The sequence below is a fragment of the Pinus tabuliformis genome, chromosome X (assembly GCF_031772625.1).
Source record: "Pinus tabuliformis cultivar Carrire ecotype Pingquan chromosome X, CPIR1, whole genome shotgun sequence".
Lineage (NCBI taxonomy): Eukaryota > Viridiplantae > Streptophyta > Pinopsida > Pinales > Pinaceae > Pinus > Pinus tabuliformis.
Window position 1 is genome coordinate 897,738,417 of NC_142308.1, and position 72,089 is coordinate 897,810,505.

General features: G+C 37.2%; 1 protein-coding gene across 1 annotated transcript; it reads left to right on the top strand.

Annotated features, from left to right (window-relative positions):
- The first annotated feature begins 37,692 nt into the window (after nucleotides 1-37,692).
- On the top strand, nucleotides 37,693-38,427 carry LOC149142579 (uncharacterized). Its single transcript, XM_089451515.1, has one exon. The coding sequence runs from the start codon at nucleotides 37,693-37,695 to the stop codon at nucleotides 38,425-38,427; it is 735 nt and encodes a 244-aa protein (XP_089307641.1).
- The last annotated feature ends 33,662 nt before the right edge of the window (nucleotides 38,428-72,089 follow it).

Genomic DNA, 72,089 nt, shown 5'->3' on the forward strand with positions numbered 1-72,089 from the left:
AACATGTACATTATAATTAAGATGAGAGTATTAGTGAGAGCGTTTGTAGGGTTCACTGATAGTGATAATAGGGGTCAAGTTTAGTTTTCACTCTTAATGTTGTCAAATGAACTTTGACATCCGGTAGGCCAACATTTACCAAAACATTTTATTGAATTTGGTGGAAGCCTTGCTACTCCCTCCGATGGCCTGCTCATTATGCACAGGATACTTTCCCCAATACTTTTAGTTCGTGCTCCCTCAGATGGCCTACTCATTATGCTCAAGATACTTTCCCCAATACTTTTTGTTCATCCAGTTCATGTTAACTCTAGGCACCTTCCAAGAATAATCCACATCAAAGTTTGGTTACATATAAATAGTTTATCCTTGTTTGAACAATATTATTTTTCCTCTCAAAGTTACAATGGGTACAAAGAATTACATATAGAGGAAAAAAAATAAAATGAAAAACAAACAAAACTAAGTATTTCCTTTTGGCTCATTCCCATTTCTAAAGAAACAAATATGTTAGACATTAGGGAGGCCATTGCACTAATAGTTTTGTTTGATATGTATATATGTGAGGGAGTTTGGAATTTTTTCTCTTTTAACATTTGAAGTTCAATTGTTAATTAATAGTTTGAGTATTTGATTAAAAAACAAAGCATAGTAAGGGTTGGGTCAGGTCAGGTTTAGTTTTCACTCTTAATGCTCTCAAATGAAGGCAGGTCCGACCTCCGACTAGTGAGGTCGGTCAATCGTTACCAAGGCTTTTGTATATGAAAGTCATACCAAAACCTTTGTATATGAAAGTCATGATGAATTGCAGTGTTGGATCATAATATATAGAGTTTAAAAAACCAATTTATTTTTCCTTGTATTTATATTTATACATAAACATAGATGCTTAGAAAGAGCACGTATGTGAATTTGTCTCTAATAAAAATTAGTTGTAATTTCAGGGATGTTAATTTGTTTCTAATAAAAATTAGTTGTAATGTGAGTTTTTATAGGCACATGATAATGTCCCTCGTTTTTTGTTTTGTTGTCACTAATAATAATGTGAAAATTTCAAAACTTTTCATTAAAATTGATTAAATAAAAATGACAATTATCATCAAAGCTAAAAATGCCATCATAAAATATATACTAATCTTATCATTTGAAAGCTTCAAAATTTTCATACCAATTGTATTTGGTGTAAAAAGTGAAGATAAAATAAAGATAGTAATGATCATCAAAACTAAAAATGTTATTTATTATTTAAAATTTAAAATAAATTTTGATTTTATGATTATTTATAAAAATGGATAAAGCTTTTATTTTAAAATTGGTAAAATAAAAATTTCAATAATCATTACAACTAAAATGGTCTTCTATCTTAATAAAAATTAAAAATATTATTTATAATAATAAAAATGAATAACATTAAAATGAATTTTTTCATGTGATGTTGAAAATTAAATGAAATTAAAATATATTCTTACAATATAAAAAAATCAAATTAAAAAATAATATACCTTGTTCACTTAAAATTAAAGATCTCATTTTATAGTTTTGTTTTCAAATGTAAAATTGTAATTAATTTTAAGTAAAAAGCTATATGCCCATTATATAGTTAATTTAAAGAAAAAAAAACAATATATTTATAAGTTCATTATAAAAAAGACCATGTAAAAGTTATAAAAAAATAATATATTTATAGTTTTATTATAAAAAATAATAATGTAAAACTATATTTAAATATTCCTAATATATGTATTAATAGTTTAAGATGAATTTTTTTAATAATATTAAATTTAAAAAAAAAAAAAATTATATAAAAAGATGGCCATATCTAATTTTATATTTCTGCGATCAAAACTAAATTTGTAAAAAACTATAATTAACCTGAAATAACAAATAACAGAGGATATAAGCATTCTATAACAGAGGATATACGCATTCTATAGTTTTTTTTTTTTTTCCGAAGGTGGTAAAACCTATCAACTCAGGTGTCAAACCAACAATGAGGACAGCCATCTCTGGCTGCTATCCGCGAATGCTGGGTTTGACTCATCACTGTTAAATAGGAAAACCACGCCACCTGGCATAACCCTACTGGTGGTCCGTAATCGGGAGCAGGCTCTCACTCCTGCCAGATGCCTCTGGGTCTTGGGCCGTTAACCTGTTTCCTTACGTCCGAGGAAGACGAGCTCTTAGCCAAGCAGAAGCAGTTTTACGGCATACTCCAGGCCGTTATACGCATTCTATAGTTGAATTAAAAAAGAAATATCTTATTTCTTATAGTTTTATTTTTTATAATAAAACTATAAAATAAGAAGAAAAATTATAATTAAATATTTATAATGTAAATATAATTTGTTTATGATAAATGTTTGTTTGTTTGTTTTTTTAATATTAAAAAAATAGTTTATATTAAAAAAAGACACTTAAATTAAAAATATATATATCTTATTTCCCAATTTCATTATAAAAAATAAAATAGTATAAGTAAATATTCATAATGTAAATATAAATAGTTTAAGATTAATGATAATTTTTATAATATTAAATATTTAAAAAATCAATTATAAAGTGTGAATACAAAATTATGCATAATTAGAATGGTATAAAAATATCCTCACTAATACTGAAAATATTAATTAGATGGTTGAAATAAAAATATTAATTAAATTGTTGAAATATTAAAAAGTAGATATAATATTATAATAAATAAAAAGAATTTATTCATAACATAAAATAAATAGAAAATATTAATGAAAAAATCATTTTATTTTTTAAATTTATAAAGATAAATTAATATTCCAGAATTTAAGATTCCTATTACAATTAACGCGAATCGTATATGTACATTATAATTAATTAAGATGTTTGTGAGAGCACTTGCAGGGTCCACTGACAGTGAATAAAAAATTATGCATAATTAAAATAATATAAAAAAATCCTAGCTAATACTAAAAATATTAATTAAATTGTTGAAATATTAAAAAAAGTTATAATATTATAATAAATAAAAAGAATTCATTCTAAATATAAAATGAATAGAAAATATTAATTAAAAACTATTTTATTTTTTAAATTTACGAAGATAAAATAATTTTGTCTAGGTCGGCTTTAGGCTTTACTCTTAATGGTGTAAAATGAACTCCTACTTCCCATTGGTCGGGTTGACGCTTACCAAAATGTTTTATTGAATTTGGTAGAAGGTCGACTACTCCGAGTGCTCGCTCCTGTGGTCTCTGCTCATCATGCTCAGGATACTTTCACCAATACTTATACTTTTAGTTCATGAGTTCCTGTTAACTCCCGTGACACCTTTCAAGAATAATCTACATCAAAGTCTTCTTACCTGTAAATTTGAAAAATATTATTTTCCTTTTAGAAGTTACGTGTAAATAGTTTATCTTCATTTAAAAAATAATTTTTTTTTCTCTAAAAATTACAATAGGTAAAAACATTTAAAAATATAAAGCAAACAAAACAAAGAATTACATATCCCATATATGCTAGAGGGAAAAAAAAAAAGAAAAACAAACAAAACTAAATATTTCCTTTTGGCTCCGTCCCTTTGAAAATTCTAAAGAAGAAACAAATACTTTAGACATTAGGGAGAGTGTGACACTAATAGTTTTGTTTGATATGTATATATGTGAAAAAAGTTTGGAAAATTTTCTTTTTTAACATTTGAAGTTCAGTTGTTAATTAATAGTTTGGGTATTTGCTTAAAAAATAAAACATACTTAGGTCGGTCTCCACTCTTTATGTTGTTAAATGAAAGCAAAATGAAAGCAAAGTCTATTTTATGACTAGCCAAACGTTATCAAAATCTTTGTATAAGAAAGTCCTTGTGAATTGCAGTGTCTCCTCTCTTAATGTTGTTAAATGAATGCAGGGTTCAATTCTATGACTAGCCAAACGTTATCAAAATCTTTGTATAAGAGAGTCCTTCTGAATGGCAGTGTCTCCACTCTTAATGTTGTTAAATGAGTGCAAGGTCGATTCTACGACTAGCCAAATGTTATCAAAACCTTTGTATAGGAGATTCCTTCCGCAGTGTCACCACTCTTAATGTTGTTAAATGAATGCAAGGTGGATTCTACGACTAGCCAAATGTTATCAAAATCTTTGTATAGGAGAGTCCTTGTGAATCGTAGTGTTGAATAATATAAGGTTTAAAAAACCAATTTATTTTTCTTTGTATTTATATTTATACATAAACATATATTTATATTTGTATTTATATTTATATTTATACATAAACATAGATGTTTACTTCTCACTAATAATGATATTTTATAAATATGTTTTATTAAGCGTTAAATGAATTATATTCCAATTTTTATATTTTCTAATTTAATCATATTATAAATGGTTTAAAATTATTATTATTACTATTTTATTTAATTAATATATAAAACTACATATATTTTAATAGATAAATAAAGAATAAAATAATAATTATACTTTGATAGCCTACGGGGCTTTGGATTGACGGTGAATGGGTGCACTGTTAAGGCACTCCTTAACTATTGTTCATATGAGATATGTTTTTTTAATTAACCAATTTAATTAAAAATGAAGAAAGGGTAAAATTACTTTTAAAATAAATCTCTCTCTTTCATTTGTCATCTAGCACTATGAATATTCTAGAATATTTTGTGAAGGTTAAATCACTACCATCTACCTAATAATAATTATTGATATTTAAATTAAAATTTTGGAAGCTCTATATTACTATCATAATCATATAAACAGATAAATGCCTATAGTTGTCAATTTATGATAAACATCAAAACATTTACTTTAACCATGAGGATTCATGACCATTTTACCATATTTACAAACAGGCTTTGTTAAAATACTATTGACCAATACTATGGCTTGTCAATACCACATGTTTAGGAAACCTATAACTCATTTTATATGACATTTGTTCAAATGACATTTCTTTAATTAACTAAATTAAAAGGGAAAAAAGCGAAAAAAGGGAAAAAAAGTCATAACTATTTGAAGATAAATCTTAAATATCTTAATTTTTTTATTTTACATGTTAAATATCTAAAACATTTAACTGTTAATTTTTTCTACATTATTTCTACAAAATATGTGGGGAATGATACCACAAAACGACCATTTCGTCTATTAGTTAAATTAGACTAAATTTGTTAAATTAGACTAAATTAATTGTTGCTGAGTGAATTTTCTTAGCATGTATTCTACAAAGTCAATCGACCATATATAACATATGCAGCCCTTGTTCAAATGTGAGAGTTGATTCATACTTTTCAAAGTCCAATAATTAAACTAAGCATTAAACTAAGCCACAAGGAACACTAGCTATGCAGCTTTGTTTTGGTGTAGCAACATTGAACCTAAGATCAAATCATATGTCAATTTCATGATTCACATGAATTTAAATTTATTATACTAACTCTTGGTTCAAGGGTACTCAAACAAAGTATAGACTTCAAAACTTTTATTTAACTGAAATAGAAATTTTTATTTTTTTTAAGAATAGAAAATGAAAAAAATTAAAATAGTTTAAACAAAAAATTTGACGGACGGGGAATTGATTTATTATATAATTTATTTTTATAAACAAGAATCCAGACTAATGAAATGAAATGATAAACTCATCATATTCACTCAAAATGAAAATTCAAAGATATAAAATGTGTGGAGCAACAAAGTCCACTCAAAATGAAATTCTATAATTTATAAAAGATTATAGTAACATGAAACTCATAATGATAAAATGAAAGTGTTGAATGTTAAGTTCAATTTGGAAAAATAGAAACAAAATATAAAGATAATGAGTATGCTATATACGAGGGTAAATCTTAGAATTAAAATAGAAATTAGAAACATGTTGCAAAAATATGTAATTTATGTGAATTATTTTCATTATTTTTAATTTTTAATTTTAATTTTTTATTTGAATAATTTTAATAATGTTCAATAAATGAGTAATAATAAAAATAAGTACACTGATTCATACCAGCCCTATAAGAACTAGACTGTAGGCTTAATTAATCTTTTTTTATTTTTTTTGAAAAATTGATATTGATTTTTATTTTTTGAGCGATGTTATAAAAACTTTTTTGGTTTAATTTTTCTTTAAGAAATTTAAAAATATAAATAATTGTAATAAGAACTTCGGCGTAAATTACATGGAGAAAGACCTTTGTCGACGCGTTTCGAAGCAACCAATGTGGTTCATCGTCAGGACAAGTTGAAGAAACAGGTCCAGCTTTGCATGTTAAATAGTTTGAGCAGAGCCTCCAACTAATTTTGACTTAGGGACCAGAGTCAGAAATTAGCCGTTGGAGGCTTTGCTCAGACTATTTAACATGCAAAGCTAGACCTGTTTCTTCAACTTATCCTGACGATGAACCACACTGGTTGGTTCGAAACCTGTCGGCAAAGGTCTTTCTACATGTGATTTACGCAGAAATTCTTATTACAACTATTATGGATTACAGAAACCTCAATTCAATAATATAAATAATTATTTAATATTCCTTTTTAAGGTAAAATAAAATTAGTATGTTTTTTATAACAATTTGCACATGTATTATAAATAAATAATACATTTATTGATTCAACTTGAGTTTTTTACCAAAGTATTTCCAATTTATGTTTTTTAGTGTTATTGCTTATTCGGAGCATATACACTATTGTTTTTTAAACATGTGTTGCAAAGTATAATGGAAATACGAACATCATGTGAACATGTATTTATAAAAATGGTACATTCATTTATGTAATTTTGAGTATTAAATTTTTTTATAGTCATATTTAAAAATAATAATTAAATTTAAGAAATAATTATCAAGAAAAAAAACTTTAATGTCATATTTTATTTTATAAATCAATAGATTATTTTAATTATTTATTGATGCAACTTTTAATTTATTTATATATTTATTTCAAAAATATTTAATTATTATATTATTGGAAAACAACATAAATATTTTCAATATTATATATATATATATATATATATATATATTAAAATTCATATATATATATTTTAAAATTCATATATAATTTAAAAATAAATTAATATATATGAATTGAAAATTAAAATTTTCACTCATATAAAGTAAATTATATCTTTGTTACTTTTTAGTCTACGGTTAGAAATAAAATAATTTGCAATATTAAGATTCCCATTATATAAAATGTTTAATATCTATTCCATAATAAAAATAATAAAACTTTCAAAGAATTCATTTTAGGTTAAATAGAAATTTAATTTAAATTTTAAATATATAAATATTTGAATACATTTATTTTATTTTTAAATAAAAATGTAATCTGAATTTTAAATATAAATATTTAGTTGATATATTTAACTAATCAAAATATACAAATTTAATTAATTAAATATTTAAAATTATTTTTAAACAATAATTTTTCTAATTCAACTATGGCTAAAAATTTATTTAAATATATCACTTCATTTTAATATAAAAATATAATTAAAATTTTAAAAATATAATTTTTTAATAATAAATAAATTCAAATAATTTTATTTTCACGCATATCATTTTAACTAAATAAACTAAAAGCTATGTATACGAATGCGCAGTAACATGTGGTGCATGGCTCTCGTTATGAATAAATTTGTAAAAATTTAGTGACTTTGGCTCTAAATATAATGAGTTGGTTAAGGGATATAAATAACATGCTAAACATATTATATATGAAACTTTGCTCAAGCATCGATGCCATTCCTCATTAATCAACACGTGTAATATGTAATCAAAGCCAAAAGTATAAAAGATATTGCTCTATTAAGCCATGTTTCCCCGTATTCAAATTTTGTAACTCTGCTTTAATATCTTTATTTTTAATTATTATGGGATAATGAAGTGTGAGTTCTTTACTTTTAATTATTATGGGACAATGAAGTGTGAGTTGAACGTTGCATGAGGTTTTTTTTTTTTAATCGATAACAAAAAGATTACACAGATAAAATGTTAGTTCTATATTCATTAATCAAAAAAAAATTGAGACAATTTTTGAACTCATGAATATAAGTGTAAAATGTTTAGAGTTACATCTAAAAAACAAAATTATAACAACCATATTCAAAAGATTAATTTTAAACTTATAATAGGTGTGATAGAACTAAAGTATAAAAAGCAGTAGATAGCTACAAACATTTGAAAATAGACCATAAACATAGTATGCAAAAAAGTAGATGTAATGGACATATTAGTCCAAAATGATGACTAGAGAGAGAGGAGGAGAGTTTTCATTTGTAGTGTTCAGAGGTGGGACACTATTTAGAGGTGGAACATTGATCACTGCATCCTCATCCTGATGATCATTTGATTATGTCCCTGAGTCAGAAACCACGAATCTTTCCACTCAATTTAATCAGACCACTATATCATCGAGGTCATATCTAATATCCCTCATAATTCTCTTGATATCCTCTTGTCCAACAAAGAGCTTGTAATTGTCTACATGTTTGTCCCAAATTACCATACTAAGCAATGTTTCCATCTATCGATGTAGGGTGATGGAATGGAGAAAATGCAGTCTTCTCTTCCTGAATTTCCCAGGATCAAGAACCCATTTCAGAGAACTGCCACCAATTTCAGAATCAAAATGGTATATTTGATCCCCAAACTCCCTTGCTTCCAAATGCAGAATCTCCTTTCTGACTTCCAGGGGAGCCGCATAAAAAAACTTAGCTACTGATTCCTAGCCAAACAACCGACAGTGTTTGGATGAAGATGCCCCGAAGCACCTCCCTAGTGACATGGAATTCATTGTCGTGGTGCCATTTCCACAGGTAACATGTCAACAAAACACAAGACCAAGACTCGAAACAACTGAGAGAAGAAGCAGTTGTTGACCTCCCTAAAAGGACCGAGCAGACAACAAGAGGGATATATGAATCGATTAAAAGAGTAAATGGATTTTGACCTCTGAATAAAAACACCTCTATAGAGACGAAGCAAACAAGTTGAGGATAAATGGCAAGAGGAAGAGAAACTCTAGAATAATGCTACTTCATCACTTGCAGACTAATTCGAGGAATGTGAACTGATTGCGACCACATACGACCAACGACCCTCTAATGGACAAAGAATCACAACAAAATAACTTCACTGAGACCCATAAAACTTGAAAATAAAAACATGACAGTGTTTGTGTGCTTTGATAGACTAGAGGGTGACAGGAGGTAGTATACCTATTAGAACTAGACCAAAAAAGTTCCTTGATACCATACACCACATACCAACACTGAGAAATTGAACAAAATGCCCACCGGGTCAGAACTCTGGGAGGTCGCTGAAGGAAGTACCGCAACCGGTTCGCACAAGGAACGCAACCAAGAATTATGTAAAAATAAGACAAAAAACATGGACACCATAGATACTGCAAAAGCAAAATTTGAAACCAATGTAGTTTCTCAGGATAACAAGTTAAGGGGAGTATGAGTACCCAATGTTGCAAGACGGGAGAGTTCTGAACCATTAAGTGAGGTTGAAGAATTAATAAAATACCCAACTTATCTAGCCTATCGTCCATTGCAGCCTCTTGAGGTTGAGACCACAAATAGTAGCATAATCTCTACAACTAAAGAACGTCGATCACATGATAACCATTTTTCCGCCACCCTGAGCCAACAAAGAAGTTCATATAAATAGCTATCCATGTAAGGTCACAATTACCATAATTAAAACATGTTGTCTACAAATTCCTTGACAGTAGCCAAGTGTACTGCAGACTCCAAGTTTTCGCCATCCCAAAACAATGACCCAAAATGAGGTCATAAATGAGCACTCCTATGTTGTCAGTACAAGTTTTTGTGATAACCAATCCACCATGGGAGAGGTGCTCCATATCTATAAAATGAGAGAGGTTGTGTTAACCAAACAAAGGGTTGAAATGAAAACCTTAACCCTTTGCATGCAACCTTTAATGCAATGAGATCCAAGTTTGTGGATCCCATGGTGTGAGTCGAGGATGTGCCACGCATGACCCATGTGAAGCCATGTGGAGAGCCCACCTCTCTCTCCAAGGGTTGCCACCTCCATCCCTATACAAATTCTCCACATTTGAATTATGATGCCCAACGAAAAATGGTTGTTGGAATGAGACGACACGCCAGAGACTCTACCAAATTTGATGCTATTCCGATGACCTTGTAACACCCCCACTAGGGAAAATGTGGCATAAGGTTATTTATGGGGATATTATGACTTTGTCTTACATTGGTTGTATTTTACAAGTTTTCATAACTATCACTCTTGAATAATAAGGGTGTGTGGTTTAATCACTACATAGGGAAGTCGAATAATTTCCTATCATTGTCACTACTTTTCTCCTATCCTTTGTCCATATTAAATAGAAGTATCATGTACAACTCTTAAGATAAGATCTCATATGAACTAAATTGCATAATTATAGGAATCTTACATTGTTTTATTTTTTAGGGTGTGTTAAAAGATGTTTTTGTCATTTTTTGAAAAATATTACTACTAGTGTCACCATGTATAAAACAAAAAATTAAGTATCATTGTACTCATTGTTTTTGTTGAGTGTTTTATAAGAGAAGTTTTTGTCATTTACTTAAAAATGGTGATTGTTATCACTTTTTATTCAAGGGACATTTATAATAAAAAAATATTGATGATCTATTAATGTTATTTTGTAATGTGGTTTTTGTCCACATGAATTATTTCTTTTAAATTTATGAGCAACTCTGCTTTTTCCATTAGCTATTTTTTTAATGTATGCTTTTGATATTACCTTTTTTCTCATGGTTATATTAGATTTATTTTTTTAATTTCAAGTATGGAGGGAGGGGTGCATTGTCTAACATAGGTAGTTGGTATAAGACATTATCATGTCCTTTATTTATTGCTAGACAAATGATTAAATTATTGATACCTTTATAAAGCTTTTAATAGAAGTTAAGTATGTGAAACTGATTCGAACTTAAACAGGAACACAACATATTACAGATATAACCATAAATACAAAGATGCAGCAGAAATAACACTTCATTTCATTAATATCACATACCGGAATAAACTTACAAACAAAATGGAAATAAACTAGCTCGGGCGATGGTAGCTAATCTCTGAGAAGAGATGTGGAAGCTACATGCCTCTAAAATGTGTTACAATGAGGCTCACAAGCCTATTTGTTATTGATAAACAATGGAAAACCCTAAACATCCAAAAACCTAACCCTAGGAGATGAAGCGGCAAAATTATGGGCCTCATTTGGGTAAATTGGTACAGCAACTTCCCGGGGTCGTAACTTTGGCATACGATCTTCGTTTGACACGCACAATACCTCGTTAGAAAGATATATCCGAGGAATACAACTTTTGAGTGGAAAACATCATTCTATAAAAAAGTTTGCCCCAGTTTTCCCCAAAAAAACTTCATTTAGGGCCTCAAAACGGCTCCGGAAGTTTAGGACCCGAAAAACTGCCAAAAGTAGTAAATTGTGTTGCAATTAAGGAAACTAAAAAAATGAAAGAGACAGTGGTGGGGGTCCAAGTGGAATAGGAGGGTGACCACTAACATCCACCTGGATCAGTCCTCTACCCTTAGGAAGTAATGGTCCCCATTGCGTTGAGTGCCTCCATGAGATGGGAAACTTCCGCTGAACTTGGTCCCTGGTGAAAAAATTGCCATGGTGTAGGAGTTGGCCAGCTTTGACAACTCGATATAGTTGGATCTTCTGTTGGTGAGTTTTCTTGATATGTGTGTCCATAATCTGATCAATTGTGGATTTTTCCATGTAGTCTGGGTTTAACTTTGTTGGTGTGAGTTGTTCTGCAATGTCTGATGTGTCCAGTAATGGTGGGAAGTATGGTCGAAGGCGGTCCATTTTGAACACTGGGTGCAACCAAGGAATGGGGGAATGTTGATCTTATAAGAATTGTCTCCCACAACCTTGGTAATGGTGTAAGGACAGTACTGGAGTGGTCTGAGCTTCCGATGGGCTCCAGTAAGGCGTTCTTTCTGCAAATGTAACCAAACTTTGTCGCCCACCTAAAACTTGTGTGGCACCCGATGTTGAACATGTCGTTGTTTTGACTTGGCATTTGACTTCTCCAAAATGTCGTGAACCTGCTGGAGGATGTGTTGGATGTGTTCAATAAATCTATTTGCTTTATCAGCCTCGAATAATACATATGTGGATTCTATCTGTGTAAACGCATGAGGCATTACATCATCAATAAGACATAATGATTGAAATCCTAGACCCACTTGAAAAGGACTGCGATCAGTTGAGCTATGGAGAGCTCTGTCATAATTATGTTGCATGTAGGGAAGACTCTCATCCCAGGTTCGTGGAATTCTTGGAGTTGTACATGCAGAGTATGTGCACTATCATCCTATTGATGACCTTTGTCTTGCCATCAGTCTAGGGATGAAAGGAAATTGACTTAGTTAGCTTGGTATCCAATAGTGTCTAGAGGCTTGACAGAATGTGCTCAGGAACCTGTTATCCTGATCTGATATAATGGTCCGCAGGATCCAAAAAATCACCCACACTCGTTCAAAGAAGAGTTTGGAAGTGCCCTCTACTATGTTACTCTTCTTGCATGCCACCAATATATACATCTTAGAAAATTTGTCCACGACCACAAATACACAGTCATTACCATGCTTGGTAGAAGGGAGGCTAGACATATAGTCCATGGAGATGGATTCCCACGGCTAGCTAGGAGTAGGCAGAGTGTACAGGCCTTGCTTCTTAATATTTGGCTTGGAAATGGCGTAGGCAGTGTAGGATTTGATATATCTCCCAACGTCCAATCAGAGTTTTGGCCAATAAAAGTACTTTTGTAGTATAACCACAATTTTCTCTACACTAAAGTGTCATGCAACCTGACTGTAGTGCACCTCCCAAATCAGCTTGGCATGCTTGCTTGAAGGAACACAAAGGTGGCCCAAGTAGCATAATAATGTGTCCTAGAGGTGGAAATCAGGAACTTGCTTTCCATCTACTATGTGGAGGCAAACTCTGGATCATTTTTGTATAGTTGTGACCATCTAGAGGTCTCGTGGCCACAAAAGTTGAGAACAATAGAATGCTACAACTGGGGGTCGGCTGAGGCAGTCTGCAACATGATTGGTGCTGCCATTTTTGTATTTAATGTCCAAGTGGAATTGTTGTAGATATGTAGATAACTTCTGATGGCGATCATTCTACAACTTCCCTTGTGTCTGTATAAACTGAAAAGGTCGGTGACCAATGTGGATGATCGTCTCCTTCCCCAAAATGTAATGTTTCCTTTGCTGAAAAGCCTGCACGATGGAATAAATTTCTTTATCATAGGTGGGGTACTTGCGTATTGTATCGGAAAGCGTCTCACTATGATAGGCCACAGGATTCTCATGTTGGGTGAGGACTGCACCAATAGCATAGTCAGAGGTGTCTGTCTCAATTTCAAATGGATGTTGTAGGTCTGGTAATGTGAGTACCGATGTAGAGAAAAGGGGGTGCTTCAACTCAACGAACGCCCTCTGTTAGGATTCGAACGAGGCAAACTTTGCTTTCACCCCGCCCTTGGTAATCTGACTCAAAGGAAAAGTGATATGGGAAAAACCCAACACAAACCTTCGATAAAAATTTGGAAAGCCCAAAAAGCTTGCGAAGATTTGTTAAAGTGATCGGGGCTGGCCAATACCGAATGACTTATATATTAGTCGGATCCACATGCACACCATGCTCATCTATGGTGTAACCTAGATATTGGACCTGGCTCATGCTAAAGGTGCATTTCTCCAAGTTGGCACACAATTTGTGTTGTTGAAGGGTTTGAAGGAATTGTCGAATGTGTTGCAAGTGTTCTTCCCAAATCTTGCTGAAGATGAGGATGTAGTCCAAATAAACAACCACAAATTATTTGGTGAAGAGCCATAAGATGTTGCCCATTAGCCTCACAAAATTAGCAGGGGAATTTGTCAACCCGAAGGGCATAACCAACCATTCAAAAAGGCCTTCCTTGGATTTGAAGGTGATCTTCCATACATTTGTGGGTTATATTGGAACCTGGTGGTAGCCATACTTCAGATCGATCCTGCTGAAATACTCGGCCCCCTTGATTTGGTCAACAAGGTCATCAATCTGTGGGATTGGATACCTATTCCTGAAAGTGATTTTGGTTAGTGTATGATAATCAATGCAGAGCCTCTAGGTCTCATCCTTCTTCTGTACAAGTACAATTGAGCTCCCACAAGGTAAGGAACTTGGTTAGATGTGCCCTTTTTGTAGCAAATCCTAGATTTTCCATTGATCTCTTCATTTTCCAGAATGGAGCGACAATATATCGGCCCATTGGGTAGAGGTGCTCTAGGAGTCAGATCAATCAAATGCTTGACTTGATAGTGCAAGGGTACCCCTGTGGGTGAGGAGAAGATGTCTCTGTATTCTTCCATGACTATATCCACCTACTTCTGCTGCATGGAGGAACCCTTCCCGAGGGCCATGGATGTGGCTATGATCTTCCCCTTACTTTGAGAGCGAATCAGAAAGAAAACAATTTTCCCAGTCTGGGAGATGATCTTACTGCATTGCTTAGCAGAGATCAAAGAGATGGCGGTAGGCGGGGCTACCTCTGGTATCCTGTATAACTTATTACCTAAATAAATAATAACAAAGAGAGGTCTATACTCATATGCAACATGTTACCTCCACAAGTATGGTTGTCCTAATAATACATCACAAACTTCAAAACGAGCAACATCACATAATACCTCATCCGTGAAGGGCTTGATGCTATAGGGAAGGCAACATTACTGACTGACGTGGAGATCTCGTCCTTGGTGAAACCACCTGATGGTGTACGAATGTGAACGTGTTGTAGTCAGCAGGCCCAACTGCTTCATGACCTCTGCTGAAATTAGGTTCTTTTTGCTCCCGTTGTTGATAATGAACTGCAGCGGAGAACCCTTCACCCACATCTGTGAGTGGAAGAGTCGTTCACCCTCCTCTGGATCTTCAGGCTCAATATTTTGGATCTTGGTGGTGGCTAAGGTGGCACTTGGCTCTGCATCAATGATCTGCTTCCCTTTGTCATTCCCCTTGTTAGGTTCTGACTCAGGGTTGGAACATGCGTCTTATTCAAAAACCTTCAGCTCGACCACCAATGACTACTTGGCCCGACACTCACTTGTGTTGTGAGTGGAGGTCTTATGGAACTCACACATACTTGCCTATGTTGTTCTTTGTCTTTGTGGTGTTGTTCTTTTCTTGTGGCTTCAACAGGTTATCCTGTGTCTCCCCACCTTGGCTTTGTTCTTTGCTCTACGATTTGGGGGTGACTTTCCCTTACTTCGAATTCATAGATACAAAGTCTCATTTTTTGTAAACTTGTTCTTAACATTGTATCAGTACGTCGTGCCGAGCAAGGAGATGTTCAAAAACTCCATCTCGCCCTAGATGTACCTATGTAGAAAACCGCGGTACTTGATGATCTGAAAGTCACTCGTGAGCGATCTCAGTTAAATAATTAATGAATGAAGGTATTACAAACCCATGTGTTGGTGTGTGTCTATGTTATCTTAGGCAACAGATCGATCAGATTGCAAAATACACAGACACTGGAAAATGGAAAACAGTAAGAGAAACACGGTAAACAAACACAAGAACACAACGAATTAATAAGGAGTTCACCCAATCCTCCTGGGATACGTCTCCGGTCCAGCTTTCAGTGGTGGCCCTTTTTTGTTGTGTCTTTAAAGCAGAGTTTTTACAATGCGGAGGTCAATTTGAGCCTCCTGAAGTAGGGTGGTTCTTGGATTCCTCAAGCCACTAGAGTGCACAAACTCTTCCTTACCAAGTCTCGACCTCAACTGGTCTTAAATGGGGTGAGTCCAATTTGGTACTCAGTTCCCGATAGATATCCTCTTAGGGATTGCTTAAACCTCTCAAGCCTGGCTTCGTCTGCTCGATGTTGCCTTAGGTCAGCTCGGCTCTTTGTTCTCTGCTTCTTACTTATGTCTCTTCTGTCTCTCGGTCTCACTGTCTCTTTCTTTCTTACAGTGCTCGCTCTTTGCTCGCTCCTCTGTCTTTGTTCTCTGTCTGTTCATGGCTTAAAGCCAAGACGTCCTTGGTTGTTCACTTCCTCTTTTGCCCCTTCGGATCACCTGCTGTTGTTCGCTTGGAGTTCCCTGTCTCTGCGTCATCGCCACTGTGTAACGTCTCACAGGGAGGTGGCCACTTGTCCTCCCACGAACTACACCAGCTCTTCCTCAAACGGTTCGGTATTTTGGTTACACTATGTAATGATTCATCTGCCAACTTAGTGGTCAAATCGGACTTCAGACTTTTATGTGCCGTCACTTAATTCTCCCCCCAGATCCAGTCATACATCGGGTGCAATCTCCACCGTTAGATCTGGAGCCCACAGATCCTACGGTGTTCACTCTTATTGCGCGATTGACTTGATTGACTGTTAGCCCGCGATGAGAGGCGGTTTTCTCTCTCATACGCCGGACACGTGTCATGCAATGTATGGAATCGCTCGTTCTTCTGCCAAATCCGCTTACTGCCCAAAGTACTTCCGATATTCTGCCGGTTTTGTAGCGCGGGACCCGCCTTTCACTTTAGCACTTTCCCTACGGTTTCCCGCTTCCCATGCAACTAAGCACTTGGAGCTTTTCCTTCTCGAGGGGTTTTGCCTAGCGATGCGCGATTAGTGCTAATCACGCATCAGAAACGGCCTCCGTTTTCTAATCCGGACTTTCTAACTGCTAGTTTACGTCCTGCGCGGTCTCCATGGGCCTCAGTCAACGCGCTTTGATCAAGGTCCTCATCGCTCCTTGCTGGCTACAAACTGCCACTATCCAGAGGTCTTCCTGATAGCTCTTTGTTCACAAGTTTTTGAAGTCTGTCCTGATATGATACAGTCATAGCACTTTGATAATTTTCATGGATCTAATTTGGATCACGACCTTCCCACTAAAAAAGTTTTTGGACCACCAAAAGTTGGTTTTCAAGCATCGACTAAGTGAGGGTACAATTGTCTCACTTGTCCAATCTCTATCCACTTTGCATTGCTCGACTTTGAACCCTTGAGCCCAATTTTGAGGTACTCAACATCTCCCCTATGCGTCGTCCTCACCTTCCTGTCCAAAACTGTGTTTTCCTGCAATTCATCAAGATATTCAGGTAGCAGATCATAAATTATAAGGTAATTGAATCTGCTCTTCGGGATCTTCAATTAGTGAAGGTTCAAACAATCTCAAGAAATCTACATTCACGACTGAGTAGATGTGCATGTAAGCTGGTAGATCAAGGTGAAAAGCATTCTCACCAATCTTCTCAAGTATCTTGAAGGGTCCATACCTGATAAGATTTATCTTTTTACCTCCACCTTGCATCCTGTCCTTGCTGATATACAGCCAGACTTGGTCACCAACTTGGAAACTATGCTCCATCCGATGCTTGTCATGCCTTGCCTTGTATTTGGCTTGGCTCTTTTCTAGTTGTTCCTATACTGCCTGGTGGATCTCTTGGATCTGTTCAATGAACCTAGTTACCCTGTCCACATCACTATGTCCCTCAATTGTGGTGTCTTTACCAAAGACAAAATCCAAAGGAGACCTTGGTGTGAAACCAAAATAGGTCTCAAAAGGAGATCTCTGTGTAGAAGAATGTTTTGCTCTGTTGTAAGCATGCTGCACATAACATAAATGTTCATCCCAAAGCTTAGGATGCTTGCTGCAATATCCCCTGAGTAACTGGATAATTGTCCGGTTAACTACTTCTGTCTGGCCATTGGTTTGTGGATGGAAAGCTGTGCTTTTCTTCAATTTGGTGTCCATTAGTTCCCACAGACTTGACCAAAACTTTCCCACAAATCGGGTGTCTCGATCAGATACAATGGAAGTGGGTAATCCAAAATGAACCCATACATGTTCAAAAAATAGTTTTGCAGTTTGTTCAGCTGTAATCTGTTTATTACAAGGTATCAAAATACACATTTTGTTGAACCTATCACAACGTCATACAAATAATCATGACCTTTCCTAGATTTAGGCAGCCCTCCAACAAAATCCATGGAAACACTTTCCCAAGGGTGAGAAGGAACTGGTAATGGAGTGTACAAGCCTAGTTTTCTATTGCTGGGCTTGCTTTTTGCACACATAGTACACCCTCTTACATATCTAGAAACTGTCTCATTCATTTTTGGCCAATAACAAAATCTTTGCAGCTGTGCAACTATTTTACTTACCCTAAAGTGACCCAATATTAGAGAAGTGTGTGCTTCTCGAATTATCTTTACTCTTTCAATTTGTGGAATGCATAGCTTCCCACAATGATATAAGAGTCGGTCCTTTACATGATAATCCAATTCTTCTACTCGTTTTCCTTGACTTAAAGTTACATATACATCTTTAAAGTCTATATCTTGAGCATATTGTTCAATGTAGCTGTCATGTAACACAAAATTATGCTTAAGTATAGTAGATGCATTTATAATGGGTCTAGATAACATATCTGCAACTTTATTGTGTATGTCCTTTTTATATCTGATGACTAAATGAAACTGTTGTAGAAAACCCATCCATCTATAGCGTCTTGATTGCTGCAACTTAGTTTGGGAGTGTAGATATTGAAGTGGTTGATGATCAATATGTTTTACTGTCTCTTTGCCCATTAAGTAATGTTTCCACCTTTTCACACTCCGTACTAATGCATACAATTCTTTATCATATGTAGGATAGTTAACTACTGCAGAATTAAATGTCTCAGAATGATAACATATGGGTTTACCGTGCTGTGTCAACACTGCTCCCATGGCATAGTCACTGGAATTTGTTTGGATCTCAAATGATCTTTGAAGATTGGGTAGTGCTAGTACAGGTGTTGTACTAATCTTTTCTTTCAAGGTGTCGAAGGCTTTCTGCTATTTGCCTCCCCATTGAAACACCTTGTTCAATCCCGTTAAAGCATGTAAGGGAGCTGCAATTAAGGAAAAGTTAGAAATGAACTTTCTCCAATATTGTGCTGCTCCCAAGAAGCTTCTAACTTCTGTAGCAGATTTGGGTTTAGGCCAGTTTACAATGACTACCACCTTAGAGAGATCTATCTTCAATTCACCACCCCCTACAATGTGTCCCAAATAATTCAAAGATGTTTTGCCAAATTCACATTTTGAGAGTTTAACATAAAGTTTTTCTCTTTTCAAAACATTTAATGTCTGCTTAACATGCTTTAAATGTTCTTCCCATGTTTTGCTAAATATCATAATGTCATCTAGATACATAATAACAAATTCATAAAGAAAAGGTTTGAGTACATCATTCATTAATCTCATGAAAGTAGTAGGAGCATTAGTTAACCCAAAAGGCATAACCAGCCACTCATACAATCCCTGCTTTGTTTTGAAAGCAGTCTTCCATGCATCTTGTTCTGCAACTCTGACCTGGTGGTATCCATTGTGCAAGTCTAGCTTGGAAAAATAAACAACTTCTTTTAATTGATCTAACAGATCATCTATGCGAGGAAGGGGATAACGATTTTTTATTGTTATCTTATTTAGTGCTCGGTAATCAATGCACATTCTCCATGAGCCATCTTTCTTTCTCACCAAAATGATTGATGACCCACATGGTGATGTGCTAGGTCTGATGAACCGTTTCTTGAGCAACTCCTGCACCTGCTTCTTGATTTTTTCATTCTCTAAAGCGGACAACCTGTACATTCCAATGTTAGGCAATGGAACATCTTACTGCAAAATAATATCATGCACTATTCCCTTTTTAGGTGGCAGACCGTTAGGTTCTTGAAACAGGATATCATACTCTGAAACAACATTTTCTAAATCAACTTGTTGTTTAGCATTACAACCCTCAAATACATTGGTTTTTTCAAGTTTCTTTTCCTTTACAACCATTAGTAAGAATTGTTTACATGAATTTATCATTCGTTTCATTTGCCCTGAGTTTATGACAGTATAATTATTCTTGAGCCTATGAGATCTTACAAAGTATTCGATTCCATCTTTAACAAGTAGATACTTGTTCTCAACTCTATAGAAAATAGCTTTTATGTCATACAAGTAAGGACTTCCCAAAACAATTCCACATATATCCAAAGGAATTATGTCTAACTCAACCTCATCTACAAATGTTGACCCAAAAGAAAACTTGAGTTTGCATTGTCTAGTCACTTGTAGTTGTGCTTTATCATTCAACCATCCTAATGGGTATGGTTTCTTGTGAGGTGTAGTTTCTAATCCCAACTTCTTTACAATTGCTTCAGAAATCAAATTTACTTGTGAGCCACTATCAAACAATGTATCTATCTTTTGATGTTTGGAAATAACTTGAATATGGAAAAGCTCATGTCTTTTTCTCTCATTTTCTTCATCAATAATAGATTGTGCAGAATTACTAGTAGATGCTTCAGAATTCTTACCTCTTATACTTGTGGTTGCAATAGTTGTTTCATCTCCTGAGTCTGACCCCAAATCTTTCTGAATAGCTGCAATAGTCTTCTTCTTCTTGCCCTCGAATTTCTTAGGTCTCAACTTCAGATGTAGAATCCAACGGTGCTCATCATCACGCCCATTCTTTTTACAGTGAGTGCATGAAGCCTTGCTTTTCTGTGTAGTTTTAGCCTTCCTTGCTTTCCATTTCTGCTTTCTTTTCTCCTTATTCTTGCTTGCAGTGGGCTAGGATGATCCCAAACTTCTGGATTTCCATTCTTTCCTCTAGCCTCTAGATGAGTAGCTTGTACAGATACCTCATCTATACTAGTGGGATTAAACATGAGGATAGTGTGCCTCATGTAGCTGTGTAGACCACCAATGTACTTCAATAGACTCTCGGGTGAGTCTAATGAGATTCCTAGAATCAATGCTCTCTTTCTAAATTCTTGAGTGTAACCCTATACACTTTGCCCTTTCAACTGTCGAAGATTTTTCCAGCTCATCATGGCTTGCTGCATGTAGGCCAATGGATAGAACTGTTTTTTGATTGTAGAAACAAATTCACTCCATACAAAGATAGTCTTACCATGTCTCTTCATGTCAGCTTGGGTCCTGCCTTCCCACCAAACCAAGGCAGTGCCTCCAAGGCGTAGGATTTGCAGCTGAATCTTGCTCTTGTCTGAGTCGATACTCTACACTCTGCAATAAACATCAATTTGTCTAGTCCAGTTGTCCAGCTTTTCTACATTCAACTCTCCATGATATATAGGTAAATCAAATTTAACATCTAATTTAATCAAATATTCCTTCTTTTTATGTTCAGGGCTATTAGGAGGTGTGAGAAAGCTTTCTTCTTTCCCTTTGCCTTTTGAGTGGTCATGGAAGTGAGACTCATCTTGTTTGGAGCCTGATGAATCTTCATCCTTGTGTTTTCTAAAGTCCCTATACATTTCCTCTACCATGGACTTTATGGCTAGGAAACTATCTATGAATTGAGGGTCTAGCCCCATAGAACCTTCTTCTGACATTGTCTTCTGAGGGTAGACCTTCCCAATTTCAGGATTAGTTTCGACCAGCTCTCCTTCTCCTAATTTGAGCTTGATCTAGTTAGCATTCAACAGCCAAATCCAACACAAGCTTGTCTAACCTTAACAGCCTTTTGCTCTGATACCACTTGATCTGAAAGTCACTCGTGAGTGATCTCAATTAAATAATTAATGAATGAAGGTATTACAGACTCATGTGTTGGTGTGTGTCTATGTTATCTTAGGCAACGGATCGATCAGATTGCAAAATACACAGAAACTGGAAAATGGAAAACAGTAAGAGAAACACAGTAAGCAAACACAAGAACACAACGAATTAATAAGGAGTTCACTCAATCCTCCTGGGCTACGTCTCTGGTCCAGCTTTCAGTGCTGGCCCTTTTTTTTTTTATTGTGTATTTAAAGCAGAGTTGTTACAATGCAGAGGTTAATTTGAGTCTCTTGAAACAGATAATGCTTAGTAGGGTGGTTCTTGGATTCCCCAAGCCAATAGAGTGCACAGACTCTTCCTTACCAAGTCTCGACCTCAACTGGTCTTGAATGGGGTGAGTCCAATTTGGTACCTAGTTCCCGACAGATATCCTCTCAGGGATTGCTTGAACCTCTCAAGCCTAGCTCTGTCTGCTCGATGTCGCCTTAGGTCAGCTTGGCTCTCTGTTCTCTGCTTCTTGCTTCTGTCTCTCAGTCTCACTGTCTCTTTCTTTCTTACAGTGCTCGCTCTTCGCTCGCTCCTCTGTCTTTGTTCTCTGTCTGTTCATGGCTTAAAGCCAAGACGTCCTTGACTGTTCACTTCAAATTCCACCCCTTCGGATCGCCTGCTGCTGTTCGCTTGGAGTTCCCTGCCTCTGTGTCATCGCCACTGTGTAACGTCTCACAGGGAAGTGGCCACTTGTCCTCTCACAAACTGCGTCAGCTCTTCCTCAAACGGTTCAGTATTTCGGTTACACTGTGTAATGATTCATCCGCCAACTCAGCGGTCAAATCAGACTTCAGACTTTTATGTGTCGTCACTTAATTCTCCCTCCAGATCCGGTCATACATCGGGTGCAATCTCCGTCGTTAGATCTGGAGCCCACAGATCCTACAGTGTTCGCTCTTATCGCGCGGTTGACTTGCTCGACCGTTAGCCCGCGATGAGAGGCGGTTTTCTCTCTCATCTGCTAGACACGCATTGTGCAATGTATGGAATTGCTCGTTCTCTTCCAAATCTGCTTACCGCCCAAAGTACTTCCGACATTCCGCCGGTTTTGGACCGCGAGACCCACCTTTCATTTTAGCGATTTCCCTACGGTTTCCTGGCTTCCCATGCGACCGAGCGCTCAGGGCTTTTCCTTCTTGAGGGGTTTTCCCCAGTGCATCAGAAACAACCTCTGTTTTCCGATTCGGACTTCCTAACTGCTAGTTTGCATCCTGCGCGGTCTCCATGGGCCTCGGTCAGTGTGCTTTGACCGAGGTCCTTGTCGTTCCTTGCTGGCTACAAACTACCAGTGTTTAGAGGTCTTCTTAAGAGCTCTTTGTTCACAAGTTTTTGAAGTCTTTCTTGAATTGATATAGTCATAGCACTTCGATAATTTTCATGGATCCAATTCGGATCACTTAAGTACCAAATTCCGCTCAGAATCCTTGATACCCAACTTCGTGCGAAGGGTATGAAAAACATTGGTAAAATCTGGCATGTCTTGGTCCCTTCCTTTCCGCAGCGTGGTCCACTTTATGTATTTATCCTTATAGCTCCTGATGGGGTAGTACTACTCCTTGATGGAATCCCAAAACGAATTGGAAGGGGGTGTACCTGAATATAGTGATGGTGTACTTTTGTCCTTCTTCTCATAGTAGGTTTCCCACCATTCCTTGACGTGGGGAGCGACTTTGAAGAGTGCATAAGTAATATTTTTTCGGCTGGAAAAATCATGAACAAAAAAATATCCTTCTAGCAAATTTAACCATTTATCTACGATGTATGCATCTATCTGACCTTCAAATATGGGGATGTCAAATTTAACTTGTACCTTGAAAGGTGCAACGCTTCCAGAGTTGCTGCTGGAAGGATATGCGTCGCCTTTGGGTAGGCGCTATAGGATTTGGGTAAAGTTGTCCATCATCACATTCCTCTATCACTTGAGGGCTTCTTCGAGCAATGTTTTGAAAGGATCTCCTACCCTCTCATCTTCCTTCTCTTCTACCATGGGAGGTCATCCAGGTTTGCGAGGTTGGTCTTGCAAATGTTCGACCAATTCGAGCCCTAACTCCTTATATCCCGACCTCGTTTGGGACATGCAAAAAAAACCGAGAAAGAGCATATTGATATAATACCACTGACCCGAACTTAAACAGGAATGCAACAAATTACATATATAACCATAAATATAGAGATGCAGCAGAAATAACACTTCATTTCATTAATATCAAAAATTGAAATAATCTTACAAACAAAATGGAAATAAACTAGCTCGGGCGAAGGTAGCATATCTCTGAGAAGAGATGTCGCAGCTACATTCCTCTGAACTATGTTATAATGAAGCTCGAAAGAATATTTATTATTGAGAAACAATGGAAAACCCTAAACATCCAAAAGCCTAACCCTATGAGATGAAGCGCCAAAACTATGGGCCTTGTCTGGATAAAGTGGTACATCAACTTCCAGGGGTTGTAATTTTGGCATACGATCTTCGTTTGACGTGCACAATACCTCGTTAGAAATATCCATCTGAGGGATACAACTTTCGAATGAAAAACAACAATCAAACCTATTTTTTGCCCCAGTTTCCTGAAAAAACGTCGTTTAGGGATTCAAAATGACTCTGGAAGTTCAAGACTCGAAAAACTGTCAAAAAACAATAAACTATGCTATAATTAAGGAAAATGAAAAACTTAAAGAGACGGTGGTGGAGGTCCAATTGGAATAGGAAAGTGGCCACCAACATCCACCTGGATCATTCCTCCCCCCTTAGAAAGTAATGGTACCCATTGCGTTGAGTGCCTCAATGAGATGGGGAAACTTTTGCTAAACTTGGTCCCCGGTGAGCCACTTGCCTTGGTGCAGGAGTTGCCTAGCTTTGAAAACCCGATATAGTTGGATCTTCTGCTGGAGAGTGTTCTTGAAATGTGTGTCCATAATCCGATTAGTTGTGGCATGTTCCATTTAGTTTGGGTTTAACTCTGTTGGTGTGAGTTGTTCTACAATGTCTGATGTTCCTAGTAATGGTGGGAAGTATGTTCGAAGGTGGTCCATAATAAACACTGGGTGCAAGCCAAGGAATGGGGGAATGTTGAGCTCAAAATAATTGTCTCCCATAGATTTGGTAATGGTGTAAGGACCATATCGGAGTGGCATGAGCTTCCGATGGGCTCTGGTAAGGCGTTCTTTCTGCAAATGTAACAAAACTTTGTCTCCCACTTGAAACTTGTTTGCCACCCGATGTTGATCAGATCGCTGCTTGTACTTGGAATTTGAATTCTCCTAGATGTCATGAACCTATTGGAAGATGTGTTGGATGAATTCAATAAATCTTGTCGCTTTATCAGCCTCAAACAATACATGTGTCCCATGAGGCACGGAGAGCTCTGTTATAACTATGTTGCATGTAGGGAAGACTCTTATCCCAAATTCGTGGATGCTTGGAGTTGTACATGTAGAGTATGTGCACTATCATCCTATTAATGACCTTCATCTGGCCATTATTCTGGGGATGGAAGGCAGTCAACTTGGTGAGCTTGGTGTCCAATAGTGTCCAGAGGCTTGACTAGAATGTGCTCATGAACCTGCTATACTGATATGATATAATGGTCAACGGGATCCAAAAATGTACCCACACTTGTTCAAAGAATACTTTGGAAGTGTCCTATGTTGTGATACTCTTCTTGTAGGCCGCCAATATAGCCATCTTAGAAAATTTGTCCACAACCACAAATACACAGTCATTACCATGCTTGCTAGAAGGGAGGCCAGACATATAGTCCATGGATATGGATTCCCATGACTGGTTGGGAGTAGGTAGAGGAGTGTACAAGCCTTGCTTCTTGATGGTTGGCTTGGCGATTGCACAAGCAATGCAGGATTTAATTTATTTCCCAACATCCAATTGGATTTTTGGCCAATAAAGGTAATTTTGTAGTACAACCACAGTTTTCTCCACACCAAAGTTTCCTACGAGTTGACTGTAGTGCGCCTCCCAAATTAGCTTGGAATGCTCACTTGAAGGAACATAAAGGTGGCCTAGGTAGCATAATAATGCGTACTAGAGGTGGAAATCAGGAACTTTCTTTCCATATACTAGCATATGGTATGTGGAGGCAAACTCTGGATCATTTTTGTATAATTTCTGTCATCCAGAGGTCTTGTGGCCATAAGAGTTGAGAATAGTAGTTAGTATTGCAACTGGGGGTTGAATGAGGCAGTCTACAACATGATTGGTGCTACCCTTTTTGTATTTAATTTTCAAGTAGAATTGTTGCAGATATGTAGACCACTTCTGATGGCAATCGTTCTGCAACTTCCCTTGTGTCTGTATAAACTGAAGAGGTCGGTCATCGGTGTGGATGACCGTCTCCTTCCCCAAAATTTATGCTTCCATTGCCGGTAAGCCTGCACGATGGAATACATCTATTTATCGCAGGTGGCATACTTCCGAATCGTATCAGAAAGTGTCTCACTATGATAGCCCACTAGATGCCCATGTTGGGTGGGGACTGCACCAATAGCATAGTTGGAGGCATCTGTCTCAATTTCAAATGGATTTTGCAGGTCCCCCTTTGTGGGTACCAATGCAAAGTAGATGCAGTGCTTCAACTCAACGAATGCCTTCTGTTGGGATTCAGACCAGGAAATTTTTTCTTTTTCCCCACCCTTGGTAATCTGACTCAAAGGCCAAGTGATATGGGAGAATCCCAACATGAACCTCTAATAAAAATTGTAGTCAGGCCCAAAGGCTACAAAGCTCTATTAAAATAGTCAGGGTTGGCCAATCTCGAATGACTTGGATCTTAGTCGGATCTACATGCATGCCACGCTCATCTATAATGTAACCCAAATATTGGACCTGGCTCATGCCAAAGGTTCATTTCTCCAAGTTGGCACACAATTTATGTTGTCGAAGGGTTTGAAGGACTTGCCGAATGTGTTGCAAGTGTTCTTCCCAACTCTTGTTGAAGATGAGGATGTCATCCAGATAAAAAACCACGAATTGGTTGGTGAAGGGCCACAAAATGTCATCCATTAGCCTCATAAAAGTAGCAGGGGCATTTGTCAACCCGAATGGCATAACCAACCATTCAAAAAGACCTTCCTTTGATTTGAAGGTGGTCTTCCATACATTTGTGGGCTCTATTGGAACCTGGTGGTAGACAGACTTTAGATCGATCTTGTTGAAATATTTTCCCCCCTTGAGTTGGTCCAAAAGGTCATCAATCTTTGGGATTGGATACCTGTTTGTGACAGTAATTTTTTTCGTGCCCAATAATCAATGCATAGCCTTTAGGTCCCATCCTTCTTCTGTAAAAGTACAATTGGGATCCCACAAGGCGAGGAACTTGATCAGATGTGCACTTTTTGTAGCAACTCCTGGATTTTCTGCTTCATCTCTTCATTTTCCATAATGGAGCGCCAATATATCGGCCAATTGGGTAGAGGTGCTCCAAGAGTCAGATCAATCGAATGCTTGACCTGACAGTGCAAGGGTACCCTTGTGGGTGAGGAGAATATGTCCCTTTATTTTTCCATGACCGTATCCACCTGCTTCTGCTATGTGGAAGAACCCTTCCCGAGGGCCATGGATATGGATACGATATTCCCCTTACTTTGAGAGTGAATTAGAAAGAAAACAAATTTCCCAGTTTTGGAGATGATCATGCCAGGCCGAGCTACCTCCAGTATCCTGTATAACTTATTACCTAAATAAATAATGACATAGCGAGGTCTAGACTCATATACAATATTTTTCTTCCACAAGTAAAGTTTTCCTAGTAATATGTCGTAAACTTCAAAAGGAGAAACATCACACAGTACTTCATTCGTGAAGGGATTCATGTTGTAGGGAAGGCGACACTTCTAGCTGACGTAGAGATCTCATCCTTGGTGAAGCCACTCAATGGTGTACGACTGCGGAAGTGTAATAGTCTGTAGGCCTAGCCGCTTCATGACCTTTGTTGAAATGCATTTCTTTTGGATCCTGTTGTTGACAATGAACTACAACGGAGAACCGTTCACCCACATCTGTGAGTGGAAGATATGTTCTCCCTTCTCTTGATCTTCAAGATCAATCTTCTAGATCTTGGTGGTGGCCACGTGGCACTGGGCTCCACGTCAATGATCTTCTCCCCTTTTTCATTCCCCCTGTCGGGTTCTGACTTAGAGTCGGAACATGCGTTTGATTCAGAAGCCTTCATCTCGGACAACAATGACTGCTTGTTCTTACACTCACTAGTGTTGTGAGTGGATATTTTATAGAACTCACAACACTTTCTCGTGTCCTTCTTTGTCTTCGTGGTGTTGTTCTTTTCTTCTAGATTCGACGAGTTATCTAGGGTCGCCCTGCCTTGGCTTTGTCCTTTGCTCTGCAGTTTTGGGGCTCCTTTAGCTTGCGTCAGATTCGCAAATCCAAAGCCTTGATTTTTTCTATTTAAACTTATGCTCAACCTTGGTAACCTATCAGTATGCCATGCCAAGTGAGGAGATGTAAAGGAAATCAATCTCGTCCTGGATGTAACTATGTAGACAGTCACAGTACTTGAGTACCAAATGCTGCTCATAATCCTTGATACCCAACTTTGTGTGAAGGGTATGAAAAAAATTGGTAAACTCCGACACGTCTTGGTCCCTTCCCTACTGTAACATGGTCCACTTTATGTATTTATCTTCATAGATCCCGACAGGATAGTACTGCTCCTTGATGGTATCATAGAACGACTTCCAAGTGGGTGCGGCTGAAAATAGTGAGGGTGTACTTTCATCCTTCTTCTCAGAGTAGGTTTCCCACTAGTCCTTGACGTGGGGGATGACTTTTAGAAGTGAAAAAGTAAGGGGATGACTTTCAAAAGTGCAAAAGTAATCTTTTCCCAGCTGGGAAAATCATGAAAATAAAAATATCCTTATAGCAGATTTAACCATTTATCTATGATGTTGCATGTATAGTACGCCAAACATGAATTGCGAGTTCATTGTATGTAGGTTTTTTCATCCTGATGTTGTTGGTCGTTATGATGCTAATGTGTTGGCTGAGATAGAGCAGGGGATGCATATCATCAAATTGAGGTTGTAGCATTGGACCTCGGGGTAAGAGCAGATCGTCATATATGTTTGCATGCTTGGAATGAAGATATGTGGTTAATGGTTGTCATAAGAATTAGGGTTACTTATATGCTTGTCATTGTATTGTTATTATGGTTACATGTATGCTAAATGCTAGTTGATTAATGTAGTCATATGCACATGCGTCAATTAGTCATGGAGGATAGTAACCTGTTGTTATATGCATTGTGGTCGTATGCATGATGAGTATGATCATTGCATTTGAGATATTGATGTTAGATATATCATGTTAATTTGGATTGGTCTATGCAGATGGTTATGGTTACGATATTTAGGTATGAGCTGACATATTTGTGATATTGTGTTGTACTAATCTAGATTGGCCATGCATATGTGATTGTTATGCATGAATCACAACTGTTTATGAGCTTATGATGTGAACATGTTAGTTAGTTACTATTATGGATATCATGACCTTATTTATGTTGAGTTGAGGTGTTGTGAAGTTATATCGTGCTAATCTAGATTGATTGTGCAGACAAGATAGCCTCCTTTGAGATACATTAAGGTATGAGTTTGATTATGTCATCTATTATGGTGTTTAAGTGCTTGATTATGTCGTATGTTTGGTGTTTGATTGTTTCATGTCTATTATGTCATCTATATTTTGCTTGAATATTTGATTTATTTCATGATATGAGTATGTGTTTATAAGATTGCCTAAAGGAATGATCTTGTTTGAAGATGGTTGTACTAACACATTATGTGATGAGACAAATGATATGTACTTGAGTGTAAGTGTGTGCTAGTTGTAGTATTATGATTTTGACTATTAGTTGATTATGACATGGTTGTTAGTCTTGGTAAAAGTTGATTTCAAATTAATAGACACGATGTCTTAATCTTTGGAACGTGTGACTAACATATGTGAACAATTGCAGGGCAACATGCTTGGCATTAACATGACCGAGTAATAGTTGATGTGTTTGTATAATTAACAGATGGGTGATGTGACAGTACATAGTAAGACTCAATTGTAGCAAGATAAAAGAAAGGAATTGGGTAATAATTCCTTTGGAAATGTTTGGGAACCACAATTCCAAATGAATGAGCACTTGCATGAATACATGAAGGCTTCTTAACCTTGATTTTGTTTGACATTATGTGGATATGTGCTAGATTCATAAACATGTATTTGACAGGTATAATAGTTGATTTCCAACTATGGTCAGATTCATCAAGGAATTGGAGTTCCTTGAGAGGTGTATGTGTTCAGTTACAAGGTGCACTTGGCACAACAAGGTAAGGTAACCGATGTATTGTTATATTTATTTATACACTGATAGTTATGTGTTTATGGTAGTATGATGCAGGGGATTACATGGCAAAGGAGATTTCCATGAAATCTTGAAGAAGGCTCAAGTTGAATTTCCCTTGGAGGCATTGGGAACCCATGGGGTCGATTCATGGTGTTTATTGCTAGTTTTTTTCCTTCGGTATTTTGTGATTTGTTTGAGCTTGATTTATGGGTTTTGATTGCGTTTGGTACAAGGCCTTACCACTTTGTTTGTAGTGTCATGTTTCTATTGGTTCCAAGGTTTTCTTCTTGTTTGTCTTTGTTATTTCCTCTTATGTTTTGTGGGTCTTTGGAATTGGTTAGGAAACAGGAAGTTAATGGAGCTTGGGGAGAGCTGAATGAAACCCGATAGGTAATGTAAGACCTAGATGAAGCCCAACATGTGTGAGGGTAGCTGAAGGCAAGAGTATGACAGTTGATTGAGTTGGCTGGATCCATTGGGACAAATGGATGATGGCAAAGAAATCATGAGAAAGGTAATTAGGTAAGGTAGAGTAAATGGATTTGAGGCGTCAGATGTCTTGGCCATGTTGGGAATGGTTTTTCTTGATGTTTTGCATGGTGTGCATAGATTAAGGAAGTTATCTTAACCTTGACCTTATGACATCTGGCAATTGTGTTGTAACTATGATTATGTTGATATTTTATATTTATATATGTATGTATGTACGTCGTTGAATGACAGGGTCGTTAGGATTGTTTTGGGCTAGTGTTCACATGCATATATGTATGTACATATGTTGTTGTCTGACAGGGTCATCATGGATCATTCTTATGGAGGAATAATTTCTTATGCAGGTGAATGGAATGAAGGGGTTCCTGGTCTTATGAGGAATCAATTGGAAAGAGTAGCGCTCAAAAATCTATGAGGTCAGTATCATGTGGATATGAATTGATATTATGTGATTATATTATGTCTATGTTATGGCAGGTAATACTAAGGGGTACATCAGCAAAACAAAAGTAGTGTGATCTGCGGAATATTGTGATAAGCATGAATGGTGGAAAGACACTTGAAACAAGGTTTTATGGTAGAGACAGTGTGATCTATGGATGTGTGGTACTAATGTTGTGCATATGTTGTACATGTTACATATGTGATGTTTTGCGCATGCGGTGTTGCGTATATATAGTGTGTGTACATGTTGTGTATGTACTGCTATGAACAAATGGTGTTGTGCGCATGTTGGATATGCGACATTGTGCACATATGATGATGTGCGCATGTTGGATATGCGATGCAATGCACATATAGTGCTTTGTGCATGTTGCATATGTGGTACTATGTAAATATGGTGTGGTGTGCATGTTGTACATACGATGCTATGTACATGTGGTGTTCTGTGTATGATTGTACATGTGGTGTTATGTGCATGTGGTGTCATGCACATGTTGTACATGGGGTGTTGTGTGCAGGTGGTTCTGTGTACATGTCATGCATGTGGCGTTATGTACATGTGGTGTTGTGTACATGTCATGCATAAGGTGTTGTGTACATGTGGTGTTGTGTACACGTTGTTCAGGTGGTACTATGTACATGTGGTGTTGTGTACACAATGTGCAGGTGGTGTTGTGTACATATTGTGTAGGTGGTGTTATGTATAGGTGGTACTATGTACATGTCGTACATGTGGTGTTGTCACACATGTGGTATTGTGTGCATGTTATACATGTTATTTTGTGTATGTGTGGTACTGTGTATGTGCATTGCATAGTCGTGGTATTGTGACGTTTATTCGTTGTGTTGTACTCTATGTATGTATTTTTTTTGTTGTACACTAGGTGTAGGTGTGTGTATTGTGATGTGTTGTACACCGGGTGTAAGTGTATGTGTTGTGTCATACACCGGATGCAGGTGTATGTGTTATGTTGTACACTGGATGTAGGTGTATGTCTTGTATCTCATGTGTAAGTGCATGTATTGTATGGTTGTGTATGTCGTGTGTGGTTGTATGTGTGTGATGCACACTATGTGTATGTGTACATGGTTAAAGAGAAGGAATTGGATGGTTGTTGGGTATGAAAACCCATTCATTGTGTGTACGGAAAGGACTGATTAGAGGATAAGTATTGGTATTTTATTTCAATTTTATTATGCATGTGATCTATGATTATGATTTATGATGGTTACATGTGATATATGATTTTGGTTTATGATGGTTGCATTTTGAGCTAACAAAATACAATATGTTCAAAGAGATAGTTTTACTTGTTGTGACAGGAAGAGAACAAAATTGCAAGTGTTCCTCATCGGCGGGCTTCTAATGAGATGATGTGAATTTATTTCAATTTATTTAAATCTAATGGAAATTATCTGTTTGGTACAGGAAGCACGGAAATGCCTAGTTTGGGTGGTTGAAATTGACTACAAGAATTAGCAACAACAACAAAAGGAATTGGAACATGCATCAGTATGTTGGTAAAGCACTTCAGGAGCAAGGCCAATGTCGCACATGGGTGCTCAATAGCGTCCATTGATTACCATGAGCATGCTATGACCGGTAGGATGGTTTTGAGGTAAGGATATGCCTTGGTTGTTTGAACTTATGATGTGAGGAAACCTTTCCAAGGGATGGATTGCCTGGCAAAGGGGATGTCAAGGAACTTAGAAGGTGAGTGACCTCATGGAAGGGGTGAACGGATTACCTGAGGGACTGTGTAGCAGAGAAGGGAACGTCAAGGATGGGTTTATTTTGGTCATTAGCATTGCCAGATGGAATCAAATGCACATTGGAAGTGTGCCCTGGAATAATGAGACAATAACTGTTCAATGAGAGGATAGTGGCACAGGATTGTAGCATTGCACATTGGATGCAGTTTGACATTGATAGTGGATTCTAGAATTCTTGGGAAGGAGGTGAATCCTAGTACTATGTTTAAGGGTGGAGGTATAATCCTCTGGATTCCCTAGTTGCGGATGTAGGCATCGTATCCTTTTATTTGTTGGTTGAGAAAATGTTCATATGTGTATATTATTGTAAATATTGTATCGATATGGATTTATAAAGCTCCATAAATAGTATGGTTATTTGCTGATTGAAGCAAATGAGGTTATTATAGTAAATACGGTAATGAGTTGTGTTATTTTAGCTCTAGCAAGCAGTATGTTTGTCATGTTTTCAGCGGTGGTCATTGTAAATACTGCAACGAGTTGTGTTATAAAGCTCCATGGGTAGTATGTTTTGGTTTCTCAATAGTATTTCTAGTTATAGGTGTCACTGAACACTGATGATGGTGTTCCCCCAACGGGGAGGGGTCTGTAACAGCCTTGGTGAAAATTCCATGTAATAAAAGTTAATAAACGAAAAATAATAACCATGGCCATGGGACACTTATTCCAAGTTGAATGTTGGGAAAAACATCCTAGTGTGGGTGTTCATTTGGTTTATTATGGCTAAGGAAAATGGAAATGGAAATGGAAAAGGCTTTGGAAAGCAGTAACGCCCAGAGACTGGGAGACAGGCAAATTCCTCACGGTATAGGTGGAGAAATCTCGTGGCATCCATTCTTGTTTAGGGCTAGTGATCTGATGTGGATTGTGATAAATCCTGGTTCTATTGATGAGCATGAGGTGGTGTAGCCCCGGTAAGCCCTGGTTGAGTTTTGGTTATGAGTCCCATATTCATGCTTGGAATATGGCACATGGGTGATTGGCTCAAAGAAAGATTTGGTTTAGCCAATCTATGGCCGAGTGGTTCATGGAAGTCCCATACCTGGTTGGCTTATGCATTCATTAATAAGAGTTCCTTTTCTTTGGTATTTCATGTGTAAATGTATTGGTTTATATGTGGATTCTATGGTTGCTGTATCCTTAATATTTTTGTTGTTTATATGTTGGTTATGAGTATGTTTTATGACAGTAATGATGTATGGCTCTCATCATGTTTTGATTTGAAAATGAATGAACAATGAATACATGAACTAATAGATAATAATGCAACTAATGTGATAAGGCATCAATTCTTCTTAGCAATTCTAAGATAAGTATGAGACCCCTATGCTCAGATATGTTGTTACGACCAGTAAAATGCATATTTCTGACATGTTTGACAAAATGTTTGTCATGGCTAGTAGGGGTCTAGTCAAGTCTTGGTCAAGCATTTGCATTAGTATCATCGTTCCAATTTTAATTTTAATTTCTGGAAGTTCCATGGAGTTCTTAGCAGTGGCTTGAGTCATGGCTCTGAAAATGTGGCACAGAATCTAGGGTCGCAGGCTCTGAACTAGCTGAAAAAGAACCTAGTAACTTACATGCCCTTGTTGTGGGAGTGAATGGAGTGTCCTAGTCACATGCATTTCCATGTCATGGAGTGACCGAAGCTCCAAGTTAGTAAAATGTTAAGTTTCCTCAGGGGTTGGTCACCTAGAAAGGTTGGTTAGCTCCTGGAGGTTCTGTAGTAGGTGTGGAAGATCAGTTTGATTTTCTTTTGCCGGTTCTACTTCCTTAACTATACATGGGGAGTTGAATCAGATCATAGTAGCCTCTCGTCACATGTGTACTCCAAAGGATGGTTAACTTGGGTAAATGTGGGAGGAGGGTGTTACAGGAAGCATTTCCAAAGAAACGGTCAATGAGACATGTCAAACTTACAATAACAAAAACATATAACAAAAAATAATCATTCAAAAGGTAATATTCCTAACTAAAATGATTTTCTAGAATTATATGTATATATTACTATAAACCATTCATTTATTAATATCAATTTTGTTATATTTAGTTTTCGTATATCAATATAAAAATAACTTATTACTTTGTTCAGGGAAATTATGAAAATCCCAAAGGATCAACGAGCTGATATGCGAAACATGCCGGTAGGAATGTCCAAAAAATGTGTATAAGGAGATGGTCAAAGAAATTGACATAATTGCATCATAGGAGGAGGCACCTCAACAAAGGGCTTCAAATGTATGTAACCATTGTTTACTTTGTACATATAAAAAAATAATTTAGCATTAAATATTAATTTTCCACTATTTTCTTGCAGAAAAGAAAACAAAATGGAACTCATTTAGCACATAAAACAAGACAACACGAAGAAAAGGGTTGATATCAAAGTTTGTGAATAATTGTTAATATTTCCTTATAACATCTCAATGTTTCATTTTTGTATATTTTAAGTTGTCTTATTGCTACCATCCTTGAATGTCTTCAAATAAGTGCTAACATACAAAGAAGAACCATCAGAAGAATTCATTCACATTGGGTTAAATATGGGTTGTGAGTATATGTTGGCATATCAAAAATTAGCTGTGAAATTTGTAAGTATCTATGTTCTTTTACTTCTTTGAGTTTATAATTAATAGAACAAAAACATCCTTTATATTAAATCTATGATTTATAATGGGGTTTAAAATAATGCATGAAACAATGTATGGAACTACCCCAACATAAGACTTGTTGAAACAATGCACGAGACTTGGTTTTGAAACCATGTGTACAGTTTATGAGTCAATTCTTGCTATGGTACATTGCTATTCGATTTACATTGATATATATTATTTATTTCAATTTTCATTATTCTCACCAATATAGATACACTCATTACACTTTATTTTTATGTTTGGAGATGGAACAAGATCAAGAAGAAGAAAACAATCGATGCAAATAACAAAACATTTGTCCAAATAACCCAAGTCATGGAAGTAGCTCTAGCACCGACAACAGTTCCAACGAAGAATGATGATCTATTTGGATATCAATGCAACATGTTGTATTTTTTGAAATAATTGTGTGTGAAAATAAAACATTTTGTGTAATGTAATGGACATAGTGTCCCATTTCTATATCTATTTAAAAGTCAAAAATTTTGGGGAACGGCGGATGGGAGCTCAGTCTAGGGTTCTGAGAAAACCCTCAATGGCGCAGAACACGCAGAACAGATCTTACCAGGACACTGAAAGGAAACCCCTGCAGCGTGACAGAGCTGCAGCATAGCAGAAAGGTGCAATGGAAAACCCGCAGGGGAGGGCACCAGAGCCCTCCCCTTCGCTGCACGATCATGAGCAAATTGTAACCTTCGGATCGGTCGACAGGGAGATTCTCAACAAAGGAAAAAAGCATCATACTGACGGCAATGATACGGGAAGACGAGAGGATGAGGACAAAGACGGAGGCACACAGGACGGGAAAGACACAACAAGAGAGAGTCAGAAAGTCACCTCAACCACATGCAGACCAGTAGCCAAAGAACGGCCACGAATAGAGTTGCCGGGAGACAAGATAGACAGGCAAATAGAGTACATGAAAGATCATGCCCTCATAGGGAAGTTCATAGGGTTCTGGCCTACGGAAAGAGCCTTAAAGGGTTGGATTGCAGTGAAATGGAAACCTAAGGGAGATGTCACTCTGCAACTAGGGCCGAAAGGCTTCTTCACTGCAATCTTCTTTTGCCTGGAGGATAAATACAGGATTCTAGGAAATGGGCCTTACTTCTTCAACTCAGCGGGACTATATCTGAGGGAATGGATTCCAAGATTCAATCCCGACAAAGAAGATCTCACATGGGCGCCGGTCTGGATCAGACTGTACTCTCTTCCAGACGAATATTGGGACGAGGACATTCTCAAAGGCATAGGAAACGGAGTAGGGGAATTTATCAGAGTGGCAGAAGAAACCAAATCGCGTAAGTACATTTCCTATGCCCGAATATGTGTTTTCATTCGACTGAATGAAGCTTTACCAGAATCGGTTACTCTTGCGCACCGAGATGAAGAATGGATCCAACATCTCGATTACGAGCATGTTCCCTTCCGCTATAGGAAGTGCCATGCCCTGGGGCATCTTTTCAGGGATTGCCCTCTAAACTCCAAGGCCAATCCCCCTAATCTCCCTGAAACCCAAACCCAAGAAGGCTTTATCAAAGTCCCTGGTAGGAAGCGCGCATCTAAAAAGCACCAGAATGGGTTTATGCCCCAGCAAAAATATTCCAATAGCCCTGAAACCAAGAATAGCTTTGAAATCCTTGCGCAGTCCTCAGATGAACAACCTCCGATTTCTGAGACTAACCCCTCTCAGCCCTCTTCATCCGCCCATCCACCCCCCTCAGCTTCCCCTTCGCACTCTCAACCCCCCATTATCATTCCCACTATCCTCAGCCGAAGTCAGAAAGATACAGCAGAGATCCACAAGGACATGGAAGTAGATGGAAAGGCAGACCTCCCCCAGAATCCATAGATCAATACAGAGGAAAGAAATCAAGTGCAACAAATGGAAGAAGAGCCAGAAAGCATAGATCTAATTGGCCTTGACATTCTGGAACTAGAATCAGCCTGCAAAAAGAAAGCTTACGATACAATATCAGAGACTCAACTCAATAAGCTGGAATTGGTCATCTCCAGGGCCTATCATCGGCACCTACTTGGGATACAACCAGGAAGCCATTGGGATGGCAGCCTTCGCCCAAAAGACACTAAAAAGAGAGGTAGAAAAACAGATCTCCAAAGAACGATTGAGATTGGGAAAATCCTGGTAGATTCAGGCAGGTACGCAAAACTGACGAAGTACTACAAACCCTCCATAAATAGTTGAACCATGAAGCTCGTATCATGGAACATAAGAGGGCTTAACGGCCCCGAAAAACTCAGAATGCTAAAAAACATTATTAAAATGGAAAAGCCTCAGATGTGCTTTCTCCAGGAAACCAAGTGTAACAGCTCCACACTAGGCAGTATACTCTCTAAAGCTTGGCCAGGCTGTCGATTTGTCGCGGTTGATGCCTCAGGAGCATCAGGAGGGCTTGCTATAATTTGGAATACCCAAGAGGTATCCCTTTCAGAGTTTCACGCCTCTCATAACCTCATTCAGGCGGCATTTCACATATTGGGCACCAACATTCATGGAAATATATCAAATGTATACTTCCCGCAAGATACTGGAAGCAAAATAGCACTCATAGACACAATAGAAGTTCTGAACAGTAACAGGAGGTACCCTCTATGGATTGTCGGAGGAGACTTCAACATGATTACTAAAAGCGAGGAGAAGAAAGGAGGAAGAAGCAGAATGGAACCCGAAGTTGCTCGCTTCAAGGACTTCATCCAAACTGCATCTCTCATAGACATGCCATTCTGCAATGGAACTTTCACTTGGAGCAATCGCAGGGCTGGCAAACATCAAATCGCCTCTAAACTGGACCGATTCCTCATCTCAGACAACGCGGTCCATCTAGGAGGCGACATCTCAGCTGCAATTTTGGCGCATACTGGTTCGGATCACTGGCCGATTGCTTTACAATGGCAAAGACCAGGTGATTTGACAAAAAGACCCTTCCGATTTGAAGGGTTCTGGCTTTCGCACCCTACATTCAGAGATTTTTTTAAAACTACCTGGGCAGCCTTCATCCCCCCAGAAGGGTAAAAAATGTATCAGTTCCAACAAAAGCTTAGATTTCTTAAATACCACCTTTAAGAGATGGAACAGGGAGACTTTCGGGAACATTTTTAAGGCGCAACAAGATCTAAATCAGGAACTGGAGGAACTCCACCAAAAAATAGTCACAGAAGGGCATTCGGAGGCCACCTTGGAACAGGAAAGGCTCATCCACAACAAACTTGAAGAAAGGAGGAAGCAGGAGGAAATCTACTGGAGGCAAAAATCTCGGGTCAGATGGCTGAAGGAGGGAGAACGCAACACCAAATTCTTCCACAGAACCACTGTGCAGAGGAGGATGCACAATCACATTCCTTTCATCCAAAATCTAGAAGGGGCGAAAGTAGAGAAGCATGAAGATATAGAAGAGGTCATCCTCAATCACTTCCATCAGGTACACCAGGAACAGGTAGCAGATCGACAATAGGCTATTGGAAAGATAACCAGCAATGTACCAAAGCTCATCACGGAGGAACACAATGAGCTTCTCCTCCGCCCTATTCTCCCCCAGGAAGTGGATGCGGCTATGTCACAACTTAAAGAGGGAAAGGCCCCTGGCCCAGACGGCTTCACCACCACTTTCTTTCATGCTTTCTGGGACATGATCAAATTGGAGATTTGGCAGATAGTAGAAGAATCAAGAACCATACGCTGGATACTCCCCTCCCTCAACTCTACTTTCATTACTCTCATCCCCAAAGAGGAGGAATCTATAACCCCTAATAAATTTAGGCCAATAGCTCTCTGTAATGTCATATACAAAGTTATATCTAAAGTTATTGCAAACAGGCTAAAACCCCTCCTACCTCTGCTCATATCTCCTGAACAGTCGGGGTACGTAGAAGGGCGACAGATAATGGATGGCATTATCCTCACGCACGAAATTGTTCACTCCCTCAAGCACTCAAAGCAGGCAGGTATGCTTCTTAAGCTGGATCTCTCCAAAGCATTCGATAAACTTAGCTGGACTTACATTCATCATATGTTAAAAGCCTTTGGTTTCTGCCCCATGTGGATTCGTTGGATCATGAGTCTCATCACATCCACCCACCTCTCCATTCTTGTAAATGGTATCCCCTCACGCCCCTTCAAACCCTCTCGGGGTATTAGGCAAGGGGATCCTCTATCCCCCTTCCTGTTTGTTCTTATGGCTGAGGGCCTCGGCCGGCACATCAAGCATGCCCTCCTCTCTCACCAGCTCAAAGGCATTTCTGTCCATAACACTCCAGCTACCTCTCATCAGCAATTCGTTGATGACACTATGCTTTTTGGCTACCCCTCTGTCCAGGAGGCCTCTTGCCTAAAAACCCTTCTCAATGATTTTTCGGAAGCCTCTGGCACCAATGTCAATTGCTCCAAATCTCAGATTTTTTTCTTCCACACTCCTCCGTCTGTCAAATCGGTTGTAACTCGTATTCTAGGCTTTCCCTCAGCAACCCTTCCCTCTAAATATCTCGGAGCCCCTTTAGCTGTTTCAGCCTTAAAGAATCCTGCATGGCGCTCTCTCTTAGAGAAGCTGGAATCTCGACTCAACCTCTGGACTCACAGAACTCTAAATCTTGCTAGTCGTGCGGTGCTCATTAAGTCAGTTCTTCAGGCCATGCCTCTCTACCTGTTCACAATCCTTGCAGCGCCAAAATGGGTTCTAAAGAGAATAAGGAACATTCAGCGTGACTTTCTATGGGGCAGCTCGGCTACAAACCGCAAATGGGCTCTGGTCAAATGGTCTACTGTCTGCTTACCGAAAAACAAGGGAGGTATTGGGCTAAGGGACCCTGAGTACAGCAATTCCATCATGAATGCCAAGATCTGGTGGCAATGGGTCACTAATTCAGAAAAGCCTTGGGTAAAGATATGGACTGCCAAATATGCCGACAGTAGACCTCAGGAGGAGCTTATAAGATTCACTCCTACCGAGAAGGGGTCGCTAATATGGAATGCGGCCAAACAGCACTATCAGCTAATACAGAAGCACAGCTTCTGGGAAATAAAGAATGGTCGCACGGCAAGATTCTGGACAGACGCTTGGAACCAGATGCCTAAGCTTATCAGTGTGCTCCATCCATCTCAAATACCAGACAGGCAGGAACAACAGCAGGAAAAAATACACCAATTCTGGATGCAAGAGACAGAGCACGGATTCAGAAAATGGAGACCGATTAACCATATTCTCAATAGGACAGATACTAGTGAGGAAGAAGAATTGGCAAAAGAGTTAAAGAAAAGAAACATTAGGTATGATGGAGAGAATGACATCCTTAGATGGGGATACCAACCCAAAGGAACCTACACCACCTCCGAAGCTTACAACCTGGTTTGCAACCTCCCCACTCTCCCAGATCCAATTTGGAGCAAAATCTGGGGTCTCGGTCCGTGGCCCAAAATCTCTTACTTTCTCTGGCTGGTAAGTCATAAAAGAATTCTCACATGGGATAAACTAAGAAGACGAAACTTTCAAGGTCCTTCTATCTGTCATAACTGCAATCAAAGTGAAGAAACGCTACAACACCTCTTGGACGAATGCCCTCTAGTCAATTGGATATGGGAAAAGGTAAGCTTCAGATGCCAAAAAAATTGCAGAGTGGAGAACGACATCACCAACTCCATAAGACAATGGCCACAGAATCCCTACAACAGCGAGATTCTCAACTGCCTATGGAACATCATCCCTGGACTAGTCCTCTAGAACATCTGGAAGGAAAGGAACAGACGAATATTCAAAGACAAGCGCTCTCCAAACGAAGAAATTTGGAATAGGCCTCTAGAGAATCTCAAAGAAACGATGTCACTCCAGACATGGACAAAGGAGGATCTCCCCTCACTGGATAACGAGAAAAACATCTACAATAATTGGCAACTGCATCTGCCTCAAGGAAGCCCCAAGAATGGTCCCTCCAAAAGCGGTACCAAGGACAATTGCTCATGGAACCCCCCCCCCCCCCCCCCAAGTACTCCTTTAAACTCAACTTTGATGGGGCCTCCAAAGGTAATCCGGGAGCAGCCGGGTTTGGAGGTATTTTGAGGAACCATGAAGGCACTCCCCTGCAGGTCTACTTTGGAAACATGGGATGGGATACCAACAACTCGGCAGAGCTTGAGGGACTCTGGCAAGGTATGCAGCTAGCTCGGAATCTCAACCTTCAACCCCTGATTGTAGAAGGCGACTCCCAAATCCTCATAAACATGGCAACGCGCTTACAGAATGGCTCTCAAGCTAGGAAAATTGCTTCTAGCTGGAGGCTAAAGGCTAGATTGAATGCCATTGCACAAGATTTGCGCAATAATAGAGCCATCTCCTTCAATCACACGAAAAGAGGGGGTAACAAGGTAGCTGATCTCCTTGCCAACATAGGGGTTGAAAATGATCAAACTCTCCTCTCAGGAGATACAAATATAATTCCTAACAATCTCCAGGTCCAGGAGTGCGAAAGTCTGATCCAAAGAGAGGCTGCCCCCCTGGATGCAGGTGACACGCCAGCAGATAGAGAGGAGACACATGCCAGGCATGTGATGCCTCAGGTATAAGGACATTCTCCCCCGTCAGTTCGCCGCCATGGAATATAGGTCGAGGCTCACCGTAGGTCGGCATTCATTGCCGCATTCAAGTTGCAGGTCCGTCAGCAGAGAGCAGTTATGGCATTCGCGGTTCGAGAATGGGTTGCAGGGTTTAAGAAAGGTGAGGAGGGGGTTCAGCACAAGCAGTTTCATGCTTGGCGTTCGGTCTTCTCTGGTCAGGTGTTGGTATGGTCTCTGGCCCTCCCGGAGGCATTATCTCCCGCTCCATTGCATTCTGTATGTAATTCTGGGACTGAAAGACCTCTGTGTGTTTTTCGCCTCTGTTTCATTTCTCGCCTCCCGCTTGCCTCTCAGCCTTTGCAGCCATCTCATCCCGTTTTGCTCTTCAGCTTCAGTGCGAGGGCAACAATGGTTCCTCCCCGGGAGCGTTTGCTCAGTAGACGAGGAACTACACGAGGAGGCTCCTCTCGGACGCCTGCTGAAGGTTCCCAGTCCTATTGTTGTCGTTGCCGCTGCCATAGCTTTCCTGCCGCTCATCCTATCCAATCCAGACAATTCATGGACTCTTATAGCCCGGACCAGGACTCAGTCCCTGCACCTGCATTCGGCTCAGCCATTTTTGCCTTCAATAGCTCGATGGACAGACCTCGCATTAATGCCCATGTCTCTGTACTTTTTCTGGAGGAAGCACAATCCGTCAACGATGAGAACCGCCACCAGGGGATGCAACAGGGTGAAAAGCCGGAATTTGCCCAGGCCTCGCCTGGGAAGGAAGTGGAGGAGGTCCAGGCCTCGCCTGGGAAGGAAGCGGCTCAGGCCCCCAGCCGTATTCAACCTCAGGAGGCATCTACGTCCAAACAGGCTGATACCCTCCTTGACCCCTCCCCTTCTGCGGTGGAATTCAGTCGATTCAGGTGGTATCCGATTGTCGAAGAGGAACCAGAGGAGTAGCTGGTCTCCGGGGCAGAATCACCAGCACCAGCGACTCTCAGGTTTTACCTTGGCGTTCGGTTCTTATTTTCAGTTTGTAATGTTTGTTAGTCTCAAGTTTTCTGAAGCCCCTGCGCGGGATTTTGTAGCAGACATTTTGTTGCCCCTGTGTGGGCTTTTTAGTTTGACAAGGATGAAGTTTTATGAATTTCAAAGAACCCTGGTATGGAAGGTCTCAACTAGTCATGGCACCTCTGCGAAGGTAGCCCATTTTGAACTCAAACAGACCAGAGTGCCAATTTCAGGCCTCTGAAGATGTATCTCTTGAAGGTACTGTCTCTTTTGTTCTGTATATAATAGATTAGTATTTTAGCGAGAAAAAAAAAAAAATGGACATAGTGTCCCAATTGAAAGACAAGGGGTTACTAATAATAATCCAATTTTGTATGACAAAGAGCCTCTTATTGATATATAACAAAATACATTTTAATTTATTCTATTGTGTTATCCAATGTCAGTGTGAAATGTTACACTACTGATTAAATATTATAATGAATATATGTGAAATCTAATAATATAACAAATAATCCAAACATCATATACAAATGCACTAATCAAATTTTAATTTATATGAATATTGTTATAAGATATATTTCACTTTTTTGATGAATAATAGGTTTAAGAAATCACAATAATTGCACTGTCACAGGTTGATGTTTCTGAAAAAGAGAATTTGTCATACAAAAAACTGGTGCGGACATAACATAAACATACACCAGTGCATTATGTTATATAAAAGCATAGTTACAACATCCCTTTTGCATGACCGGTGCCTTTTCAAAAAATGACAACACCAGGGCATTTATTTCTTCAAGCACCAGTATTGTTTGAAATTAACACCCCGGTGCATTGTAATTCTTAAAGCACCAGTGCTTTCATAGAACTAAGCCTCAGTGCTACAAAATGTTTTTCCAACCCCGATGCATTATTAAAATTAACAACACCAGTTATTTTATATCCTTATCACATCAATTTGTTTATACAAATCATACGCATCGACGATGCAAGTTTAAATAAAAGCATCGAGTCTACAATGTTTTTTTGCCTACCTTGGTGTCGTTCCTCAAAAGAATGCGCTGGGGAGTTTTTTGATATATATGCACTGGGGTAGTATACATTTTAGGGACTGATGTTCTTTGCATTCAACGCATCGATGCTTTTAGTTATGTATGTTGCTCCCACGGGGGCTTCATTCAGTGAACCTCTGACATATCACGTGCGTTCGTGGCATATTAAACAATACCCTTAATTTGACTACATATTGGAAAATACCTCTAAAAATCACATTATTTAACCCCCTACCAATACAAACACAATACACCTTCCCACTTTTAAAACCCCTACTTTCAGAAGATATTGTAAATATCCATTTATTTCATTAACATTTTTTATATCCCTTTATATTTTTTCATTAACTTTGGGCTCCATTTTTTATACCTGCCAATATAAAAACCCTCTACCCCCTATATATCCCCCAATATATTATGTCATTTTTTCCTCAATAAATATCCCGCAATATGAACCCACGTGATATGGTATTGCTCTCCTAGTGAAGCCCTCATGTTGCCCCGATGCTTTGATATATGTAGTGTACCGATGCTAATTGTGCCATGAAGCGCATCACTAAAAAAACATCCACTAAAACCTCTAGCCGCATATATTTTTTCAGTTATGATGAAGTTTCATTATAATATCCACTAAAACATCCACTACCGCAAACAAGTGTTTTAATGGATTTTTTTTTGACTTTTTTTTCCAATTTTATAACACTAAAACCTCTATTATAACCTCTGCTAGAAGGTATTTTCTTTGTAGTGTTAGTATCAAAATTGTATCAATGTATTTATATGACAGTAGAAACAATCCATTATAGAAAAGAATGCAAAATGATAAGAACATCCAATTAAATTAAATTGGATGTAATGGATAGTTGAAGTTCTTTTAGCTATTTTTCCAGATCTAGTGCCATGTTTTTCCATTGCCAAACATTTATAAAAATAAATATTCAGTGTAGGTTCAGGTGTCAACCTAGTCCTGCTTAATTGGCTCACCACTGCCCATTACGAAGAAGATGATGTGGAAAATCAAAAGGAGCACTTAATTTTGTTTCTTACAAATGTGCATATAATGCAAATTCATCAGTCTCTACAAGACATCTTAACATTGGACAAATGATTTTATAAGAAAAGATAAAAGTATGCACAAAATGACCCTAACACTAGTTAATACTTCAACATTCATATAATTTCTTTTCGGTCGTAGAAGGCACTTATGATTTTCTTGTCAGGGTCGTTTTACGAACCTAAGCTTCTTCTCCTTCGCCTAGCTAAAATAATTAATATTGGGTAAAAATTAAAAACCTAATGCAAATGTAAAGTAAGACAATTTTTGTATCCTCAAACACATCTGTGTGCTCTCATTTTTCTGTCTGGTGAGGCTGCATGATCATGATGGAATTTCTTTGTCAGCTTTCTATAAGCCCTTTTGACATCCTTTGTAGTCAGCGCAGAGCTTATCTCTAGTACTTCATACAAAGAAGTCATATATTCCATGCAAGTAGGCTATGAAATTCCTTTCACGCCCATAGATGCCTCCTGCATTCCTCTTGCCTTGAAACACCACTAAAATATAACATATCTGCTCTGGCTCCTTGATACCATGGGTGGTTTTCGGAAGCCCATAAGATCGATGCTATGTGATTCTTTAGATGTGAAAGCATGAGACGTTATTACTAGAAAGGAATCCATTACTAATATATTTCTTTCTTCCCAAGGAATATCGAAATCTATTACTTATATAACACTAAAATTTTGAATAATGAATTGCACTACGTATACTGGAGAGCGAGAGAAATAGGAGGATCGATCAAAAGGGGAGGGTGAGGAAAAATTGTTAGGTTGATGCTCCTTATAGATAAGGCTTTGGAAAAAATTCAAGACAACATTTTGTTTGGAAATGCAATATTACTTGCTTTTAGATGATCCCCGGTGGTATTTTAGGTCCCCACACAGTCGGCTCCGCATTGCAGCAAAAGTCACCTAAGGTGCACAGTGTTGTTTGGGACCGGCCTCATTCAAGCCTCACTAATGTTATTCGGCCAGCATAATCGGGTTTATTACAATCATCTTCAAACCCACTTGTGTGAAAGGTGATTGGAGGTGAGGAAGTGTAAATGCCCCCTTCCCTCTCCCCCACCCTTCATTTATGAAAAGGACCTAGGCAAAGCACTAATAGTGTCAGACTAAAAATATCAGTGTGAGTGTTGTTAATGTAAGAACACTCATCAATGGAATGACCATTTAGAAAATTTTAAAATTAATTTTCAAGCATTGACAAATACTGAAATTAAATCGCCTTCCACTAAAAAAAATTATATCAAGACTCATTCAACCAATAAAAAATTAGAAATAAAATTTTGAAAATTAAAAAAAATAATTTTTAACTTAAAAAGAATAAAAATATTTAACATTTTACATAAACTTTCATTTAAATTATAAAAAAATCACAAAACACTTAACAAACTAATCCAAAAGGAAGGGACTTTGACTAGAACGCAATTACTATAGTAAGCAGCAGAAATAAGGACTAATAAATCCTTTTTTAATAATAAACTTAAGGCCTTGATAAGGGCCCTTACATTCTCCGCCCTCATCGTGGAGTGTAGATGAAAAGGGATATTTAAAATACGCCCTTTCATCCCTAAATTTTTTAAGGGAACTTTTAAGTTATGAATTTTTAAAAATATTGAAATTAAAAATTAAAAAAAAAACAATTTTGCTCGTTAAATGTACATCTTTAAAGGTTTTATTGAGAAATTTTCGATAATTTCAGTGAAGTTTCCTTTTGAATGTTTTAAAAAGAGTATGATTTCTTTATTATTAAATGGTTCGAAGTTAGGTTATAAATAATTTCATTAATTTGTTTTAATATTTTTCAATAATGGGTTAAATGTATAATTTGAAATGTTTTGCAATATTTAATTATCAAGGAATGGAAAAAATAATTAACATCTAAAAATAGTTTTGACATAATTAATAAAAATAAAACAGATTTTCTGCTTATCACCAATGAATTTAATATATTATTAAAAACCTGCACGATAAAAATATAAATAAAATGAATAAGAAACACTTTGTCCTTAAGTAGTGATGTAGTGTGGTCATATTAATTGATATATTATTAAAAAAACTTTAAAAACTTGCTTGATAAGAAATACAAATAAAATGAAGAAAGAAACATTGTCCTTAGGTGGTGATGTAGAAGTGACCGTGGCAATGTGGTATTGGTGCAGGTGTTGCATGTTAGGTTCAGTTCAAGGTTCATTGGTCGATCGAAGGGAGAGGAAGTGAGTCCTAAACTCTTAATTAAGAGCGAGTTTAATTTATACATGAAGTTAAAAAAATTATAGATATATATTATTATTAGTAGTGGTGGCAGTATAAGAAATTTTTATATAATTTATTTATTAAATTAATGGTGAGATAATTATTATTTAGGGTTGTATGTTAATATAGATTAAATTGATGCTTTGGGTTCTTATATCATTAACCTATTTCCATAAATAAATAATAAATAAATAAAATAAAACCAATCTTTTTACGGAACAAAAATAATTTAAACATACTCCAAATCCATCATATAATTCTTATATGAAATATTTTTTAAATTTTAAATTTTATTTATATATTTAAAAAAAAATGAATTTTACCGATAATTACATTATTTAAATTTAATAATAAATATTGAAATAAACTTGCAAAAATAAAATGTTTAAACTTATTAATTAAAATATCAAATTATATATATATTTTTAAAAATTAAATACGGTTATAACCATGCATTCTTTATCCTATGTCAAACTTCTACCTTAATGGGATATTCTTGGCTTCATGTTTGAACTTTGTGAACACCTTATAGTTTTCGTGTGATCATATCCTAACATGCGCTCATGCACTCTTGAAACGGATGGCCTCTCTACCACGCTTATTTCATGACTAGATTATGGTTCAATGAAATTTATAAATTTGCAAATGCTTATCTCTTGGTGTTTTAATTTTGATTCTTTTATGTTTTTTCAATTAATCTTAGTCATTAATAGTTATAAATGGTTATAGAATAATTATTATTAATTAATATTTAAGAATGTGATTTAGGTAGATATTGGTGGTCACTTGTTTATTCTATTTAGATATTTATCATTGGTTTTTTTAGTTTTTCAGTTTTTTTAAGTGTAGCACAATTTATTATTTTTGGTAGTTTTTTGGGTCCTGGATTTTTGGAGTTGTTTTGAGGCCCTAAACAACATTTTTTTTGCAAAACGAGTAAACATGAGTCTTTGACTCACATTTGTAGTCGAAATTTATAATCCTCGGATAAATATTTCTAACGAGGTATCTGCACATCAAACAAAGATCATATGAAAAAGTTACGACCTCGACAAGTTGATGTACCAATTTACCCCAACGAGGTCCACAATTTTGACGCTTCATCTCCTAGCACTAATGCAAAATGGCTAATTAGTTACTAAAAAAATGACTAAAATTTGTATATAAATGACAATTTTTCAGTCGGTGACCAGTAGTAGCTAATTTACAGTGTTTTATAATGCGACCAAATTTTAGTTATTTTTAGCTGAGTCATTAATTAGTTGTCTCAATTTTATTGTTTAGTAGTATATTTATTCATAAATTTGGTCATTAATTTAGTCATTGATTTAGTCATTAATTGTCACAATTAATGATCAAATATACAACAAAATATATTACTATATGATCACTCTAGAAAACCAATTAGTGACCAAAAAAATATGACCAAAATGTTGATCGTGTTATAAGATACCATAAATTAGCTACTAAAGTCATATATATGAAAAATTTAGTCATCACTTGAAACCAATTAATGACCAAAGAAATATGACTAAATTTGATCGTGTTATAAGATACTGTAAATTAGCTACCAATAGTCATAAATATGCAAAATGTAGTCGTCATTTGTAATCACAAATTTATCAATTGTAGTAGTCATTTATCTTTTCTTCGTAGCTTCATATTCATTATATAAACAACTAATTTAGTAGTTTATATTCATTTCATTTACTTTCATTAATATTCATTATAAATGACTAATTTAGTCGTATATTCATTTTACTCGTGTTCATAATTAATAAATTTAGAGTATTAATTTAGTATTTTTAGATTAATTTTATGTGTTCATTATTAAACATAAATTAATTAGTATGATTTTGCGACTAAATTAAAAATAAATAAATAAATAAAATAAAATAAAAATCATACAACGTGCATGTTCATATAATATGAAAATGTAAAGTTACATATGTTAATTACGATATTAAACAATATCAATTGAAACTATAAATAATTTTAACCACAAAAATTATATTATATGAAATATCAAGTATTATTATTGTGTTAACAAGGCATTGCACGTGAATTCACCAACTCTGAAGACTTGACCATCAGTCTTTATATGTGTGTCTTATGCAATATATTGGTTCCAAGGATATCACCAGATTGAATCTCTTCTCTTTCTCTTTTTTCATCTGTCGCTCCACTGTTTTTGTTCTCCTCTTTCTTCAATTCATGCTTCTTACCATCAATATTGAGTTCATTTACTGAAAATAAAAGAAGATACAAGTAGAGTATAAGACATGATTAAAGACGATGAACACTAGAATATAACCTAAAGTAGATGATAAAGTATTTATACGATATATACCTCAACATCAACAATGTCAAATTCATTATTCCCCATAAAAGCAAAAAAAATCCAACAAGTTTACTTCAGTTGGGTGATATTGGCCACTATGTTGCCAGATGACCTATATAAACAAATCAAATAAAACTTCACCATATAAAAGAACATGTTAGTAATTTAAAATTAAACATTCATGGAAAGATTAGGCATAATCATGTCAACTAAGTTACATGCTAAAAAGTTTATGTTGTAGATAACTTATGAAAACAAATAATCTGAGGTGTGATGTCTAACCCTTGTCATTTTATTTGTAACAACATTTCATTATCTAACACATGAACTTGGTCAAGTATATAAACAACATGTGCTCAAATAAGAACATGAAATTAAACTTTTCTAATAGTCATGAACATATTTTAACACAAAACAACTAAAAGGATTTCAATCAATGAAGTGTAAAACTAATTTCATCTTCAAGATTTTGCTTTTGTTTAAATGGACATCATACCAAGTATTTTCAATTTCATAGTTAAAAGACAAAACAAAATCAAAAGAAACATTCAAAATGCAATGAAACAATAAAGAGATGATATCATGCAATGGACATTGGAATTATAAAACAATTGTTTACCTGTCCACTGGTGTCTTGTCTAACATTCCTAAAACATTTATTTGTCCAAAATAACCATGAGGTGAAATTATCACAACATTAAAACCCAGAGGAATCCCTACTAGAAACTCGAACACATTTTCTTTAGTTGAGAGATAGTGGCCACCATGTGGCTAGATGACATGTATAAAGAAAGTAAATAAAATGTCACCATAGAAAATAACACCTTAGGAACTTAATATTCAACCTTCAGGAAAAAGGTTAGGCATAATCATGCAAACTAAGTTATATGTTTTGAGAGCCAAGTGCTGAATTAGCATACCAGATTTCCATCTCTCCATTTTTTATTGCACTAAACCAACTAACATCTAATCCAAAAAGCCAATAATTTTCATTATAGTGGATTAATAAAATTTCTACAAGAAATTTCTTAAGAAGCACCTTCTCCATTCTCCACTGAAGAGGAAAATTAATGCCTAGTAAAGATGAAGATCCCCTTTTTGGCTACTCTTAGGAATCGTGTATAATTGCATATACAAAACGATAGTGTAAGAGGAAAGTGTTCAGAAAAAATATCTATAAAATTGAAATATATGATAAAGATGACATAATGAGAAAAATGAGAAACCTAATTTACACTAGTAGAAAATGAGAAATTAGTGACTAGGTGACTAAAAAAGCTAGTCACCACAACTTTTCCAAGTGAAATACTACTAATAATGAGTAATCTTAAGTGACTCAACTAAAAACGATTAACATAAACGACTAATTTAGTCCCGGGTTAAAATATACGACTAAAAAATAAGTAACACAACTAAAAATGACTAACATGAATGACAAATTTAGTCTAGGAACAAAAATACGAGTACCTAACAAGTACTACAATATTACACACTACAACAAAAAAGGCTATTAGTAAGGGTCATGCCTATGATGGATCTTTAAGGTTCGTCACCAATGTTAGGCTGCTCCTCTTCACTTTACAACTTTCCCAATTTTCCCTTGACTTGTATATTTGATGTGTTATTCTTCTCCCCATCCATAATGTATGTCCTTTATATATATATAACTTCACCCCTTTTGGTTAATTTATGCCTTGTGACCTTTCCATTCAGTTGGGTCATCTTGTCTCTACGAGCTCCTCTTCCACAACACTATTTTGGTTTGGGGGGACCTCTAATGTTCAACTTGTTCCATGTTCATCCACCCTTGTTGCTCCAACCACACCAAATTCACCTTGCATTATATCCATTGGCACTATGGTCAACTTGTTTGGACTAGTTGTCGGGGGTGTGCACCTTAGTCATGCCACACCTTTATGGCACCTGTGTCATCCGTGAGCTCATGTGTGCTCTCACTCACCTTGGTTCTTCCTTTCTTGGGTGAGTTGGTATGGTTGGTCGTGTCACACCCTTCATGGCACCCATTCACCAAGCCATCCTTGTGCAAAACCAATGCGCCCAAGTGGAAACTCCAAATCTTGGTTTTTTTTCCATCGTCTTAGTTTCATTGAAGCCTTGGCCCGCTTCTCAACCCTCTACCAACTCCTCCATAACGTTGGATTATTTGTGATATAAAATTAAAAAATTGTGCAATGATGATCTCACCTTGCCTCGATTAAAGGCACACCCAACTTAGGCCCTAACAACAACCCTCAACGAAATTAAACATTACTCAATGATGAAAATTTCCTCAAGATTTTATCATTAAATCAAACTTTTTCTATAATAATAAACTTCTCGCTTTTACTTTTAAATCCATTCCTTTATTTAAATTTACATTAACATAAATCTACTATTAAACATTTATAAAAATAAAATTCATCTAAATTCCCACATGAATTTATATATCTATATTATTATATTTTACCAAATAATTTACATTAAATAAATAAAATTATTCCAAATGTGTCTCATTTTTAATGAAAAATATAAATATATAAAATACAAATCAAATACTAAAGCTTCATCCAATACAAATCAAATACCAAAGCTTCATTGAACCAAAATCTCCTGTCATGACATAAATTTTCACTCCCCAAAACTATCAAATCAGTTCCAATTTTCAAAGCTCGTAGATCGGTTTTAGACCGATGTCATAATCATAGGTGGCCTGTATGCCATGGCGAGCACCAGCGCCGACACCGGTAACAGAGGCTTCCATTTTTTGTGAGAGTTCCTCCAAATCTTGATTATTGCCTTCCCTCGTAGTCAATTCCCTGCAATAGATCTTGATTAAAAAGCATGGAAGCTATGAGACTCGTGGCTGGTTTATCTACCTTAGCTTCCGATATGAACGTCGTGAGTTCAAAACCCCTCAAGGTTGGTTCATCTTCAATTAAATATGGTGATGGTTCATCTTTGGCGACGCAGGTCAAGACAGATTTGGGCATGGAGAATGGGAGTAGTTCGTAGACGACGAGGTCATGTGCTAGGGGCCAGGGATCCAAAAGCCCGAGGTGAGAATTTAAAGGTTCTCTCCTTTGTGGGTCTGGGGGAATATTTTTTATAGGTGGTGTGCATGTGCATCTTTTTATTATACATTCAAGTAACTCCATGATCATGATAATGAGTTCTTGGGGTTTAAGGCTCTCTCTCTCTCTCTCTCTCTCTTGGGTTTCATTTCAGGAAGGCGCAATTGAAGAAGATTATGTACATTCCAGTAGTAGGAGGGAGTAATAGGCCCAGCGGCGATGGAGTTTATCCAGATCTATGGGCATGGCATGTATATGGCCAGAAGCCAATCAAAGGCTCTCTGTATCCCAGGTACAGTTGTTGCAATCTTTCCATTTATTTCAGAGCTTCTGAACTCGAGAAATAACCTCTCAACTCTCAATGGTGTAGTCATAATTCTCCCCTCTATTTGATTATGTTAATGAAATGAGCTAGAACACCTTTTGATCCTTCTTTTTCAAATCCTTTTTTATTGCCCCATGATCTCCATGATTATTTTCCATTCAACACCATGAATCTGTGATGGAATTTCTACATGCTTGCAATTGGATGGTGCGTTGACTTCGTTATGGCTGGAGATTTTGTGTAAGAGTCAACAATTTTTTTCAGATCAAAAGGTGTCATAGACAAATTTGTTACAGATTTCTATCATTGTTCGAAAATTCTAAAGGATAATGTGAAAAAATTAATAGGATATAATTCACACTCAACGAAAGAAAGAATTGGATTATAACTTACAAGTAAGAACATCTTTTATATCATAGTAATCAATATTTTGAACTTTTTTCCCATGATGAATCCATTTAATTTAATACTTTTTGTTATGAATGCATCAAATCATTTCAATTTACTAATAGTGAAATCAATGCACCTTCTTGATTTTCATTATATGATTGTATTTTTTTCTTAAGTGAAAGTGTTTTCATCCCATCAAATCATTATTTTACATCAAAACAGGCTGAAATCTTTCATGATCTACCACTAAAGAAATGAGACCAAGCATGAAATTTCATTTTCCTTAAGAGCCACACAAAAAGTTTACTAATAGTATACCAAAAAAAGTACAAGTTTGTCAAAAATACATGGGCTATAGGAATATATTGACGCAAAAAAACAAAGTGAGTGGGACTTGATAGTAGATAACTAGAGAACATGATTAACATTTAATATTTTCTATATTCTAAGGCTTCCACAAGGATAGGATCCCTTTCACTTCCTAGAGAACAACCTAGAGTAGGGGGCAAGTCAAAGTGGGTTTTAATTTTTCCTAGTTTTTTGTCCATGAAGCACATTAACACCTATAATTCATCCAATTAAAAACCATCTCTTCTTAGGTAGTGTTCTTCTCCACCACCACGCAACTGAACAATAATTTGAGGTGCCAATAAAGATTGGCTATGTGTATATAGTGATTGAGGAAACTAGTAGTTGGGCCATGTTTGGAACCCATCTCTCCACCTTAGTAAGCACCTCAAAGTTAACAATGCATTATATTTTATCTACAATGTCACGTTTAGCTTGAAAAATTCCCTCTTGAACACTTCTAGGATAAAATCATGATAATGAATAACAAAGATTTCAACTCATTCTTGGGTTTTGGGGCTTCCATTGTCCCTATAATAAGCAGTTCCATGGTAGACCTATGCTCTCTATCTCATCATAGTCTCCATAGGAGAAGGAAACTATAAGAAATTAGAAAGAAAGATTTTATAGAAGGCACACTTCCACAAAGATAGGCTAGTGGGAAGTGGAAGGTGAAAATGGTGGGGGCTAATGAGGTTAGAGGGCGAGATTACGTGCCAAAAAAGGGGATAGGAATTCAAGATAAGAAAATATAGTGAGGAAGTAATTAGCTAATGGCCAAGAAAAAATGAGGAAAATTTAGTAGGAGTAGCTCTGATGGACTGGGGGAATGGTCTCAACATAGCAAGTTCAGTAAGAAATACCACCAAATTTATTGAGGAGGATGAATCACCATAGGGTGAAAAACATGAAATGATACAAAAATGACCAATGTTCCTTCTAAATACCTATGATCAGGTTTGAAACTCACAAAATATATCAAACACTATTACACCATTAATGTGCAATATAAATTTTCATACAAACTATTAGCCTGATCCTCATGCATAGAGAGATGGCTCAAGTGCCATCATAAGCGTTTACCTCCTAGAATGAGTAAAGTGGAAATTTAGAGTAGTTTTACAAACCATGTTAGCATTCCAAGTACAAAAGGGGTTAAAAAACTAATGAGCCAAGGAAAATATGCCATTAGACAAACACGGGTGACATGATTGATGGGGTGGTAACATAGTTATGGCACACAGATAAACCAATGCAATTGTATGTGCATTTTAATTCATTAGGGGCAGTGATGGAATGTCTCCCTCCTCTTGCAGTGAGTGGGACTGTGGCCTCATTCCCCCCACCTGTCTCATGCTAGCTAACCCATCTAGGGATACATTATATGATTGTTGAAATCAATGCAATTACTTGATTTTTCTCAGGGTTATTTGATACATTGCATATATTGAATGAGTGAAAAAATGGATTATATTTTCACTAAAATCAATGCATCACATTCATTGGTTAAATATTTTTCATCAAAAAATTATACTCAAATATTAGTATTTCATAAAGAAAGTGTTGGTATTTACCTTGTAATAGAATATTTATTTTATAACATTATAATATGCAATTCCAAACTATTTTGCAATATATTAGTTTTGAAATCACTTAGATATTTTTCATTATATTAGAGTTGAAATCAATACTTATCAATTTTCCCACTACTATTTCTTAAATCAATGCATATAATCATTTTGCATCGTATAATTATTTAAATTAATTCACCCAATATAAGCTATGGATTATTAATGTAGTAATATGAATGAAAAAAAGAAAAAATATTAGCAAATCATAGATTCCAAATTCACTTTCACCCTTTCACATACCACCAACCACAACAATTGTTCCAAACCATTTACACTACTAAGAAGTAAGAGAAAAATTGAGCAATGCAAATACTAATAGTTACAGAGACCAAGCCAAATCCATCCAATTGTAGACCATAATGGAGATGATTGCAACATCAACAACAAAAAGTCACAAAATATGCTAGATCCATCCGGTTATAGACTACAATATTGCAACATCATCCCGCCAATGGAGAACCTCCAGAAATTTCATTTCTAGGGAGAAAGAGCTCAATTATTTGGCGCTAATCTTCTTAAATTTAAAGAACATTTTGAATTTATGCATTTCATTTTTTCCAGTTACTCTAATGGACGACTTTGAAGCTCCTACATTCTCCCTGTGCCTCAATTTTGAATGGAAACGTTGGTCATTCACTCTTGTCTTTGACAATAATGAAGGAGAATATGAAAACCCAGCCATTTGTAACTAAGGTCATGAAATCAAATGTTGGCCAAAGATCATTGACATATCATAATCATTCCCCAAACCCCGAGGCTTACAATGGCAGGGATCAAGCCCAAGAACTCAAGTTTTCCCAGATTAAGACATGAATATCTACAGTGCTCCAATGAAGAGTCGATTCCAATACTCAAGATACTGAGGCGACAACCCCTGCTAATGATAATATGATCCTTGCTGCTGAATCCCAATTTCAAACTTTAGGTCAACGGATTGTACTCAGAAAACCCAAATCGATTTCAATGATATTGAAGATTTTTCCACAGATGACAAATTTCTTAGAGGTTAGTTGAAATTAACCCTCAAGCAAGAGAAATTTTTTGTTTTAACTTCTACCTTGAACTCCTAACTGTGTACAAATTCCTGATATGTGGGGAAAACCATTAATGACATTCGTAAGTAACATGATTTTTATTATTAGTTCATTTTTGTAATTGTAGTATAAACAATTGTTTTATTGGAATTTGGATCTATATGGTAATATTAAATTTAGATTGTCAATATTAGTCTCGTTGTCCTAGGACTGTGCTGCACACACACTGAATAAAATTTTTAGTGTTGTTGAAGAGATCAAATATTCAAGATACAGCGCGACTAAATCCATGTCACATGATGTTGAATCAAAGGATCTACAATTCTTGCTCACATATTATCTGTGTGTAAGGGCAGGGAGAAAGGTATACAGAGTAGACAACTTTGTAGTAGAAACTTGAAAGATTCTTTAGGATGCATTTCAATCTTAATATTTTTTACAATATATTTTATTTTGACATTATACGATATCTTTATCAGATACCTGGAAGCAAATTTCCAACAAACAACTTTCATGGAAATGCAAAAAGTAAAAATATTGACAAACTGCGTAGTTTTTTTATTAGTAAAAATTGTAATTTATCATCTCGATTTGTTGTCACTGGAGATGCATATAGAAGGATAAATAAAATTGGTATGCCAGTAGAGCTGGCCAAGAGAGTAACATTTGTGGAGTGTGTAAATGTTTACAATAGGGAAAAATTGCAAAAAATTGAGACTATGTTGACAAAGGAGGTAATTATTGTTCAAATGCATTCGGAAAATAAATGAAGAAAGTTGAAATTGGTGAAGTGATCAACTGTGGAATTCATGATGGGGATTTCATTTTGATTAATCATCCTCCAAGTGTCCATAAACATTCATTGTATGCATTAAAAACATACATACATCTGGGATCTACAGTGATTATTAACCCTCTCATAAGTTGGCCACTTGGTGCAAATTTTGATGGAGATTGCATTCATGTTTTTTATCCCCAATCTTTAGAATCACAAGCTGAAATTTCTTAGCTTCTAAGTGTGGATCAACAAATGTTTAGTTCCCATTGTGGAGAGAAAAACATAACACTGAGTGTTGATAGTAGATACATTATTGGCTAGTTAGTCATGAGGATATGGTCCAATATTTAGGCGAGGAGGTTTAGTTCCCACAATTGTTAGTGGTTCAATCCCAAGCAGGACTATGTACATCCCATAGCTGCTCTAAACGTTATTTATTCAGTTGAAAGAAAAAAGTTACATTGTTGGCTGCCAAACTTCTATCCAAAAAATCTATGTTGGATAAAACCACACTTAATAAACTATCATTATGGCTTATGGAACCTTTCCTGAACCAACAGTCACTAAAGTGCATGACGGAGGGCCATTTCTAACAGTGAGTGTTATAGAAATTTTTGGGCACTGCAACCCCAATCATACATGTCCATGAACCAAGGGCTTCTAAGTCCCTAAAATTGTTGCTTCACACCCTAACGGAGCAAGGTCGGCTGATTACATCATCTCCCAGAAGTTCTCCACAGAAAACTGCTCAGAACTAGTCAAAACTAGACCATACAGGTTGCTCAGTACTAAGGGTGTGATGCATCTCACCTTCCCAGTCTAAAAGGTGCGATGCATACTGGAAAGCCCTTCTGTAGGGTGCGATGGGCGAGAATGGACAAATGGTAGAGACAGTTTGCGAGGTGGATGATCATGGAATCTTCCAAAAACTTCTCCTGTGACACTTGCCTCTCTGAATTCGCCCAGGGATGAGTAAGAGATCATCAATCTCCAAGTGGAATCAAGAACTATTGGAGAGAAGAGACTAATAAAAATCCCAGAAGCTGACTCACCTCCCTGCAATCATCTATATATGGATCCCTCATCCCAGAGATCCAGAGGCTGGAATTTTGTATCTTGTAAGGAAGTGTTGTTGGTTTCCTGGTGGAATATCATAGTGTTCGGTGATCTAAGATTTTCATGAGGTGAAGAAGGGCTTTCATGCTGGGAGGATGACGCCGGGTCAGATTAATGGGTTGTAATCCTCTCTTCTAATCTTTATATCAATAAAGCTATTCAAGTTTTCCTCCACATTCTTGTATGTCTGATAGTATATGCATTTATGTAGTCAATATATATCTGGTCCTATATTGCTTATGATTGTAGATCTCTGCACTTTGAAGGTGTTATGCTGCTTTGACTTTACAGGTACTCTTTGAAGCAGAGTGGTCAAGGGAGAAGCGGAAAAGACCTGTCGGTGAGGAGAAGGAACAAGCAAAGAACCGAGCGAAAGATCGAGGTTGGTATTCTTTGATCCTCTCCTATCTACTTCTCATAAAGGAAAACGAAAGTAACTTTAATCTGTTTGTTTCTAAGATAGCTACCCGTCTCAGTGGGACTAGCAGATCTGCATAGACACTAGATTTCCCGATAACAAAACGGTGACTCCGCTGGGGAGCGAATAGATTGTTTGCTTGTCTATATTTGTTTGTTTTATAAACTTACAGATGGAGCCTGAAGTCAAGCCAGCTAGCCTTCGAACTGCATTTGCTATGCAAGTGCAAAGTAGATCAATGCTGCTTCAGTCTATCTCTGGGTTTTGTTTATAAACTGAACAATCGATTTGCAAACATCCTAATTGCCCTAGTGGTGGCTCTAGTAACCTCATTAGATCAACCCCTGTGATTTCTATTTACTGACTATCATTAGCTCGGCCTAAATCCCTGAACTAAGCTGCAAACTGTGACCAAGAACCAAGTTGAAGTCTCGTCCCTGGACCATTGCACTTTCTCCTCTTGGGAATCTGGATGCATCGCACCTCCCGTGTGCAGTAGGTGCGCTGCATCGCACTTTCCCTGTGTTGCAGGTGCGCTGATGAAATAAGACCTCTTCTGCTTCCAGATATTGGTTTATTTATTCATCTCTTCAGCTTTATTCAGGAGTTTTTCTGTCTGTGATCAGTATACCACTGTGGAAAATCCCTTCCTTTGCATGATTCCTCCTCCATAGTACAAATAATTGTGAATGTTTTTATGTAATGTGCGCCATTTACAGTTCTCTTTTACAAAAAGTAGCGTAATCAAACTGTCGTCTTTTGATTTGGAAGTGTCGCAAGTGTCATTTTCAGCCAAAGAAAAGAATCCTATCGTTCTTGATGGTCAATTATACAGTTGCTCTTGTATTTGATTTGAATTAGTATTTTTCAAGTGTCGAAAGCAGTTTTCAATTCAAAGTCGCAAAGTGTTGTCATTATCTTCCTTTCGTTTTTGAAGAGAAATTTGTTAGTACTGTCACTTTGAAAGGATAATTCAGATTTTTACTCAGCATTCTTTATGTCATTCACACATTGAGAAAGCGGAAAACAAATACATGCATGTGCATTTGCATTTAGACTGCTTGTTGGTTTGATTTAGGACAGTGCATCTAATGTGTGCTCTCTGCTCTATGTTGAAAGAATATCATCTCTCTTTCTTTAGTAGCTAGGATTTTCATTGCAAAAAGAAGATTAAACGATTGTTTATCATCTTAGATTGCATTTTAGGAATTTTATATCTACATCACGCGGTGAACCTGAAAGGCAAATTTATTAAGAAATATCAACTGTAAAATAAATTCAATGAACATAAAAACGCTTTGGAACCTAACGCACAATATCTAGAAGTCTAGGCTAGAGACGTATTTCGGTGTTGTAAAGCTTGGTAACTATCGCTTTCATCATAGGTTGGGTGATTCCTCCTCTTTGAGACGACAAGTGCCAGTATGGACTTGTGCTCCCATGTACTATCGAGTATATATTGGGAGACCACAATAGGCTATATCCTTTATCCATAGGAAGCCGTGTCTGCCGCCCTATCGATCGCAATGCACTGAACGTGGCATTCGGGAAGATTGACTGCCGTACTGTAAAAAGTATTTTGTAGTTTTGCAATTGGTTTGGTAATCCCTCTATCTAGATTTCCAAAGTAGTCTCTTTCGTTCCTTTCCAGACTCCTTAAAGGAAAAGGTCCATCTGAGCACTTGTCACTTCAGGCTCTTTAAAAATCGAAGGCGACTAGAGTCATCTTTTGTTTTTTCGCGACTCTTAAAAACTGAAAAAGCAAGTTGTGTCAAAGCATCTAAAATTCATTTAATTCAGAATCATTTTCCCCTTTATTTTTAGTTGATCGAGTAATCCGCAATCGTGGAGGAAAGTCAATCGAAACCCCGTCGTTCGCGGAGACTTACGAGTCAACTGTCTTTGTCTCCAGAAACAAAACTGTTCCGGACAAAGCGAACTCGTTTAACTGGATCAAAGTCCCCTATTTTGGTTGGAACAAGTGTTCCAACACCCTCAAAGACTCTGGTTACTCCAAACATTTCTGGTATCCCTGCCTCTACAAAAGAAGTTCCACAACCACAAGAGGATAGTAGAACTGATCCTAGTGTGACGGTAAACACTTCTATTCTTGAAGCAGCTCCATCTACAGCTGATTCGGAAGGTGTTATTACCCAAACATCTATCGCTGCAGAATCTATACCTTCTTCGGCACCAGAAATATTTTATAGACCTGATGGTCTCCCTCTTCCACCTGGATTGATTTCTATAGAAGAGATTGTGGAGGATCCTCCATCTAGTACTCCATCACATTTTGGAGTTGGGATCACCCTGTATCCTTCTTCGTCAGAAATTAGTCTCCCGTCATCGGAAGTTCCTATAGAATCGCTAGGAAATCTTTTGGATAGACTAGATATGTCTGAACAACTGTTGACATCTAGGACTGTGTCATCTGACACAACAGCGACAGAACTTCCTACTGCTATTCCAACAATGTTTGTCGGCATACCGTCTGTCCCAAATAGCTCTCAATCGCTGGATGGAATCCATCCAGCGGCTGTTTCGACAGTATGGTCTGTTCCCATTTGTTCGTCCAAAATAATATCTGGAATCTCTTATGTTGAGTCTCAGCAAATTGATCCTTCGCAGTGTCAATTTGGGCAGTCCGGTCCTCAAAGGCAAATCATTCCTTTGAGCACTGGATTACCACCGTATGGGGGGCAATATACCCTTTCATTGTCTCCTCCGGGAGAACAAACATACGAGAGTTCACAACAGAATTCAGGTTATGCTAGAATTACATCCAGTGGTTGGGTGCCAATACTGCCTCAACAACCAAGAGTTGTATACTCAATGCAACAAAGTCTACCTATGTCAAATATCCCCACTACACCAGTTATTGTGACAGTGTCGCAAGTACAAGCGTTGCCTATTGTATGCCAACCTCAAGTCTCTCAGGTCACAATTCAATAACCTCTTGTCTCTACGATGCCACCACAATCATCGATTAGTGGCTCCTTAACTGGAGTGACCCAGGCTCAAACAGGTACCATCACCCCTCATCTTGGTCAAACAGCCAGTATTGGACAACAGCAAATGGTTTCACAACCATGGCTGGTGTAATATCAACAACCGCAATTCCAACAAGTTTACCAAGGATCTGAGCACCAAATCTTTGCAAGTAATGGGCAGCCGTATATTCAAAATGGTCAACATCAACCATTTCATAGTGGTTATGCCCATCAACCTTACCAAAGTTATCAGCATCAAATGCACTATGCTGGTATGCAAAGACCCACTACTCAGGCAATCCCATCTTATCTTGGGTATGCCTCGCCGAACCTGAATCAACAGTTTCCCTTCGTGGCAACTTGAGAGTTACCAAATCTAAATCGGCTGACAAAAGATCCAATTGCTTACGCCCCTTGGTGGCCAACAATTCCACATAAACTTCCATCGGATATTCCTAAATTTAATGGAAATCCGGGTGAAGACCCGTCGAATCATGTGATGACCTTTCATCTGTGGTGTTCATCCAACACTCTCAATGATGATTCGATCAGGCTCCGCCTTTTTCAGCGAAAGTTAACTGGTCCGGCAACAAAGTGGTATATCTAATTGCCTAGAGCTTTGTTTGATAACTTCGGTGCCCTGGCCACAACCTTTTTAACCCATTTTCAGTTACCTATAAGGTACGAAACGGGAACAGAGCTTCTTACCAATTTCAAGCAAACGACAGCCACTCACATATCCGATCATATTCATGAGTGGTGTCATCGTCGTATAGTGGTAAAAACATATGTTCCTGATCAGCTGTTAGCTAAATGGTTTATTAAGTCATTGTTACCTTCTATTACAGAAGATGTGGAAAAGGGAGGAGTCATCACTAAAGAGCAAGTTATTGCTCATGCACAATATCTAGACTTGATCTATACTCAGTCTAGCACGCTCTACGATAAAATACTTGATGCTCCTAGACTGTAATTTTCCGTTCCTCCCCCTCCTAAATCAAACAAAGACTCTCATGCTGACGATGGCGTGATAGGTACAACCAGCACGAAAACCGTAAAGGCTACATCAAAGAAGGCCCGTACGGTTTCAAGTCAAAATGAAAATGAAGAACTTCTTGCCTCAGAGGTAAATGCCGTGTTGACTGACAAAGGCAAAGAATCGAAGCAACCAGGGGGCAAGAAGAAAAATAAAGGGAAAAAGAAGAAACAGGAGGAGTCATCTCCTAAAAAATCTTCTCCAAACCCTTCTAGGCAAAGGAAACCCCCTTTGAGGTGTCAGATATGCGATGAGGATCATCGGACGAGAGATTATCCACATAAAGCTGAAGTTAAGAAACTCTTTAAGAGTTCAAAAACCTCAGCAGTATTGACTGATCCGTTTCCAAACCTGGGAACCAATCTAGTTGCTAGTGACAATGCTTCCCGATCGCAGGTGCTTATGTTGTCTATCTCAAAGCAGCAAAATGATGCTTTGATATCGACAAGGAATAAAGATTACAGGAATCCACAGTTGTCGAATAACAAGGCTAATGAACAACCTAGTAGTTCGACAACAACTTCGACTGAAGTTGTGGCACCCATCATTCCTGAGCTAACGATAAAGCCGCCAAAGGGAGTAGTACACAAATTGAAATTTAATCCTCGTGCCAGAGTAGCACAACATTATAATATAGTAGAGGACTTGGCCCAATCGCCGTCTGCTATGTCGACACTTGAGGTACTGCAAAACTGCCCCTCCCAAAAGCAGGCTTTATTATCAGCGATAGGTGGGATTGACCCAACGGATTCCAATCTTGTGTCCTTTAATCACAAAGGATATGACCCTCAGTTACCAGCTCAACTAGCTTTCGTTATTCAAGCGAAATCCCTCAACAAAACTGTTCATCGAACAATTATTGATGAGGGGGCATCTACATGTATTATGTCGATGAGTTGCTGGAAAACTTTAGGATCTCCACCCTTGTTGCGATCGTCGACGACATTAAAAGCATTTGAAGGACGAACATACACCCCATACAGGATTTTAAGTAACTTGCAAGTCGAACTGGGGGAAAAATAGTAGAAATTGATGTTGAGGTTATCGATGGAAACCTCAATTACAACATCCTACTGGGAAGGCCTTGGATTTATGCTATGGCTGCAGTTGTGTCAACATACTTTATAAATATTGCATTTCCTTTTCAAGGAGGAATTACAATTGTCGACCAACAAACATTTCTCCCCAACAGTTCACAAGTTACGGGAAGCATTCTGATGATCCACGAAAGCCCTCATTCGCTTTAAAATATCGGAGTAGGCCTACTAAAAGACCATACATTGATGGGGATTTTTCCCTACTGCCTCCAAACAATCTGGTGGAAGTGGCCACAGTGGGAACCTGCAACATGATATCTTCTAGATTCAGAAGATTCCTGAACATTTTGTCAGCATGGATCATCACCCTAATAGAAATATTGTAGCAATCAATTTTCTTGGCCTGGGGGGCAAACCAAAATCAATGCTCATCGAGTGTTTGGATAGATAGGTCTAAGGAATATAGCACCTCTTCAGATCCTTGGTCGCATGTACATTCTATAGATGAAGGAATCATTCAATCAAAGATGATAGGAGACGCAACATGGGAAGATTACCACCATTGTTCCCATCTTCCAAACTACCACGAAGATTATTCCAGCAACCTTAATCATCCTTCAATTTTTGATTTTCTATCAAATACTGTAAATATGGTGGATTCCGAGGATGATTCCTATCTTGTGTCAACCTCATTAAAAAATGAAACAACTCCCTTTCCAAGTCGAGTCTTTCAAAGATCTTGAAGGTAAACCTTCATTCCAACCACCGTGTTGAATGCAATGAAGCTTGGGGGGCATGCACCTCGATTTGCGTTATTACGTTGGGGGCATGCAAACTTATCACAAGCAGTGTTACCGCAGGGTTCAAGCTCGTTAAAAAATAAACCCGCCAAGAGTAGTGTTACCGCAGGGTTCAAGCTTGTTAAAAATAAACCCACCACGAGCAGTTTTTATGCGAAGTTCAAGCTCGTTAAAAATTAAACCTAGCAATGAGAAAATGTTCCACCAGAGTTTAAGCTCATTAAAAAATGAACCAATCTCCGGTAAATAACCATTGTGAATGCATTATCATCAGCTCTTGAGCCTTGGTCATGTTCTCATCATCACCTCCACTCTGTTTTAGCCGATCATATGCCTCCATTTGATTGTTTACCCTTTTTGAGGAACATCTGCAACGAGTGATTCTGTTAGCCATCCTTGTGACACTGCCGTGATTGGAAAATTCCAAACCTTACCTGGAATCAGCTGCTACCCGAAATTATCACTCGTTCCTCAAAAAACGAGTCTCCTTTAAGCTCTTTTCATATGACTCATAAAATATGAAAAGATTGCCGAGCGATTGGCCTCTCCAGCTCATTAAAGCTACCAGAAGTGATATCATCCTCTAGATTTTAATCTTTTTGGACCTGAGGGATTATTACACGAAAAGATTGAGCACTTGTCTTTTTCGGCTCGTTAAAACTATCGAAAATTCATCCCTTTCATATTATTTTATACTTTTTCGAACTTAAGGGATTATATGAAAAAAAAAAGGATTATTGGAGTTTCTTTTCCATCCCTTTTCAGACTCTCTAAAATTGAAAAAGGACCGAGTTATCATTGTCATTAAACTCGTTAAAATTAATAGCGACAAACTTGTTCATATAGACAAGAACGAGTTTCATTATCGCTAGGCTCGTGAAAACATAGCGACAGGTTTTCCCGAAGGGCGAATTATAGAACAAGCATATGTTATCCTCCTCAAGCTTGATAAAAATAAAGAGGTATTGGTCAGCAATGACTGGGGAAAATTTGGGAAGAAAACTTGAAGAAACTTTATTGGTAGCAAGTCGCTCTTGAACATGACACTTTCACTCCATGTCTGAGTCGGGTTGGGTTATTCCGTTCACCGGTCATATTACCATTGGTCCATCACACCATCCATCTTTGGGGTTAACGCTACCAATCCATTTCAGTGTCACCGATATGTTCAAGAGAAGTCGCTCAGAGAATTCACCTGTGTCTCATCCGCTGCAAGACATTCACACTCCATTGTTTCATGACCGCCACCCTCAACCTTGTATCATCAGATTGTTTTCACCTCCACAAAATCATTTGCTCCATTCCGTGTCGTAGATGTGGGATTCATTAAGGCCTTCCTACGACGGGTCACTTCTTGTCGACATCAGCTCGTTATCCAAGAAGTCGACCTAGGAACAACCCTTTCAGTACTTTGAAGCTTGCATGCCTCAATGGCAAGTTTCTCACTTCCGGTGACAGGTTAACATCAATAGCCTTCGACCGAAAGATTTTACGTGGTGTTTGACGCCAAGTCCCGTTTTTACACCACGTAAATTGTACTATTGTACCTTGAGGGTCATCATCATTATTGGTGATTCCTCTCGTGCCTGTTAACATCTTACATCATTGGCTGGTAATCAGGCGATGTCTTTCCATGTTTGACTCCAGAACATCTTTCGCATGGATCGACTTGTACTTCGGGCGAAGATTGAACGAGTTTGAAGACCCCGGATCTAGTTTCATCCACCTGGGTTGCGATATATTTAGGAAAATAAAGACATCAAATGTACATCATTTCCGAACAGATGATCATCCGAATCAAAGGATGATGACTCTATCAGGATCATTAGTCTATTATACAGACAGTCGTCTGTCCTATGTACATGAAAATGAATTTATAAAGCTGAGCATGGGAATGCTCGCCTCAGCTAGATCATGAAAATATTATGAAGATAATGTATCGTATTGTATCTTATTACAGGTCGCCTTCCAGTTCGAAAAACCTCGGATCCTCATGATAAAGCATTTCACCCAACATCAAAAGATTAACGACCTCATGCTTTAGGGGGCAACTGTTATAGACATTTTTTGGCACTGCAACCCCAATCATACATGTCCATAAACCAATGGCTTCTAAGTCCCTATAAGTGTTGCTCCACACCCTAAAGGAGCAAGGTCAGCTAATTACATCATCTCCCAAAAGTTCTCCACAGAAAATTTCTCAGAACTGGTCAAAACTGGACCATACAGGTTGCTGAGTACTAAGGGTGCGATGCATCTCACCTGCCCAGTGTAAAAGGTGTGATGCATACTAGAAAGCCCTTCTGTAGGGTGTGATGGGCGAGAATGGACAAATGGCAGAGACAGTTTGCGAGGTGGATGATCATGGAATCTTCAAGAAACTTCTCATGTGACACTTGCCTCTCCGAATTAACCTAGGGATGAGTAAGAGATCATCAATCTCCAAGTGGAATCAAGAACTATCAAAGAGAAGACAGTAATCAAAATCCCAGAAGCTAACTCACCTCCCTGCAATCATCTATATATGGATCCCTCATCCCAAAGATCCAGAGGCTGGAATTTTGTATCTTGTAAGGAAGTGCTGTTGGTTTCCTGGTGGAATATCATAGTGTTGGGTGATCTAAGCTTTTCATGAGGTGAAGAAGGGCTTTCATGCTGGGAGGATGACGTTGGGTCAGATCAATGGGTTGTAATCCTCTCTTCTAATCTTTATATCAATAAAGTTATTCAAGTTTTCCTCCACATTCTTGTATGTATGATAGTATATGCATTTATGTAGTCAATATATATCTGGTCCTACATTGCTTATGATTGTAGATCTCTGCACTTTGAAGGTGTTATGCTGCTTTGACTTTATAGGTACTCTTTGAAGCGGAGTGGTCAAGGGAGCAGCGGCAAAGACCTGTCGGTGAGGAAAAGGAACAAGCAAAGAACCGAGCGAAAGATCGAGGTTGGTATTCTTTGATCCTCTCCTATCTACTTCTCATAAAGGAAAACGAAAGTAACTTTAATCTGTTTGTTTCTAAGATAGCTACCCGACTTAGTGGGACTAGCAGCTCTGCATAGACACTAGATTTCCCGATAACAACAAGCCAACTTCTTCAGATGGATTTACCTCTGGAATTGAACTATGAGGAGAATGGGCTTCTCATAAGCAATAGTGAAATACTATTATTAAATGGTGATAAAACACAATTGTTGAGTTCTTTGACTCAAATTTTTAATGCAATTGTTAAATGAAAAGTTCTAGGAGCGGAAATGAATTGTTTGAATTTAGTTCAACGTTTTTTGATTGAATTTTTAACCTTAAATGGTTTTAGTGCAGGTTTGGATGATTTGGCTCTTGCTCACTGTGTTTATCAAAGAAATATATCTACAGAAGAGCTAGGAAATGAACTTACTGAAATTTCTAGGCTTATGAAGCATGTGAAGGGAGGAAGGTATGATAATGCCATCATTTCCCAAGTGGAGAAGCATCTGCTTGGAGTGAAAGGAAATGTTATCAAGGCTATTTATTCTTAAAGTTCCTTTTTTCTGATGGTTTACAATGGAAATGCAAGATCTGCTAAGAAATTGGTTCAACGACTTGGCTTCTTAGGGCTTCAAATGTTTCGAGGAAAATGTTTCCTAGAGATCGGCTTAAAAAAAAATTTCACATCTTCCATTCAATGGTTCTCATCCTTTGGATCCACACAAGAAACGTGATTCGCCTAAAGTTTGTGAACTCATTAAATAATCCTATTTTTGTGGATCAAATCACTGTGAGGCATTTATTCATTCTATCTCTTCCAGAGAAGGTCTTTTATGTCAGAAGATGGGAATGAAAGAACCATGAAATATTTTTAAGAATCTAACGATCTTTCTACTTGATCTTTCGATTTTCTATGATGGGACGGTCAAAGATGCTTGTGGAAAGTTTATCATTCAGTTTGAATATGGGAACATAAACTCTTCAGTAACATGTAATTCCTCAAACAAGATGGAGTCTGGGAGTAGCTTGGATCATTCATCTCCTGGAGAACATGTAGGGACTCTAGCTGCTACAACAATTACAAACTCATCTTACAAAGCACTTGTTAATTCCTATTTCGTTTTTGGACATCCTTAAGGTAGTTGAGATCACGTTCCTTACCTATCATTAATGCTCTATTTTAGTATGATTTCCTTTTGTATGGTGGGAGGGCTGAATTTGAAGCCAATGACAATAAGAAAATTTATGAGTAGATATAATTCTACCTTACAACAAAATGGTATGTGGGTAATTCTTCACATGAGAAGATGTTGTGTTGATGAAACACATTTTGAGGAGACAACTGCAAGAATTCAAGAATCTTTGAAGAGGATTCCTTTGAAATATTTTTCTCTCCAAATTGTTGTTGAGTAAGTGGATCTCTATGTTGCACCTTTTGTTTAAGTTGTGTTACACATAGTCATAAAGGTGTCTTACTCTCCAGGTCAATCATCTAACCAATCTGATTCAGAATGCATTTTTGTATGTGAAGGTTGACCCCGACAAAAAAATTGTGAATGAATTTCTTGTTGTTTCAAAGTCTCTAGTTGATAACTATCTTCAACATTAATATTAAAGAAAACTACACCCTAGAATCTTTGATATTCAATGTTCTCATGTTTAATGAGATCTCTTTAAAAATTGTGCAGTTCGAAATTTCAAACTAAATGTGAAGATCAAATCCATGATAATTGACACAAAATGTAGTAATTTATGTTTTGATTCTCTTTGTCCTTTTATCTTTTAAATTTTAATGCAAATGCAATAGAAAATGCATGCATTATAAACTAGTTTTGATCTTCTACATGCAAAAAAAAAATATATCCATGGTAGACATGGGTTTCCTTCACACAACATTCACACTGGTATAAGAAACAATCATTTTTCCTTCAATGTTTTGAGAATGTTTCATTATGAAATTGAGTTGCTCAACCACATCCCTCTTCAAGTCACAAACACCTTTGCATCTGAATTACAAGGCTAGAAATATATTATTATTTTTGGATGTTTAGTGCAAGAATCTATTGAGTCTGAAGCCAATTTGAAATTACCAATACCAAATCCATGATAATTGATAATAATAAAAAATGCATTAGTTTCTATTTTGATTCTCTCTATTCTTTTAAATTTTAAATTTAAAGCAAACGCAATAGAAAATGCATATGTGATAAACTATTTTTCATATTCTATAAGCAAAAGGAAGATTTATTCATGGTAGACATGGACTTCTTTCACATAGCATTCACTGGTATAAGAAACAATCATTTTACCTTCTACTTATTGAGAATGTTTCATGAAGAACAAATTGATTTTCTCAGCCACATATTCCTTTTTTTTTTTTCTAGTTAAGACTAACCTAAGTACCCACGGGGGATTTGAACCGGTGACCTATCGCAAGGAGTGCCTTAACAGCGCACCCATTCACCATCAATCCAAAGCCCCGTGGAGCCACATATTCCTTTAAGTTACAAGTACCTTTGTGTTTTATGTACAAGGCATCAAATTGATTTTTGTTTTCAGAAGTTTAGTGCAAGAATATATTGTCAGCCTAAATCCAGTTGGATTTCAATTCTAAGGTTAGGTGGAAATCAGTTTAAGCTCATTATATATTTTGATAATCATGATTCCTTTGGTGCTACAACAAGAATCTGTTCCGATGGTGGAACATCTCTCTTTTGATAACAATACTTCCAAAATGCCATTGAGTCTTATTGAAACATTCAAGTAATATGAAGTACCCTTTTATGTTAGTTCTAGTCAATTGTCCATTTACATCATGTTCATGGTTATAGGAAAGTACGTGGATGAGATTTTTTTTAGTAGTGGTAGCAAGTAACTGCTTTTCAGTGAGATTGCTTATAGTGCAGTTGCAACTATTTCAAGTGAGTTCCTTTATGCTTTAGTGAGAAAGCATTGGATTCAAGAGGATGTTATATTCTTCAAGGATGTACCTCCAAGATACCATTGAGGATTCTTGAAACATTCAGGTAATATGGGTTCCCTTCTATGTAAATCAGATTATTCATTCCTCTATCTACACTATATTCATTTCATGGTTGGAAAAAAGTACATGGACAAGGTGGAATTTTTATAATGTTAGTAAGCTAAAACATTTTAATTATTGTCCTTGTAGCTCAACAACTATTATAGGTGAGTCCCTTTGAGATTTAGTGTTAACTGTCTAGTGTTTAAGAGTTGTAATATATCATCTCAATGTGTTGTCATTGGAAATGCATATAGAAGGATAATTGAAATTGGTATATCTGTAGATATATCCAAGAGAGTAGCATTTGTGGAGCGTGTAAATGTTTAAAATAGGGAAAAATTATAGAAAATTGTAGAAAAGGGATAGTGTAGAACCTATGTTGACTAAGGAGGTAATTTTGTTCAAATGCATTTGGAAAAACAATGAAGAAAGTTGAAATCGGTGAAGTGATGAACCGTGGACTTCATGATGGGGATTTTGTTTTTATTAATCATCCTCCAAGTGTCCACAAACATTCATTGTAGGGATTAAAATCATACGTACATACAGGCTCTACAATGATTATTAACCCTCTCATATGTTGGCCATTTGGTGCAGATTTTGATGGGGATGGCATTCATGTTTTTTACCCCCAATCTTTAAAATATCAAGCTGAGATTTCTTAGCTTCTAAGTGTGCATTAACAAATGTTTATTTCCCATTGTGGAGAGGCAAACAACACTGAGTGTTGAATAGTAGATACATTGTTGGTTGCCAAGCTTCTATCCAGAAAATCTAGTGGATAAAACCACACTGAATCAGGTATGAATATATACTTCTAAAACCTTTCCTGAACCAATAGCCACTAAAGTGCATGATGGAGGGCCTTTTTGGACAGCTAGCCAACTTCTTCAGATGGATTTACCTCCAGAATTGAACTGTGAGGAGAATGGACTTCTCATAAGAAATAGTGAAATACTATTATTCAATGGTGATAAAACACAATTGTTGAGTTCTTTGACCAAATTTTTTAATGGAATTGTTAAGTGTAAAGGTCTAGGAGCAGCAGTGAAGTGCTTGAATTCAGTTGAACATTTTCTTTTTATCCTTAGATGGTTTTAGTGCAGGTTTGGATGATTTGGTTTTAGTGTAGGTTTGGATGATTTGGTCCCCATTTTATGATGGTGCAATACTAGTGTCTCTATTAATGGCTAACTATATGCATTAGACTGCATAGATGGATGTAAGTTAAGAGTCGATGATGGCACTACTGATTCTTGGAACAAATATGTGGAAAGAAAACTACACTTGGGTAACTTTCGTGTATTGAAGGTAGCATTGCTGCCCCTTAAATGGGAAGATTTGTATAATTTTGAAAAATATGAGTATCATAATGGTTGATGTGGAAAAATAAGACAACAGATAAGGAAACGACTACTTTGGGAAACCATTGCATGAAAAGTCCATTT

Coding starts and splice junctions, on each gene's coding strand:
- LOC149142579 (XM_089451515.1), top strand. CDS start 37,693: ATGTGCTTTCTCCAGGAAACCAAGTGTAACAGCTCCACACTAGGCAGT.